Source organism: Peromyscus californicus, unplaced genomic scaffold (genome assembly GCF_007827085.1).
Source record: "Peromyscus californicus insignis strain IS unplaced genomic scaffold, ASM782708v3 Scaffold_3__1_contigs__length_106647218, whole genome shotgun sequence".
Taxonomy (NCBI): domain Eukaryota; kingdom Metazoa; phylum Chordata; class Mammalia; order Rodentia; family Cricetidae; genus Peromyscus; species Peromyscus californicus.
Genome location: NW_026294551.1, coordinates 33,758,868 through 33,830,337, shown reverse-complemented (window position 1 = coordinate 33,830,337; position 71,470 = coordinate 33,758,868). Strand labels below are relative to the sequence as shown.

Genomic DNA, 71,470 nt, shown 5'->3' with positions numbered 1-71,470 from the left:
AGCACATGCCTTTAATCCTAGTACTTGGGAAGCAGAGGCAGGTGAATCTCTGTGAGTTTGAGGCCAACCTGGTCTACAGAGTGAGTTCAAAGTCAACCAGAGATACATGAGACTCTGTCTTGAAAAATGCTAATTTATCATGGACAAGGCCCTGGGTTCCAGAGAGAGACAGACAGAGACAAACACAGACAGAAAGACTAGTTATAGATTTCATCATCCTAGGGGAGGGGTGTGGCTTACTGGTAGAGTGCATGCCTAGCCTGGACAAGGCTCTGGGTTCCATCCCCAGCAACTGGAGTTGGGGGTGGGACTGGAAAAAGATTTCATCCTCCTTAGAAATAATTCATGCCAGTTTTTCTAAAAAGCTTTTAAGTTGTGTGGAGCGCCTCCTCCTCAGCCATGAACCTGGGACAGCAAACATCAAAAAGCACATTTGCAAGGTAATCCAACTGAACGTGAACTTCTGGAAAGTACCACGAATGCCTGAGCAAATCCTACCCACCTACGACCATTTAGGCAATTTCAAACACATTTCCATTGCATAATTATGTGAGGACCTTGGTCGTAAAACATGCCGCTACGAACTTGGGTGAAATCACCACTATTAGTATTTGTAAGAAAAATGCCTCCTCGCAAGGCAGACCTGTCATCAGCTTCTCAAAGGGTTTCCAGCTTGCCTTTTCCCACCTACCCAGTTGGCTCCAATCAGTTCACCATCGGGTCACTGGAAAAGCAATACAGAGCAAGCATCCAGCCCCAAAGGGAACGCAATTAGCATCCAGCCGGGGCTGAGCAGAATGGCTCCTAATGCCCAGGATTTTGAACTTGAAAGCAGGAGTCATTATGTGGCTGAATATTAGGGATAGGGGTCCTTTGTTTTCCTTCAGGAAGCTGCCGCTGGCCTCACCCCCGCGTTGGCAAGGATAGGGGCAGTGGTTCTCACCCAGGCTGCACATTAGGACATTTGGGGGCTTTTAAGAAAAACACCTGTACCTGGACTATTGCAAACCAATCTAGGCAGACCTTCGGAGAGGGCCAGCTGACATGGTGTGTGTGTGTGTGTGTGTGTGTGTGCGTGCGCGCGCGCGCACATAGGTGCACATGGAAACCAGTGATTGAGGGAGACACTGGACATTGAGTGTCTCAATCACTTCTCTACATTATTATTATTATTATTATTATTTTATTATTATTATTATATATCCAGGGTCTCTCACTGAACCTGGAGCTTGCCAATTTAGCTGGTTGGCCAGCAACCCCAGGGATTCTCCTGTCTGTCTTCTCACTGCTGAGATGACAGGTGTGTGCCACCACGCCTGGCTTTTTAGGTGGGTGTTGGGGACTGAACTCAGGACGCCATGCTAGTGGTGCATGCATTTCGCCCAGTGAGCCTTCAGGGAGCCTTCTCCCCAACTTCTCATAAGGGATTTTTAAGTGCTCGACTGGTTCCACTGTGCATCCCAGGCTGAGAACCATCAACTAGCATGAACCGTGATTAGCATGGCTCCCAAAGCATGCTCATCCTAGCAACAACATCAGCATCACGGGAAAGCATGAGAGATGAATATAAATCCTTGACTTCATCCTCGCAGACAGAGTCAGAACTCGTGGGTGCGAGAATTGGTTTTTAACAATATTCCAGGTGGTCCTAATACGTACTGGAATGTGAAAACCACCAGGGTCACAGCTGCAGTCAGTCTTTGGTTCCCATCCCAGATCCACCACTCACAAGCTGTGTAACCGGAAGCAAGCCGAGATTCAGGTTTTGTTTTTTGTTTTTTGTTTTTAGTTTTTTTTTTTTTAATTTTCGGGAGCTGAGGACCGAACCCAGGGCCTTGTGTTTGCTAGGCAAGCGCTCTACCACTGAGCTAAATCCCCAACCCCGAGATTCTGTTTATACCTCTATGAAATGGGGTATTTTTTATTTTATTTTATTTATTTATTTTTTTTTTTTTTGGTTTTTCGAGACAGGGTTTCTCTGTGTAGCTTTGCGCCTCTCCTGGAACTCGCTTTGGAGACCAGGCTGGCCTCGAACTCACAGAGATCCACCTGCCTCTGCCTCCCGAGTGCTGGGATCAAAGGCGTGCGCCACCACCGCCTGGCTGAAATGGGGTATTTTAATGCAACAGTGCACCAGGAAGCTGCTTGTCCACCTGAGCTCCCCATCTTCCCCGTACACAATCCTTGACCCTGTCTGTCCATCCCGCACCCTTCACATTCTTTCCTGTCCCACCATTGTCATAGGGCCCTATTCCTCATCATGGCCCCTCTGAGTAACTGACAGACTCTGTCTGAGGCCTGAGAATAGGCCCAGGGTGATGAGGAACAACAGGTCTGAATGGAAAACGTCACTACCCATCACTCGCCTCACAGACGCTGAAACCAACAGGCAGTCGGGAAACACTGAGCCCTGTAGGTGCCGAGATGAGGAAATGCAGAGGGGAGTTGGGGGATAAGAAAAGAACAACGGCCCCTCACACACAAATCCTGAGGCCTGTGGGCTTGTGGACACCTCCTATGCCAACCTGACAGGAGCAAAGAGCCAGAGCTGGGGACCTTGCCCACTCCAGGGTCCCTGCCAACCAACAAAAGACACTGAGGTTCTTGGAAGCTTTCCTGGAGAGTGGCTGCCCAAGAACAGGAGAACTCTAGGCAGTGTGGCTACTGCAAACACCACCCAAGGAGGCACAAGGATCAGGAGGTTAGGGCTAGCCTCAGCTCCAGAGCAGGTCCAAGTCCGTCCTGAGCTACGTGGCACCCTGTCTCAAAAAACAAGAAGACAGTGGGAGAGGGAAATAAATGAGAACAGAGTACAATGATACATGGGTATGAGAACACCGTGAGACCAAGGATGCTGTGTGAGAACAGAGTACAGTGACACATGGGTATAAGAACACCTGAGAGCAAGGACGCTGTGTGAGAACAGAGTACAGTGATACATACATGGGTATGAGAACACCGTGAGACCAAGGATGCTGTGTGAGAACAGAGTACCATGATACATGTGTATAAGAACACCTGAGAGCAAGGACGCTGTATGAGAACAGAGTACAGTGACACGTGGGTATGAGAACACCGTGAGAGCAAGGACGCTGTGTGAGAACCTTCAAATCTTACTTCGGCCCGGTGAGCAGCTTGGTGGGTAAAGGTACTCGCCACCGTGCCTTACAATCTGAGTCAGAGCTCCAAGATCCACATAGTGGGAGGAGAGAACCAAGCCCTCAAGCTGTCCTCTCACCTCCACATATGGAGTCATGGCACATACATAAAATAAATACAATTAATTAAAAAAAAAAACAGCCAGGCATGGTGGCGACCAACTTTAATGCCAGCACTCAGGAGGCAGAGGCAGGTAGATCTCTGAGTTCAAGGCTGGCCTGCTCTAAATCATGAGGCCCTGTCTCAAAAAAAAAAAAGTGGACAAAAGATATGGTCACCTGTTCCGATGGCTTTACCCTATGTCTCACGTTAGGTATTTTGTTCGCTTGTTTGTTTGTGACAGGTCTCATGCAGCCCAGGCTTTTACTCACCAGGTAGCTGAGACTATCCTTGAACTCCAGATCCTCCTGCCTTCATCTCTCATGTCCTGGGATCAGAGGGGGTGGAAGGAGTGATGTGGGGTTAAGGTTGGAGGATGGCTGTGAGTTCTAGGCTAGCCTGGGATACATATCAAGATCTGACTCAAAAATAAAGTCAGGTCACTGATAAATAACATTGTGATTCAATTCACTATGTACCTACTGTGGTAGTTTGAAAGAAAATGGCCCCCAAAATGAGTGGCACTATTAGGAGGTGTGGCCTTGTTGGAGGAAGTGTGTCACTGTGGGGGAGGGCTTTGAGGTCTCTTCCTCAAGCTTCCCTCAGGGTGACAGTCAGTGACTTCCTGTTGCCTGCAAGATGTAGCACTCTCAGCTCCAGCACCATGTCTGCCTGTACACCGCCATGTCCCCCATCATGATGATAATGGACTGAACCAAGCTCTGAAACTGTAAGTTAACCACCTCAGTTAAATGATTTCTTTATAAGAGTTGCTGTGGTCATGGTGTCTCTTCACAGCAATAGTAAACTCTAAGACACCTATTATGTTTAGTTTTTAATGGAAGCAAGGCCTGTGTCCAGAAGCAGTGTTCACATGCACACACTTGTATATGCATACATACCCATACAACACCCATATACAAACAGCCAATGATAGAGACTTCCCTTATCAGAAAGCCACGTGGCTCCTGAGCATGCCCTCTGGAATCAGTTTGGAGTGTCATGCTGTAGGAGATGCACTTCCGAACTGTGTGGTCTGTGTGGGTGACCTCTTCTGCTCTGCATTTTTCTCTTACAAATGCAGGGTTGAGAAGATGAGAGAGAATGAGTATTAACTAGATGCCTGGTACAGAGGGATGGTTGACACCAGCAAATCCACAGAGGCTGTTGGGATAATAAACAAGGACAGGGAGCAGCCCTGAGTGCCCACTGAACAGAGCAAAGAGGCCCAGACCCCGTGACCTTCCTATCCCTTCATTTGTAAGTTATCCACTAAATAAATCTTCCTTTTAACTACGTGGAGTGGCCTTAATAATTCCACCAATAGGGGCTGGAGAGTTAAGAGCACATATTGCTCTTCCAGAGGACCCAAGGTTTGAAGCACTCACATCGGGTGGCCCACAAGTGCCTGTGACTCCAGTCCCTGGAGATCCAGTGCCTCTGAAGGAACCTGAACACACATGCACACACCCACACGCATACATACAATGAAAAATAAAACAAATCTTGAAAACAAGAAGGTAGCACCCATCCTACAAGTTTAAATGTATGCTCCATATCTCCAGAGCTTAGAAAGATGATTGTTCTATGCAAAAACCATGAATAGTTTCACAGATGCCACGTATCAGAAGTCAAGCCAGACACAAAAGAATGCACACTGTATTACCCCACTCATGTGAAACTTGATCAGGCAAAAACAAGCAGTAACAATAGCAGCCATAATGTTGTTATGGGTGTATGGGTAGTCAGAAGGGACACGAGAAGACAGTGTGAGCATCAGAAATAGCCTGAGCTAGATAGTGATTACAGGGGTACATATTTTTAAATGCATCACTCAAGGGCTGGAGAGAGAATGCAACAGTTAAGAGAGCATATTACTCTTTCGGAGGGCCCAAGTTCTGATCCCAGCATTCATGTGAGGCAGCTCAAACCATCTGTAGCTCCAGTTCCGGGGGATCTGACACCCTCTTCTGGCCTCCATGGGCACTGCACTCACTTGCACATATACACACAGAGAGAGATGCACACTTATACAAAAACAAAATAAATCTCTATGAAAATCTTAATCATTATTAAACAAAGACTGTGGAGAGATGGCTCAGTCGGTAAGTCCTTGCCATGCAAGGGTCAAGACCTGAGTTTAGATCTGCAGCATTCAGATAACAAGCTGGGTGGGGCAACCCTTCTCTAATCTCAGCACTAGGGAGGCAGAGACAGGAGGCTAAGTCCCTAAGGCTCACTGGCTAGTAGTCTGGCTGATTCAGGGAATACCAGGTTCTGTGAGAGATAAATGGGGATGGCCAAGTTCAGCAGGTAAGCTTTTCCCCTTAAAGGTGGGAGAAAAGAAACCACTCCACAAAATTGCCCTTTGACCTCGATATACGTGCTCTGGCAGGAGTACGCATGCACACACAGAGACATCCAACAATAAATAAACATTTTTTTATATGAGGTGGAGAGCAAATAAGGATGACACCTAGTGTTGACCTCTGGCCTCAGCACATGGACACTCACAAATGTGCAAGCAGACCCACGTGTGCACGTACATATACTCCAATTTTCAAAAGAAAAAAATGTAAACAACAGTTCTTGCATTTTGACTTCCTACAAACATGACAGCTAATCCTGGAGGCGAGAGAGGGATGTTAACAGCCACACATCCAGAGTCAGCCTGAGCCAGGTGCAGCCCAGTTTCCTGTGAGACAAGGCATGGAAACCAATCGCTTAATCTCCATGCCTCAGTTTCCAACCAGTCATATGGAGGTAATAGCAGGACCATCCAGAAGGTGTTTGGAGAATACAATCAACCTCAGCTCTGGCGCTGGCCCACAGCAGGTGCTTGGTGTGGTTCACAGCCTGACCACGTGATGGGGGTGAGTCATGGAGATAGCAAACGGTAACAGTCTCCACAGTCAGTCCCAGCAGGAGGCCCTGAGATGAATGCCCCACATCCCATTTGCTCTCTCTGCAGCCCCTGGTCTGACACCAGCTGCATCCCTACACCCCAGGAGAAATTGTTGTCACAAAAGCCTGGCCTCAGCCACCAGAGAGGGCCTGAAATGCTCCAAGGCAATACATCAGCTACAAGTTATCTAGTCCATCTTTGATTTGGGGTTCACTGAAGCATGGCCGATGCCTGGTTATCTTGGGTCCTATAAGGCTCTCCAGTAAATAGACTTTTGCAAGAAAAAAAAAAAAGCTGTCTTGGAAAACCTGAAATAAATCCCACAACAGCAGGAGTGCATTTTCTTTGTAACCATTCCCAAAAACATGGATGGGCTGGGAAACGCCCAGGAGCAGCCTGGTTGCTCCTGTGTGAGTTCTCGCTTGAGTTCACCTTTGGGACCCCCAGTGTGTGCCCTTACAAACCGGAAGTCCATGATGTTGGGTACAGACTTGGGGGCCAAACTCTGCCTGGCTCTTGGCCAGTACAGGAAACACTGCCTGCAGATCCAAGTGACGAGCATCATGCCCCAGTCACTCAGACCTCCAAAAGTAACAGTACTGGCTATTGTTATTGTTATTTAGTCCACCCCAGGGACTTGGCTCATAGTGGGTGCAGACTCCTTCTCTGGAAGCTTCCAGAAGGTAGGAGATCCATGAATAATACCAGCGATCAGTCGAGAACTACAGAAAACGTCAATTAACCGAGCTCTCCTAATCTCTCCCACCCAAGGAAGATGACCACAGGCCTCAGGGTCATTTAAACATGACAGCCCGAGAGGGGCTTTGTAGCCAGTGAGTCCAGGTTTTCACTTACACATAAAGAACTCAAAGAAGGCAAGCAACTTTCCCAAGGTCACACAGTAAAACAGCTGAACTGAGAAGATAGCTCAGGGTTCATGGCTTTGCACGGCCCTGCCCAGCCCATCCCTGCTACAGCCCCTTTGCCCTTCTCCATCGACGGGCTTTCTTCCAGGTTACAGGCTCATCGGATTCTTGGCTACGTACTACTGGAGACCCATTTTTCTTACTGAATCAGGCCGCCATTTGGTCCTGAAAGCCTCATAAGTCTTCAATGGATGAGTAGACTCCTTAATCTATTATCCCAGAGTCCTATTTATATATGTTTATCCATATGGCTATATAAATAGGGCTTTGAGACGTATACGTGGTGGGTTATTGCTGTAGCATGGTTGTTCTCCCCAAGAGGAAAACAAAAATGATGTACGGCAGAGGCTCTTTCCCAGGCGCGGGCTCCCGGCTGATTTATTAAGAGCTAGGTTGCAGTCACATGCTCTGAAGTAGGGAATCTATTGCAAAGTGATCCAAGAACAGAACACTCTGAGCTCCAGACTCCAAAAAAACGCAAGTTTAGGCATGGAAGGAACTCGGGGTCTGACAGCAGTCACTCCTTAAGAATTCATAGAGATCCGCCTGGCTCTGCCTCCTGAGTGCTGGGATCAAAGGCGTGCGCCATCACCATCCAGCAATAATTTTTTTAATTATAAAATTAAAGAGGGGCTAAGGATCTAGCTTAGAGGCAGGGTGATGGACACATGTAATCTCAGCACTCAGAAGACCGAACAGGAGAATGGAGTGAGTTTATGGCCAGCCTGGGCTATGTAAGACTGTCTCAAAACAAAAGCAAAAGCAAAAACACAAGTCATCTTTTAGAATTATTTTGAAACTGCCAACAACAACAGCAACAAAAAGCCACGCCCCCATGTCCTTAACCAACGGTGACCTACAGACTTGCACTGCGCTAACATAGTGTCTACACCCCTCCGCTCTTCTAGGAACTCAGGGGGCCTGAGACCACAATGCAAGGAGCCCTCCAAATCCGATGCCGTTTTCAACAGCTTGATGGTGAGAGGCAAGATTTCTCTCAATATTGTGGAGTCAAAGCAAAGGGTAGCAGTAATTGGTGGATAGAAGGAGCTCCCTGCCATCCGTCGCCAGGGCCTTGGATCTTTATTTGTCCGTTTGTGAAATCTATTCATGGATGCCATAAAGGCTTGGAGAGAAAGCTTTTCTCCGTAGTCATTTCTATTTGCAGGAAAATGGCAGCTTCTGAGTGAGTTTCCCAGCACTGTTTTCTCAGAACACTGCCAGTGAACGTAAGGAAGTAACACAGCTCAGCCCTCAGAACCGAGAGCCCCCAGGGCGGCTGCGGAGAGGGGACTCACTCCATCATTTCTTCAGTCTTCACGGCTTTTCCACTGAGGGCCTGTTGTCCTCAGGGTCAGTCCCGCATCACATCGAATTTAATCCAGTTTGTGTCCTCATCTGTCTCAATAACCTTCATTTAACAGGTAAATTCCTATACACATCCACATACAAATTTGCTTGTATATTTTTAACTTTTATTTGTTATGGGCTGAGGTCAAACTTCATGCATGTCAGGTAAGTGCTCTACCACTGAGCTACACCCTTAGCCCAAGTGTGGAAACTTATGCAAATAAAATATTTATTCTGTATATTTTTCATAATGGAGTTCTGGAAGATTTCTTTGAAGAAAGAAAGAAGAAATCTATTATAAAAATATTCACTGGGCATGTTGGCAAAAGCCTTTAATCCCAGCATTCTGGAGTCAGAGACAGGAGGATCTCTAGTCATTCGAGGCTAGCCTGTCAAGGCTGCATAGAGAAACCCTATCACAATTTTTTTAAAAAGTTTATTCACTGTGCTAAATAGTTTTATGTCAACTTGACACAAGCTAAAGTCACTTGAGTGGAGGAACCTCAATTAAGAAAATGCCTCCATCAGATCAGGCTGTAGGCAAGCCTGTAGGGCATTTTCTTAATTAATGGTTGATTTGGGAGGGCCTTGTCCATATGGATGGTGCCATTCCTGGACTAATGGTCCTGGGTTCTATAGGAAAGCAAGTTGAAGCTGGGCAGTGGTGGTGCAAACCCAGCACTTGAAGCAGAGGCAGGCAGATCTCTGTGAGTTCAAAGCCAACCTGGTCTACAGAGTGAGTTCCAGGACAACCAGGGCTACACAGAGGAACCCTTCTCAAACCACAAAGAAAGAGAGAAAGAAAGAAAGAAAGAAAAAAAGAAAGAAAGAAAGAAAGAACGAATGGAAGGAAGAAAAGAAAGAAAGAAAGAAAGAAAGAAAGAAAGAAAGAAAGAAAGAAAGAAAGAAAGAAAGAAAGAAAGAAAAGAAAAGAAAGCAGGCTGGAGAGATGGCTCAGAGGTTAAGAGCACTGGCTGCTCTTCCAGAGGTCCTGAGTTCAATTCCCAGCACCCACATGGTGGCTCACAACCATCTATAACGAGATCTGATGCCAGCACTGTATACATAATAAATAAATAAATCTTAAGAGAGAGAGAGAGAGAGAGAGAGAGAGAGAGAGAGAGAAAGGAAGAAAGCAGATTGAGCAAGTCACATAGAACAAGCCAGTAAGCAGCACTCCTCCATGACCTCTGCACCAGCTCCTGCCTCCAGGTTCCTGCCCTGATTGAGTTCCTGTCCTGATGTTCATCCTCCAGTGATGAACAATGATATGAAAGTGTAAGCCAAATAAACCCTTTCCTCCCCAAGTTGTTTTTGGTCATGGTCTTTCATCACAGCAATAGAAACCCTAACTAAGGCATCATCCATCACTTTTTTTGTGCTGGGCATGGAACCCAGGGCATTTGGTGGCACATACCTGTAGTCTCAGTGTTCCAGAGTCTGAGGCAGAAAGATTAAAAGTTCAAGGTCAGCCAAGGCTACAAACACATTCCACTGCACTTTCAAGAATGTAGTCAGGCATGATAGCACACTCTGGTAATTCAAGTATCCAGGAGGAGAAGTTCCTTGCCATTCTGGTCTACAGCGCAAGTTCTAGCCTAGCCATGCCTACATAGTAGGATTGTATCTATATCTATATCATTTATCTATATCATCTATTACCTATATTTACATCTATGTCATATCATCTATATCTATATCACCTATATCACCTATCTCTATATCATCTATTATCTATATCTATATCATCTATATATAGAGAGAGACAGAGAGACAGGGACTGCAGCCAGGCCAGTTGAAAGCACCTATAAAGCCATCTACTCAGGAGGCTGAGGCAGGAGAGTTTCTGTTTGAGAACAGTCTGGGGAATTAAACAATAATGTCTCTCAAAATAAAAAAAAAGCTACAAAGGGCTGGAGCTGAGTCTGCTCCTGGAAGCACAGTCTCGAGTTCGGGGCCACACTGCAGTGTCTCCCAGCCAGCCAACCAGCCGCTGCAAGGACCTCTGAGTGGTCCTCAGTCCAGAGACCTCTCCTCATCCAACACCCATCGCAGCCTTCTCTTTTCCTGCTCCCCTCCCTCACCCCTCCCTCCTCGGTGCCCCTCCCTATGGGATCCCTTCTTCTGTACCCCCAGAGCAGGACGTTTTGCTGGCCTATGACCAGCTCCTAAACTCTCCAACGCTTGGCAGAACAAGAGGCTAACAAGGAGGGCAAGCCAGGGCGGCTGATGCTGCTTTTGTTTGGTTTGTTTCGTTTTCTGCCTCCCACACACAGCAGGTCTCTAAGTAAGTGGGGGGTGTACCTGTCTCTCTCTATAATTACATGCACACTTGCCCCTAGACACAAGAAGTGGGGCCTGAGAGCTGAGGCCAGCTCTCCTGTCCCCTCCCCTGCTCTCCCCTCCCCCTCCATCCTCTCCCCTCCTCTCCTCTGCTCTCCATTCCCCTTCCCTCCCCTCCCTATGCTCATGGTCCCAGTCCTGGTCCCCAGGACCCCGAGGATTCCTGTCTAGCCCCGTCCTCCTCTGAAGTAATCTCACTTCCTGTCCTAAACTGTTGCTTTGAGCCCCCCACATCCCCGTGCTTTGCCTCTGAGGGCCCCGTTTCTTGAGTAAGTAGCAAGCCAGCCAGTACAAAGGCTGAATAAACAGTCAGTAGAAATTAACTGGAACGTTCAGGGAGACGAACAAAGACTTCCGACGTGGGCCAGGGAAGGAATGGTAATTGCCAGAGAGAGAGAGGGGCGGCCCGGAGCGCTGGTTGCTGGAGACGAGGGAGCAGGGATGTTGACAGTGGCGGAGACAGGCAGGCGCGATGCTGACTTGATAAGTGGAAGAGTGAGAATTCTAATTCAAGGAAGATGCTGATAGAAAGGGGAATGGGGACAGAGAGGAGGGGCAGCTGAGGGGTCCAAAGGCAAATGGTAAGGTCCCTGTTCCTGCCTGGGCATCCTTGCCTGGGCCCCCAGCCCAGCGCAGGTGTTCTAATGGGAACACTAACAACAGCCCAGCAGACATGCATGGAGACTCCAGGGTAGGGGGACAGGCAGAGGCCATTGGCATTGTGTCTCCAGGGGTGGAAGAAATGAAGAGCCCTATGGACCCAGAGAACGGAGGAGTGCCCCCACCCTAGGGCCCATGGGAGCAGATGACGAGGACCCACTTAAGGGACTTCTACCGAGAAGCAATTGGTGGGTCCTATTCTTGCCCTACCCCGAGCGGCGGCTTACAAGGCTTACAGTCGGGTGTGAGTGTTCCAAGTCAAGTTCGGAGCCAAGCCCGGAGAAGGAGCCTCAGGGCAGAATCTTAAAGAAGAGTGCATTGTGGAGAAGGGGCCTCAGGGACTGCCTGAGATGGAGAACAGGTTTCTGTAGCGTGCAGGGACTCAGAATTGAAGGAAAGAGGGAAGTGGAGTCCGGAAGCTGAGGAGGCTGGACAGCTGGTGTCAAGGGACTTCTGAGGGAGGGGAGACAGGTTGGTCACAGCGTCCATTCCAGAAATGGGACAGAAGGGAACTTCCTGGAGAGTCTCCCTTAGCAGAAAGGAGGTGACTCGCGGGGCCTGGGGTTGGGTCTATTAGGCTAGTCTGAAAGATCTGAGTGCCAGCATTTGCTGGAGGGAGGCCATGCCAGGCCACCCAACCTCCAGGGACCAACAGGAGGGACAACTGGGTCCCTGTTGCCATCGGTGTCATACCAGAGTTCACATTCTTTGCTTCTGGACACAACACACACATTCATGGCTGGAAAGTCAGGGTGACGGCCCACGAGCTCAAGAAGTATCCATGGAGGACAAGCAGGCTTTCATCCTTGAGCGGCTCATGCCTTTTAACGCCAGGTCAAGGCTCCCAGGAAGGGCTATACCTTCAAAAAGCCCGGCTTCTTTCATTTGTGTGGCAAAAGACATCTCCATGCTCTGTGGCCTCTTAATTTCGTGGATGGTAAAGTGCAGAGAATTAGAGAATCAATGGGCAATTAAGGAGGCACTGGCAGGTTCTGGCCAAGAGCATATTATTTATTTATTCAGCCAGCCACGCTCATTTTTAAGGAGCTAACTTCCATTTTGTTTCTGACATCAAAAATAAATCAAGCTAAAAAACTGTATACATCATAACTGAAAAAAAAATTATTTGCATGATATGTTACCCCTTTGAAGCCTCGGTAGCGACCTGCAAAAGGAATTTTTATCAGTGTCAAAAAAAAAAAAGATAGATATGAATTCATTCTGCACTGGCCTTCCCTGAGGGTACAGATGGGATCGAAAAGACAAAAATAAGGTTTTAATTCGCTAGTGATTTTCCCACCCCTATCTCAAGCTTCTTTTTGATTTCTGAGCATCCATTTTCCTGGGCCGTCTTGGGAGGGTTGCAAGATTTCAATCCATTAACACAGTAGTAGGCTGGTGCAATTTCAGAACAGGCTGCGATGAACAGCCACAGTGAGGACACAGACTGCCCTGGGGGTCCCGGCAGAACTCAGACAGCCTGTGTTCCAGTTCCTAGCTCACGACCTGTCTCCCTAAAGGAGGGGGGTCCCTTTGGAGAGTCCTCCTTTCTCTCCACTACTCCCCCGACCCCACTTGAATTTACCCCATTTGGAAGAAAAATAGCCTTGCTCCTCAGTCAGTCCCCATCAGCTTCCTGTTTTGGACAGCTCCTTGGCATTAATTGTACCTGCATCAATGACCTTCTTCCACCCTCCACCCAGCTTTCTTCCCCTCCTCCCCCCATTCACCCACCACCACGGAGCCTCACCCCTCCCCAGCAAGCATTCTTGGCTTCCTATGGCCGTACTTCCCAAGCTACCCCAAGGTCGATTCTAGGATAGCAGCTCTCAAATTTAAGTCTGCATCTCAACCATCTGGACAGAGTGCTTGCTACACAGTTCTCATTCAGTAGGTCTGGGGTACTAGCTGGAAATTTGCATCCCTAATAAGTTTAATAATGAGACCGTGCTTGGAGAACCTCTGTTCTCAGATAGTGATGAGGCCGAGGGAGGGGACACCTGCATTACCTTGTGCTGTGGCGCCATCTAGTGGCTAGAGATCACAATAGCAGCAATCTGCCTTGTGCAGATTCAAAAACTTCAAAAACATACTCTCTTTTATTGTCTCTACTTTTAAAGGCAGACTTTTTACTGTTTAAATGAGCTCTTTCCATCATCTGAAAATATACAGGAGAATCGGACCGTTACAAACTATACTGTGCCCGGTGTGGTAGAAATGAAACGGGAAGCTGGGTGTTGTGGGTCTAGAACCTTAACTGTGCAACAACCTTTGATAACTGTCCTCCAGGTACACTTGACCTAAGGCAGAACACCGAACACACGGCAGACAGCAGACCAGCACCCAGATTACACAACAATTAACTCTAACCCCAAGCCAAGTCACCCTAGTAACCAAGGATTCCATTTGTCTCAACCCAGGGGGGAAACATACCTGCTTCAGAAGAAACTGAGGCCCAGGGGATGTGGCTCTGTTGGTAGAGAACGTGCCTTGCCTGTGTGAAGTCCTAGGCTTGCTCTCCAGCACCACACAAATTGGGTATAGCGGTCACACCTGTAATCCCAGCCCTGGCAGTTGGGAGGCAGTTGTGGGAGGGTTAGAAGTTCAAGGTCATCCTTCTATATAGGGAGTTTGACACTCAAACTCAAAGGAAAAATAATAAATAATAAACAAAAGGAAAGGGCAGGGTCACAAGCTCAGGGCCTGCCTCCACTACCTGGACTACAGAGTGAGTTCAAGGTTGGCTTGGACAACTGTCTCAAAATGAAAATGTGGAAAGGGCTGGTGATGTAGCCTAGTGGTACAACACTAGTTCTTCACTAGGGGTGAAGGCCTGTGTTCATGCCCCACTACTGAAAAATAAAATGTAGGCTTCAAAGTCCTATTCTTTTTGTTTGGTTGGGTTTTGTTGTTGTTTGTTTTGGTTTGGTTTTCGAGACAGGGTTTCTCTGTGTAGTTTTTGGTGCCTGTCCTGGATCTCACTCTGTAGATCAGGCTGGCCTCGAACTCAGAGATCCGCCTGCCTCTGCCTCCTGAGTGCTGGGATTAAAGGTGTGGGCCACCACCACCCGGCGTTCAAAGTCCCAGAATTTCTGGTTCTGTGGGCCTGCGCCAGGACCTGGTCTCTTGCAAGCATTTATAAGCAAACTGAAGCAAATGGCCTGAGCCTCTAACGTGAACCACTGACTAAGGGGCTGTGGCCTCCTGTCATGATTGTCCTCTACCTAGCACTACCCAACAGAAACATGGGCTGCACATGTGACCATGCATGTCCAATTAGCCACCATTTAAACATCAAAGGGGTGGGGGCGGGGCTGGAGAGGGGATACAGTTGTTAAAAGCACCAGGTGTTCTTCCAAGGGATCTCGGTTTGAGTTCTCAGCACCGACAAGGCAGCTCACAATCATTTGTCACTCCAGTTCCAAGGGACCTGACACCCTCATCTGACTTCTTCAGGCACCAGGCGGGCCAGCGTGTGATACGCAGACATACTTGCAGGTAAAATACCCAGACACATAAAATAATTTTTTTTTAAGTCAAAGAAGGAACTGGGCATGTGGCGTCATTGGTAGAGTGCCTGCCTACCATGAATGAAGTCCTAAATTTGATCCCCGGCACCGCGGAGGGAGGCATGGTGGTGCACACCTGTGTTCTCAGCACTTCCGAACGTGTGCCATGGTGTGAAAGAAAATGGCCTCCCAAGGGAAGGGCGCTATCAGGAGGTGTGGCCTTGTTGGAGGAAGTGTGTCACTGTGGGGGCGGGCCTTGAGGTCTTTTGCTCAAGTTTCCCTCAGTGTGACTTTCAGTTGACTTCCTGTTGCCTGCAAGATGTAGCCCTCTCAGCTCCAGCACAACATCTGCCTGCACACCGCCATGCTCCCCGCCATGATGATAATGGACTGAACCTCTGAAACTGTAAACAAGCTGCCCCAATTAAATGTTTCCTTTATGAGAATTGCTGAAGTCATGGTGTCTCTTCGCAGCAATGAAAATCCCAACTAATACAATGTGGAAAGATCAGAAGTTCAAGATCATCCTTCGCTGACAGGAGATTCAAGGCCAGCTTAGGCTACGTGAGATCGTCTATTGAAAACCAAATCAATAAATAAAGCATGTCTATTTTACCCACTATGTCCAGGATACTATTTTGCAATCATGCTTTTTCTGATGCAATCTACTTTGCATTCATCACACTGCCAACAGCTACCACATTCACTAAGAGCACCAAGCATCATAGTAGCTTTTAGACATGATGGCCTAAAACCAGCTTGAATGAACATGAGCCGAAGGGAGGATCGATGAACCGCAGCCCGTTCCGAGTGAGATATATACATGCACCAACTCACACACTGTTGAGTGGATACAAACCAAAAGGAACTAAATGGGATTGACTGGACAGGGCACAAAGGAACTCCGGGACCCTAGAAACAACTTGTCCTCACCTTCTGGAGGCCACTGGGATATGTGCCTAAGTGAGAGAGGGGGGCACTCTATGCTCCAGACTTGCATGCATTTGTTATATTCCAAAGGTAATAATGGGGAGGGCGGGAGCGGGCTTGCATGTGAGACATCAGAGACCCTGGAACTGGAGTTACATGTGGTTATGAGCCTGGTGTGGGCACCGGGAACTGAACCCAGGCTAGCTTTCTTATGTGGACTGAGGATTAGATTCTCAGGCATGGTCAGGCAATCATTTTACTAAGCCATCTACCTGCCCTCCAAATAATCTTTTAAAATACGTCATTTTATTGTGAGTGTCTGTATGTGTATGTGCATGTGTGTATGAGTACCCACAGAGGCCACTAGAGGGCATTAGACCTCCTGTGGTTGGGGTTACCCTGTGTAGCTGCTAGGAACCTGACTCTAGAACCTCTGGAAGAGCAGCAAGCATTCTTCACTGCTGATCAGCCTCTCCGGCCCCCAAAAGGTAATGATGTTGAATTATCTCTCAGTGTGTTGCTTCATCTCAGACTAGTTCAATCTGCATATCTGAGAGTGGGCCGCAAGCATTTGGTAGATTTCATAGTATGTCAAATCTATAGCCAGCATGAACCTCCACAGCCCTGGGAGAGTACTCAAACTTTGATGATGAGCAAAGGAACAGACTCTGAAACATTAACATGAAGATAAAGAACCAGGTACAGTGGCCTGTGCTCATGTAGGCCCAGTTACTTGGGAATTTTGGTACCCAAGCACCCATAGAGAGCAGAGCTTGGATCCCAGAAGACACAGGTTCAAGGCCAGGCTCAGTTGATTCTGAGCCTAGTCCCTACCTCACCAGAGGTTACCAGGATCCCACACGGAAGTGAAGAAAGGCCCCCAGTTAGACTAGCACCATCTGTTAGAATCACTGGCCCACTTCCTCAGAGATGCTTCCTGAAGGCTCTGGGTTTGTCTCAGCTTTGCAGCCCCCAGCAGGCTTGGCGTACATTCATGGACACTTGGTGGAGAAACCCACAGCAGCAGTCAGATGCCTTTCCTGTCATCCTGCCAGGGAGACCAGAGAAGACAAGAACTCCATCCCAAGCTCAGGTAGGAAATACCAGCCTTCCTTGCCCAGGGCACCAGGGCTTCTCCAATGCCGTCTGTCTCCACCAGATGTCAGCTGGGCCTACTCTGTCAAGAAACAGCCAAGATCTCAGAGCACTCTCTTTGTAACGATACATTAAGAGGAATCTTCAGTTGGCCCTTGTCTGTGGAACAGACTAGCCCCAAATCAAACCTGGCAAGTTCATCAACAGTCACCTTCATTTAAAATATATAGGTAAAAGCTGGGCAGCGGTGGCACACACCTTTAATCCCAGCACTTGAGAGGTAGAGGCAGGTGGATTTCTGTGATTTCAAGGACAGAGCACTGGAACTGGTCTACAAAACAGCCCGATTTGTTACACAGAGAAACCGTCTCAAAAAACCACATATAGCCGGGTGGTAGTGGCGCACACCTTTAATCCCAGCACTCGGGAGGCAGAGGCAGGTGGATCTCTGTGAGTTCGAGGCCAGCCTGGGCTACAGAGTGAGTTCCAGGACAGGCTCCAAAGCTACACAGAGAAACCCTGTCTCAAAAAACCAAAAAAAATACAACCCATATGTGTGTGTGTGTGTGTGTGTGTGTGTGTGTGTGTGTGTGTGTATGGCTATTGTATGGTGTGTGCATCCAGGAGGCACTAATGTCACAGCACATGTATAGAGGTCAGAGGACAAGTGTTGGACCCCGAGACAGGTAGGTTTGCACACTGCTACACCAGGCTAGCTGCCCCAAGAGCCTCTGGGGATTGTGGTCTCCTCGTCCCATCGTGGGCACACTAGGATTACAGATGCACACTACAGCATCCAGCTCTATGTGGGGTCTGGGATCCAAACTTGGGTCTTCCCATTTGCCCTTGCACTGAACCATCTTCCCAGCCCATTACCTCCAGAATGAGAATTATGGGAACAGAGAGAGCAGGGAACTTGCCCAAGTCAAGCAGAATATGGTGCAGATGGCCCTGTGGTCAGAGTTCTGTCTCCAGGGAAAAGGTTGGGGGCTGTGGTGGTTTGCATAGAATGGCCCCATAGGCTAATAGATTTGAATGTTTGGTCACTAGGAAGTGGAGCTACTTGACAGGGATTAGGAGGTGTGGCCTTGTTGGAGTCACTGGGAGTGGGTTTGGGGATTTCAAATACCCAAGCTAATCCCAGTGGTTTACCGTCTCTTCCTGATGCCTGCCCATCTGGATGTAGAACTCTCAGCTACCTCTCCAACATCATGTCAGCCTGAGTGGTGCCATGCTTCCCACCATGACAATAATGGACTTAAACCTGTGAAACTGTACACCAGTCCCAATTAAATGCTTTCCTTTATAAGAGTTGCTGTGGTCATGCTGTCTCTTCACAGCAATAGAACGTACTGAGACAGGTAGGTGCCTAGACCACCGCCGCCAAGCAGGCTGAGCTAGAGCAGATCACATGACACACAAACCCCATCTTGGTGGCTTATGACAGTTCTGTTTCTCACCCCTACCTCCATCAAGGGTTAGCTGAGCGTGGCTGACACTGAGCAGGAGGAAAGTCTGAACTGCTCTTCTAACTATGGTCCTTGTGACACATGCCACCTCTTCCTCCATAGGCCAGAAGGGGCCCTAAGTCCAAAAGGGGCTGAAGGGCACATTTTTGTTGTGGAGCGGACAGAATTCTTGGCAAGGGACACCCAGCTAACAACGCTGCTGCCTGGCAGGTCAAGAAGACACACACGTTCTCCCACTGAAGGCTCTTCTGTCCTGACAACAAAAAATTCAGTCTAAAGGTGAGTCAGATGAAAACTCAAGAGCAGATGTGTCAGACACAGGTGTGCAGTGAAGATCACAGCTGGATCAAAATACATTTTATGTTGACTTTATTATTAAAGGCATGTGGTGGTGGCACACACCTTTAGTCCCAGCATTTGAGAGGCAAGTGGATCAGAGTTCGAGGCCAGCCTGGTCTACAGCGTGAGTTCCAGAGCAGCCAAGACTACAGAGAAACCCTGTCTTAAAAAACCAAAAAGAAAAAAAAAAATCTTTTTTTTTGGGGGGGGTGGCTCTTGGAAAAGCACTCACCCTTTGGCTCACTGTGGGAAGTTCTCTATACCCGCTGTGCCTAATCTTGTTTTACCTTAAGCCTGTGATGGCTACAAGTGACCAGTTCTCAGGAGCTGGATGCTGATCCTGAGTAACCAAAGCTGTACTTGCTTACAGCAATAACCCCAGAATCCAGGCTCTGCTGTAACCAGCCATACTGACTGTCTCTTTGGGTTCAGGGGACACTAACTCCTGCATCGAACTGGAAGGAACTGTAGCATTGCAGCCCAGCCCTTCCATCCCCAGCAGTCAAGATCTCTTCTCCCATATGCTTCTGGTTCATGCTAAGATGTTCCTTGACGTAATCCCACTAGTAAGTCAGAGGAGTCTCAGGTGAGCTTGTCTGGAAAACTCCAGAAACCTTCTCCTTTGCAGAGTGACTGAAGAGCACATGCCCTTCATGATTGGCCCTCCAACCTGCTTTCCCTCCCCAATTCCCAACCATGTCCTACAGAACCATCCTCCTCCAATGATGAGACCTTAAGATCTGAGAGCCCAAGAGTCTACCTCCCCCCTGACCCTGCGGCTTTGGCCCAAGGAGTCTGTCAACACTCTGTCCATCCCAAGGGAAGCACTCTGATTCAGTCACAAGGACTGTGGAGCCCTGTGCCTCTCCAACCCCCACCTTCTGTATCCTCCCCTACGCCAGACCCTGTACTCTCTGAATGCAGAAGCCAGAGGAAGCTTGGCCACCACCCAGAGGGGTAGGATGAAGGGAAGAGCTGGCCAAAATGCCTTCCAAGATCATGCGGTCTTCTTTTATCAGGGTCTTCGGAGAGCCACAGCTGGACCCTCTACAGACCACACCACTCACAACCACCCTCCTCAATCCCTACCCCCAAATCTTTGCCACAACGAAGAAAAATGGACTCAAAGATATAGTTTATACAATTCAAGATTTATGTAAGTCCAAGATACTTAAGTTATTCTTAAATTGCACAATGCTAAAGACAGTCTATAAAAGAGTCAAACACACCATTGCAAGATAATTCAACAAGTTTTTTTTTTTTTTAAATAAATGTGTACAGAAAAAAAAAAAAATCCCCAAATGGCAACCTCCTCATACAACTTCGTGTCTGTGCACAGGAAGCCGCAGGAGCCCTGGCTGGGCAGCGGGGCAGCAGTCCCAGTCTGTGGGATGGATTTTCTATTGCCGGGTGAAGAATGTGGAAGAGTTTTGAGTTCCCTTTGTTCTCCAGTGTATCTTGTACAAAATATTACATTTTTAAACATATATTTACAGAGTTTGCACAAATAGAAAATGATTATAAATGACAACCAGGCTTGGCAAGATACTAGCGCCCCCTCCCCGACTCAGAGGTCAGGTGTGATGACTGTTCCATATTTACATCTATGTTTAAAAATTAGTCTGAGCTCCTAGACCCCTGGAGGAAGTATATAAAAACTGGCTAAACACCAACAATTCATCCATATGAGCTCTACAGGGATCGATAATAGTCAGTCCAGTCTCACTCCCTGAATAAAGACGGAATAGACCCTCTCAGCCAGCCCCACGCCCGCTTTGGCCTGCCTGCTGCAGCGTGTGGGGTTTGGGTGGAATGGGAACAGGACAACCTGGTGAAGAGACCTTCCTTCCAACAGCCTCCAGCTGGGCTAAGGCTTTGAAAAGAACCCATGGCTCCTCGGGGAGGAAGCGTCTTTTTCGCAGGACTACAGAACGGAGGAAAGAAGACTCGAGAACAATGTTTGTTACTCTGATGTTAAATCTCTGTCCTGAGTGCCAAGCCCAATCTAATACAGTGCAAAAAAGCCTGGTGTAGCCCAGGGAGCCGAGGTCAGAGGTTGGTATAGTAGCTGTCCACCCACTGTGCAAGGCCTCGTTCCACCAGCGACCGGTTTATCAGCACCACCTGGAAACAGAGTGTTCGTGAGAGTTCTGCATGGCAGCTCGGGGCTAGGTCTAAGACAGCGTGGGTTCTCCTACCCAAGTTCCCAGTCATCAGCCAGGGAACAGGTACAGACAGGGCATAACTACAACAGGGTTCTTCCTTACATGCTGTTGCACTTCGGCACAGGCTTCTAACAACTTGAAGAAAGCTGAGCCTTGTCAGTAAGGACAGGGGCAATGGACAGTAGACCCTGGAAGGTCTAGAGCAGGGTCTCCCCAGCTTGGCACTAGGGTACTAAGTGTTGGAAGAGGCTGTCCCCGAAGTTCCACGTCAACAGCACATCCAGCCTCTACCCACTCCATGCCACTCTTCCCACCCGTGGAACCCAGTGTCCCCTGGTGGCCCTGGTCCACGATGCCAGAACAAGTTCCCAGTTAGCACACTGAGAGCAGCTCGGTGGCAAGGGGCAGACTCACTTCATCTCCAACCACACTCCACAGCTGAATGAGAGGAAGGCCGTTCGCACTGTAGCTTGTCACCTGGAGGGCACGGGCAGAGAAAACAGCTGAGGCTGCACTGTGCATGACAAGTTCTACAGAGGGCTGGGGTTACAGGAGTGTGCCGGGCCTGGCTTCTGAACTTCTTCAAGCTTGCCAGTCACTCCAGGCTCATGAGCACAGGAGTTTAAATGTGAGATCCCCAGGAGCCCGGACACTTGGTTGCACTAGGTAGGAGCCTCTACTGCCGGCCCCTGGCTGGTCTGCCAGCCTCCTGCCCAGCACGTACCTGGGCCAGCAAGGCTGTGTTGCCTGTCATCTCGCTCATGGCTGCGTCTGCCTCGGCTGAAAAGTGCTCGTCATCTTGAGGAGAAAAAAGGAAAGAGTGTTCAGATACCCGCTTGGGCCCAACAGTCTTGTCACCTGCAGGCTGCTCCAGATGCGGCAGACTTCAGGACTGGTCTAGGAGAGCCATCTTGCCAGCAGAGCCTATGCCTCTGTGACTTCCAGTGGGTGAACAGAGAAGCCCCGGCTGCACGCACACCCCAAGGCGCAGGGCAGACAGAAAAGCTGCCTTCGATACACGCGGGCCTCACTCCCACTTATCTGGGGGCCAGCTATGCTGAACAGGGGTGTGCACCTCCACCAAACCAGCAATGCCCCAGAAGACAGGAGGGCGTGTCCACTTTACAGGCAAAGGCTGATCCCCAGAGGCCAACGGGCTCCCACCATGGCACAGGCAGCATTCCAATCCAAATGGTAGGTCTGGTATAGGCAGCTGCCCTCTAACAGGCAGGACGCTGAGGTGCCTTCTACTGGGCTGGCTTATGAAAGTGATGTACAAGAACATGGCCAGGCAGGAAGTGACAGGGTGGGAGGCAGGAGCATGCAAGGTGTGGTGGAAGAATCTTGTGATAAAGGAGGGCCTATTGGTGGGTCTGGCCAGATTGCTTAGATGGACAGAATGGAGAAAGGCTGGCAAAAAAGGAGAGAGAGAAACAGAGAGTCTGCTAGTCTCCTGACAGGACGCTGGCTAGACTGTGATGTTTCTGTTTTACTCTTTTAGAAGAGAGTCTTGTTGTCTATGTAGCTCAGGCTGGCCTCAAACTCACGGCAATCCCCCTGCTTTGGCCTGAGTACTAGGATTACAAGTATGGGGCAGCATGGCTGCCTACACTGTAGTGTGTCTACACAGCACAGGATCTGAAGGGGCTGCATGGGAGGGAGGGAAGAAGGGAGGGTGACCATTAAACAGCCTTTTACCGACGGCGGCCAGAGCAGCTGTGAGCTGACCCCTTCCTGCATCAGCACACATGTGACTCTCACAGCGCCACCCCCTCATGCCAGAGGCCAGGCAGGCCGAGGAACGGCAGCACTCTCCCTCCAGCAATGCTTCCGGTCTCAGAAACACAGGTCAGCACAGTCCCCAGCGCGCTCTAAGGAGCGGTGACTGTACTGAGCAGCGTGCTGACCTCCGGCCTGGCTCTCTGGACCACATGCTGAAGTACCTCACTGGAGCCTCTCAAGCTGGCAGCTGGTAAGGTGCAAATCAGCAGATCCCAGATAAGGGCCACAGCAGTATTGGCTTCGTCTGGGGACTTGCTAGAAATCCAAGATCCTGGGCCTCAGTCTAGACCTACTCAACCAGAGGCTAACAGTGGCACCAACCATGCCGACCCAGGCTCCAGACAAGAAAGAGGAGGGATTCAAGAAAGCCCGGTGCCCAAGTGCCCAGCCCACAGTTAGAGGCTCTGCCTGGTACCTGACAGTGGGACCACACTGTCCAAAAGGACTTCTGCTCCTTGGAATGGCAGGGTCACAAAGTCAGACCTAGAAAGGCAAGAAAGGATGAGTTGAACAGAGACCACCAGTATGTGACTTGACCTTCTACTCAGCACAACCACCTACAAGGCAGGGCGACGTGCACACCTAACGCAGGGTACCAGCTCCAGGCCTGACTCACAGGGACTTCCTTCACCAAAATCACCACTGATGCCTGACACTTGGGGCTTCCCCCACAGACCGGCCTTCTAGTTCTGTGTAGCTGAGGCAGGCCATCGTGTTTCTTTACACCTGACTCTGCTAACACAAAGCTGGCAGCAGGGGGGAGATGCCAGCCCCACCTGAAGCTGGGTAGAACTGAGCCATGCTCCCCATGTCATGCAGCGGTGACTTGTGACTGGCCAAGAAATCCCACTCACCTAATTTGCCGGAGGACGTCGACTTTCACCCTCTTATATCCACCATAGTCCACGTAGCGAATCTCCACCTCATTGGTCTCCTCATAGGAGGCCACTACTTGGGCTCGCCACCAGGCCCCGTCCGCACCAGGGGCAGCGCAGATAACCGTTACTGCAGGGCGGGAGGACAAGTGTGTGGAACACGTCTGGCCTAGGGCAGGGCTGCGAGGGCCACCCTGGTCATTGCTCCCCACCTTCCCACATGGTCAGAGGCATGCATTTCCATGGGCAGCGGACAGGGACAATAGGAATCCTCCACAAAACCTCTCCCAGAGCTCAAGACGAACAAAGGAAAACCCAGAACGCGGGAAATCCAGCTTAACATAGTCCCAAAGCTGCCCAACCCAGAAGGGCCTTCAGTTTAGAGCCGTGACTCAGAAATCTGCTGCAGCCTGAAAGTAGCACATGGACCAAAAGAAGGCACATGAAACATAGAGCTCAGCAAACAGGGTGAGGGGCCTGCTGTCTGTGTGTCCGTGCACGCGTCGGGAGGGCAAGGGTGACCCTAGCTGCCATTCCTACGACACTGTGCCTTTTTGTTTATTGTTGTTTCTGAAATGATGGATGGCCAGTGAACCCTGGGATTCTGCCTCCCTAGTACTGGGATCACACGCATACACGCATATGCATGCACGCACGCACACACGCACGCACAGATATATCTTTTTAATAGGGGAAATCAAACTCATCCCGTGGAAAGCATTTCACTGAGTTACCTCCCCAGCCCCGGTGCCTAAGGAAAAGTCCCCAAGGAATCAAGAATTGCCAAACACAGCAGAGCTCAGTGGGCCAGTACCTAGAGTCTGGTCTACGCCAGTACCTAGAGTCTGGTCTACTCCAGTACCGAGAGTCTGGTCTAGGCCAGTACCTAGAGTCTGGTCTACTCCAGTACCTAGAGTCTGGTCTACTCCAGTACCTAGAGTCTGGTCTAGGCCAGTACCTAGAGTCTGTTCTACTCCAGTACCTAGAGTCTGGTCTAGGCCAGTACCTAGAGTCTGGTCTAGGCCAGTACCTAGAGTCTGGTCTACTCCAGTACCTAGAGTCTGGTCTACTCCAGTACCTAGAGTCTGGTCTACTCCAGTACCTAGAGTCTGGTCTAGGCCAGTACCTAGAGTCTGGTCTAGGCCAGTCCACAACCACTCTGATGGAAAGCCTGTCCAGAAGAACATCCTAAGTCTGTAGCTCACACCATCTAGCCTCTGCCTCAGGATGTAGTGTCCCCAGGCAGCCATCGAGCTGGGCAGCCACAGGAGGAGGGTCACAACAGCACCCCAGCACCTCCAGCAGCCGATTACACTGGTCCTGATCCAGACAGTGACGCCCTGGTGCAGCCACCCTTGGGCAGTGAAGAATCTGATGACAATTAAACCTCATTCTTCCAAAAGGGGGGCAAACAAAACTGCTACAGAGAACGTCAAAATTTTCTTCATGCCTCAAAGTCTGTGAGGAGACTGAGAAGAAGGTTCTGACATTTAGTCCTGTCCCCCCCACTGAGAAAGCAACAAAGGTAACGGGTTACCCAGTGTTGTCTGCTCCAGTCCCTCCGTTTCAGAGACGTTCCCTCACCTGTCATGTGGCGACATCAACCACCGCACAGGTGACAAGTACATACCCGAAGTGCTCTACATGACAGATTGCTATCACTCTACTGCCTGGTGGGTGAGCCTGGGTAGCACTGGGTATCACGCCACTTACAAGACACAAAGCCCAGGCTGGAGAGATGGCTCAGTGGTTAGGAGCACTGGCTGCTCTTGCAGAGGACCTGGGTTTGATTCCTAGTACCCACATGGTGGCTCACAACCATCCATAACTACAGTTCTAGGGGACCTGAAGCCCTCTTCTGATCTCCATGGGCACCATGCACACATGTGGTACACATACATACATGCAGGCAAAATACTTACATATAAAACAAAGAAATGTAATTTTTTTTTTTTTTTTTTTTTTTGGTTTTTGGAGACAGGGTTTCTCTGTGTAGCTTTGCGCCTTTCCTGGAACTCACTTGGCAGTCCAGGCTGGCCTCGAACTCACAGAGATCCACCTGCCTCTGCCTCCCGAGTGCTGGGATTAAAGGCGTGCGCCACCACCGCCCAGCAAAGAAATGTAATTTTAAAAAATTAAAAAGAAGATATAAAGTGTCAGGACTATGATCTGAGTCCCCCAGAAAAATGCCACTCCAATGCTACGGCTTTGGTCAGTGGAAACACTAGCTAGCCAGAAAGCTCAATCCAGCACGATTCTATGACAATGTAAGAACTCAGGGATGCTGTCATTCAAGGGAGTCCCAAACAGTTTTCTGGTCCAGACTGAGTGCGGGATGGGCAACCCAGCTGGCCTACATGTCTTGGCCTGACTGGAACCCAGAATGCTCCTTGATTCTCTAGGCAGCACTTACTTTCCACTGGGGTGGGCAAGGTGGGGATTCCAGGCTGAGAGTAACAGAGGTACATCTGCTGGTCCAGGCTGCGCAGCGCATGGAAGGTGGGGTGTGTGTGCTGCTGTACAAACAGGTGCCCTGCGTTGACCTGGTTGACCACAATGACTTCCACGGTGATACCATCGGGCAGCATGAGCTGGAGGAGGAAGAGGCAGCCAGTACTGTATCAGTTCTTCTCATGTTTGGGATTTGCCCAAGGCCCCAGGGCAAGTCTATGGACGGACACAACCATCAGTAACAATATGGCACCCAGATAGCAACGTTCTGGAGGCTGTTGGCTGTAATACCGAGACCTGCCATTAGGGGCAGCCTCACCTCAGGATCGGATAGGGAGACCCCCCTAGTCCAAACTAGGCAGCTGGAGGCCAACTGTATTTGTAGTGCTGGATCTGAAGATCCAGGGGTCCACAGCTGGGCAAGGGTCCATCCCCTGGAGCATGTCTGCCTTTCCTCCCCCTCACTTCTTTCGATGAGTCCGTAAGACTCAAGGAAGGTAAATATGGGGGGTGAGCAGCTTGCTCAGGACCTGCCTGAGCACACTGGGTGGGCAGCCTCAGACCCCTTCGGAGCTTACTGCCTGAAAGCACATCTCTGCCTCTGAAGAGCAAGCGGCAGCCTCAGTACAGGTCTGCTAAGGTCTACAGAGCTGATGTCCCATTTACTCTGTGCCTTCTACTTGACCCCTAGATCGTACTCCCTCCACCCTCACAGGTGTCCCCTCATCTCTTGGCTTTGGGTGGGGGGCCTGTATGTGTGCTCAGCTGCTAAGGCCTCAGGTGCAAGGTCCTAGAAGAGGTCACGGGGCTCTCTAAAAGGCTTGTGCTCCAGTACCATTTTCCCCTTAGCATTTTACCATGCTAAGTTATAGGTAGCAAAGCAGGGTTCTGCACCCTGGAGGATCTGGATTGCACCTTCAAGACTGGTGGCCCCAAGAACTTCCTTTGACTTCTATGGGTCCCCAGCCCTGCTGACTTCAAAGCACCTAGAGTCTCACTGAGCAAGCAGAACACAAGGGAAGGCAACCACCTATACTAGTTACTCCATTGTTTAAGAAGAGAGGCTACCACAAGGCCCCTGGGAAAATCGCTAATTCAGGCATAAGGCATGGAGTGGGGCCCAGCACACTCCCAAATGCCCACAGTGAAAGAAAGGAACACCCCGCCCACCCCCACTACCGCACAAGGATCTCTGGTGGGGGACCACAGCTGAAACACCTACTGTCCTAAGCCAAACCCAAAGAGGCAATGTCCCTGAAGCAGCTTGTCAGCCCAGCTGTGGAATGCAGTGAAGAGTCTGTGGCAACAGAACTCTATGCGTCTACTCCCAAGGACAAAAGGCCCAACTGAGGGTCCAAGGCATGCCTGCTCATTGCTCTGGAGACATGAGCTTCTCTTCTGCTAAATTCTAGGGCTTCCAGCCTGGGGACTCTGCATTTACCAACTACACTCCAGGCAGTTCTTGGGGAGATGGAAGAGGAGGGAATCCTTCACCAGGGCCACTATTCAGCTCAGCTGACTAGAAAGAATGTTAACGACCCATCTAAGTCTCACCAAAATCCTTCTCAGCAGATCCTACCCAAGGCCTCTGGTGCTGGGCAGTGACTCTAGGTACAGCCCCAGCTTTTTAGGAGCCCATACCCAGTCTCCTGGCTCAGTTCTCTTTAGGCAAATGCCTAGAAAAAAGAAAGCATGACCAAGTGGCAGGAATAGATAGTCCTCCCAGTGTGGGGTCAAGAGGCCCTGGCCCCTTGCCAGTGTCCATCCTGTCTTCAGAGAACATGCCGGTCGGCAACACCGTGGGCCAAAAGGCCCACGCACTAACAGCCTCTCTACTGGGATAAGTTTAGGGGAGGGGACAAGAAGTAGGATCCTGGCGAGCATGCTCACCCAAGACGTCATCGGCAGGGAAGGCAGTGCCAGCGAAGGCAGTGGTGGAGCATAGATATTGGTGAGGTTCAGTTCCTTAAACTTCTTCCCAATCAAGTTCAGAGCTTTGTCTACATGATGCTGAGAGCCTAAGGGCAAGGGACAGGACACACAGGCACTGTAAGAGAAAAGGAACAGCAAACACAGATCCACCCACGTGCCACTCCACAGGATTCTCACGGGCCAAACACTTGGCTTTGCTTTAGGAATCAAGTTTAAACCCACCCCCTTTGCCGACCTGACCCATGCTTTGAACACAAAGCAGCTGCCAGATGGGAAAGGTACGAATGGCTTTGGCCAGAAGGTACCTGTGCTGTGAGGAAAACGTGGGTGACAGACACTGTGCCCCAGTACCCTGGCCCTGTCTACTGAGCACCCATCCTTATCCTGGCCAGACAGAGGGGGTGCAGAAGGACAGGGTCCTGCAAACAAGCCCCTGAACTGGAGGAGCCTGAAGGGAAGACACCCAGGGTGCCCTCTACCGAGAAGTCTGCAGTGTCTGTTCAGAGGCTACCATTCCAAATGGACAACTGCAACCTGATGCTACTGCCTTACGCTTCAGGCGAGGGAGCTAAGCACAGGGCGGCACACCACTGACCTTCTATGTGGCAGATCTGGATGTTCTGGGTGTAAGGCAGGGTGGAGATGTAGATCTTGGCACCAGACGTCTGCTTCAGAAAACTCACGTACCGACCCTGCTTGCCAATCAGTCGACCCACTAAGTGCTTCCAGGGAGAGAGAGAGATGAGGGAAACGGGAAGCCAACTCCTTGCTCACTGCCCAAAGACCTAGGCTTGTCTGGTGTCAAGTCAAGCTCACGCTGTTGGTGCCAGCATTTATTTTTCAGGACTGTTCTAAGCACTTAGGTTCAGTCACAGAACCAACGGAATAGACAACTTGATACACATGAAGAGAAATGAGCCGGGACATGCTCTGGGACCCACCCAGACCACACAGCTGCTAAGCAGCTGAAGGGGTAGTCTGGCCCGGGACTCAGCGTCTCATCCCAACCATGTGGGCGAGACCCAGAACATTAAAGCAGTATCCCTCCTACACACACACGCGCGCGCACACACACACGTATCCCTCCTACACATGTGCACGCACACATACATGCATTCTCTCTCTCAAGTTTCACTGCTAGAAGGGTCAACTCCAATTTCTCATATCCCTGTCCCTTTAGTCCACTAGTAGCCACAGACAAAGAAACGGGTTGGACAATGAAAGCCTGAGGACACTCAGGTCCCCGTCCCGTCCCCGTATCCCCCCCCCCCCCCCGACAAGGGATAGCATGTACAAGGGCCTAGTGCACCAGAGTTCAAGGCAAACAGAAGACGCCAGACTTAAGCATGTAAGACAAGCTCCACAACAATTCTAAACGACCCCAGCCCTGGAGGGTGGCAAGGGACCTGGTCCCTACTCATCCAGAGCCTGACTCACCATGCCCTCTGTGACCACTGAGAGCAGAATTGCTAACAAGGTCACCGGAGAAGAAGAATACTACGGGAGCCAGCAGCCTGGGGTCAGCATAGGAGTCTTGACCCAAAGTTCAGACTGAGCCAGGTCTCCAGCTCAAGCATGGAGCCAAGTGCCCTGGGAGTAAGCAGTCTGCCAATTACTACTGAGCCCCAGTGATAAGCACTAATAAGTTAGGTTCTAACAGCAGGGGGCTAGAAACCACTCGGGCACTAGGGACCAGGGAAGCAGCAGACATTCAATGAATAATGCAGTTAAAACTGTAAAGACCGGCACGGGAAAATGAAATTGTTAAATATTTAGAAGTATTAATTAAAACACCACAATCTTGGCTTTAACAATCACACAGCGTGAGGTGAGAGGGATGAGCATGCTCACAGCTGCAGCGTGAGGTGAGAGGGATGAGCATGCTCACAGCTGCTCCCAGGCGGAGCTAGAGCTGCCCTGCCTTTGCTTCCGTTGTCTACGGCAGTTTAAGCTCTCCACAGTTGTCTAGGGCACTTTACAGCGCAGAGCTGGAATGGGGTCTGATGCCCAGTCCTCAGGCTGACGGTTGCTAGCTTTTCTAAGAAGATCTGAGCCGCAGCCCACACAGGGGAGCCTGGGGGACTAGCCAAGCATGTGGGTGAGGGAAGAATGAAGTCGGGTGGCCTGCCCCGCAGCTTCCCAGCCTGGCCCATCTAACTCACTGGCCTTCTTTAAACCTGGCATTAAGGGAACTTTGACTTCCCACAGAATCCGGCCTAAAGGAATGTCACCACCCTTACCTTTGGCACCTCAATCTCCCAGATGATGAGGTCAACCTTCTTAGGGTTGGAGCTTGCCTGGACATTCTCGAGGCTGTCGGGCTTCGTAAGCCCACAGCAGCTGTCCACTGAATCCATGCTGTTCCCGTCCGAACCTGCAGGGGAGGGAGCGGTGTATATAGACACAGACACAGACACAGACACAGACACAGACACAGACAGACACACACAGACAGACAGACAGACAGACACACACACACACACACACACACACAGCTCAGCTCTGACTATCACAGCTTCCCAAGTCCACAACACTGGAAGGCCCTGCACGCACACCCCTCTGCAAGCCTGGCAAACAGCACTCAGCTCACAGACGAGAAGGCTCAGGAAAACCCAATGAAGGGAGGCCTAGGGTACCCACACACCTAATTTTAGCCTGTCACTTAGCGGTCCTGCGTGCTTATTTGGCAGCCGTGACTAGCCACAGCTGCTGGGACAGACACACACGTAGTAAGCGAGGGAGAGACAGACTCTCCGCCCAGGGAGAGGCGGATGCAGGGTATGGTGGGGAGGGGAGCTAACAAGATGACCACAGTCCCAGGAGTGTCACAACCATCCTGCTCTCTTTCCAAATGTGCCAGCCTCCCAGACCAAGGGTCTCTAGTCTCCAAGGCCTCAGGCCCCAGGCTGGGGGCACGGGGAAGGGGTAAGTGGGCAGTCACAGTGATAGCCTACTGAGGGCCCCATTCTCAGTTCTAATCAGGGCCCGCTGGTCTTGGCCGGGTGTGGACAAAGGCTGGTGGGCTTCCTCCCTTCCCCACTGGGCTTGGCTTGTGAAGCTCTGATTATGGGGTGGCTCAAACAGCCCTCGGAAAGGGAGACAAACCAAGCTCATTATTCCAAGAGGACAGTGGGGGATGTGAGTCTGGCACCAACTTAGGCCGTTCAACTCTTCCCTAGGACACGACTAAAGAACCCCTGTAAAAAAGGAACAGGAGAAAAGGAAGACCAAACAAGCACCAGCGACCAGCCAGGGCAAGTGAAGAGACTCCGCTCTGGCTGAGATACCAACTTAATGGCCTGAACTGGATCACTCCTGAGAGCCAACTAATTAGGCTATTTTCCACCTGGTTTCCCCAAACTCAGGACATAACACTTTTCCAAGCAATCCATATCTGTCTGGATATAAAAGACTAAGGCCTAGTCGAACTCTCCACCCCTAGGTGAAGAGTCACCTCCAAAGTGGCGTCCCTCAACACTGGGCTTTAGGCAAAGACCCCACCCACCCACCTACGCACCCAAGAAAGTTGCTTGGCCAGCTTTCTGGAAGCAAATCAGGCTGGTTGGGGTTTGACTGCCACACCGCCCTGGCCTCCGTCCAAGAGAGCTGGACTGGCTAATACCTGCTAACATCTCAATGGATCCCAGGAGTAACTCAGAACCATACCAGGCCTTCAGCAGGCTGCATTCACTGACCAGTTTCCAGCTCCCTCAGCCAGGCAGTCCTGTTCCCGTCTCCCCTGAGCTTCAGCCTAGGGGAAGTGCCCAAAGTAGGGTCAAGGCTAACCTGAGAACACCAGTGCTGCTAGCCCACCTACTTAACCAGTTCCTATCCTCGGGCTATGACCAACGGGCCACCCTGAGCCTCCCACCCATTTATTATGGTCTCAGAAGCCGCAAGGCATCTGCACGGCTACTAACACTCTGTCCAGAGCTGGAACAGGCTGAGGGGTTCATTCGTTACAGTAACAGGCATCAGGCAAATGGAAACTCCTTTATTCTTGAGATGTTTTTTAAAAACCTTCCCTTTTGCCCATTTTAAGATGCAAATTTTTTTCTTAACATTTTAGCACTCCAGCATTAGGATGTAGCTTATAGTATCTGGCTTCCCACAGTTACAATGGGCAGAATTTGCTTTCTTTTAGACGTATGTAAAATCATCATGGTCTCGATCAACAGTATCTTAGGGTGACAAAATCCAAGGTGTGGTGCCCCCCAGATTCTAATGAAAGTAGTAAAACACCCGAGAAAAATGCCCAAACTTCCTTGGATGAAACTGAATGGTTGGGAATGCTCCAGGACAAACAAGCCATGAGCCCCTTGGAAGTCACTGGGAGATAATCAATACCCCTGGGGGCTGTAGAGCAGGGTCAGGAGCTGCTGACCTGTAAGTTAGCGGTCTCAACTGTCTACGCTGGGCTCAGCACTCGAAAAACCCAGTGCACCCTTCGTTACCAAAGTGCCCTCTTTCCCAGGGTGGAGCTGCAACTGCACAGAGAAAGGATGGCTGAGACTCTGCAGAGGAGGAGGGCACAGCAACAACCACAGCAGCGCGCCTCCCGCCAGTGCTCGGAGCTGCGGTGCTCGGAGCTGCGGTGCTCGGAGCTGCGGTGCTCAGAGCTGCGGTGCTCGGAGCTGCAGTGCTCGGAGCTAGTGCTCGGAGCTGCGGCTGTCCTGGGGAACTTACCCTGCCAGGGCTTCTGGAGGAGAGCAGGTGGAGACACGGAACAAGCATGTGAGTAAAGGAAGTCAATCATGAAGAGATGCTCACCCGTCCCCTGGCACTTGGGAGGTACCATCAAGGGGACCTCATCCCCAAAGGCCCACTGAAGAGTGGGTGTCCAAAAGAGAAGACGACACTAAGGCTGACTGGTGGACCCCACAGTCCTGGTCCCTTCTAAAGGGTGGGGGTTTCCCTGGCTAGCGAACCCATGGACAGCTCTCATAGCCTTGGGGTCTCGTGGTCACCTGGCTTCTTGGGTACCCACCAGCTACCTGAGGTGCCTAGTTGTACAGGAGGCTAGACAGCAGAGTTGGGGATGGACAGCATCGTTCTGTGGCACCAGTGGCAGAAGGAAGGGTGGCCAGTAGCTTTTGCCTAGCAAATAATGGGAGCCCTCCCAGATTCACCAAGAAAGCACCAAGACCCTCCTACCTCCTGACTGATCTGCTTCTGCATCCATGGTCCATCCATCCTCAGTCCCCAAGTCTGAGGACTCCTCCTTCAGCACCCCATTGCTGAAGGGCTCAGTACTGTCTGGCAGTGGTGGGGTGATACCTTTGCCTCCAGGGCTTGAGATGGTCTCTGTGCAAGAGTCTTCAAGCCCCGAAGTACTCAAAGAATCCGAGCACGGCCCCGAGGAGGTCACTGAAAGGACACTCTGCCTGTTGTTGGACATACAGGTGACGAAAGTGTCATCTCCTCCCGGGGAACTTGCCCCATCCAGAGACTGTCTCAGGCGGGTAACTGGTGATGGGCAGGGGGCCAGGGAGATGTGGTGTGCAGAGATCTTTGGCTTCTGGTCCGTGGTGGGGCTTGGCAGAGGGCTGCTAAGACAGCTCACGTAGGTCTTTGGTGGCAGGGCTTCTGCTAATGGGCTGGCAGTGGCACCTGCTGTAGTGGAAACAGGATCTGGGGGGTCTTGTCCCAGGCCAGTTTCCTGGATGGCTGGGACACAGGTCTCCTTCAGTTCCTGGGGCCGAGCGGCCGAGGTGGGATGCACTTGTGCCATAGTCTTGCCCATCGTGGTGGCCCGCATCTCTGCAGTCGCTTCCAAGATCACCTGGGAGATAATCTGGAAAGCAGCCTGTTCAATCTCATCATTTTTAGGCAAGGTCTCCTCTTTGACCTGTTCTCTAGGCAGGTCTCTGTCCCAAGTATCACTACCTCTGACCTGGGGTTCCAACGCGTGCTCATCCTTAACCAGCTCTGAGCGAACTGGCTCCACAAAGCTACTTGGCAACTTCCCGACAACACGTTCTTCTTTCTTCTTTGCAAGCTCAGCCACCTGTGGGGAGCCACTGCTCACCTCCTCTCCCCCACCTCCCCAGGGGGCCAGGCTTGGAATCTCACTTTTCTCTACTTCTGAGCCACACTCCCGGGACAACAGGCCTTCCTCGGGTACATTTTCCCCCAACACAGCATCTCCATTCCCCTCGACTCCGCCTGTCTCTCTTGCTCTCTCTCCAGAGGCTGCACACTGGCCGAGCCAGCCCCTTCCAGGTGTTTTGCCCAATGCAAACTCCTGCTTACACCCTTCCACTGCTTCAAAGGGGAAGGGCACATCTTTTGGGAGAAGGGGGCATCCAAGAGGAATAGATTTGGCTTCGTCCCCCATCAGGGAGAGTTCCACCTTTGAACTGTCATCTCTACACGACTGCGACCTTGTGTCTATGTTGCTGGGGAGGCTGCCTGAGGACTCCGATCTCCGGCGAACCTGACGTGGCCTTGGCAAGGCTGGGGGTTCTGTTGAAGACTTGCCCAGAGAGAGCTGTTCCATTTCTGGAGGCTGTGTAACAGTGAGGGGCACAGATAGGACTTTAGGACAGGCCTCTTCACTGGGGAGTCGGTCCTTGATGGCAGGGCCAACCTTCAGTGTCTCCACCTGCTTATCATTGCTGCTGAGTCGATCTTTTTTACGAGAGAAAAACCACCACCAGCCAAGGAGCGCTAGCATTCCAGGCAATGCCAAGGGGAAGAGTGAACGGAACTGGATTGCCATCTTGGAGGCGAGGTGAAGAAGCTATGCCTAGGGAGAGTGAGGAGAGGAAAAGAGGTGTTACAGACGCCAATTAAGCAGTACAGGAGGCTGGGCATGGTGGTGCACCCCTTTAATCCCAGCACTTGGAAAGCAGCAGCAGTCAGATCTCTGTGGATTCAAGGCCAGCCTGGTCTACATAGTGAGTTCCAGATGAGCCACAGCTACATAGTAAGATTCTGTTTCAAAAAACAAAAATGTTCCGGTGGAATCTCCGCCTCAGCTCCGGCACCCATCTACCCAGAGTCTGGAATGTTCTGGTGGACGCTCCACCTCAGTAACCTCCCCCATCCATATACCCAAAGATTCTGGAATGTTCTGGTGGAAGCTCCACCTCAGCACCCTCCCCCATCTCTCCCCAAACCCTGCCTCATCTCAGAAAGCCCACCAAACACAGCTCCCCGAGAGATGCTCAGAATCACTCCCACAGGGTAGTAAACTGCCGCCCCGGAAAACAGACACGTGGTTTTTGGTCTCTCTTCCCATCTCCTCTCTGAGGGGCCGGAAAATCATCTGGGAGCATTTTACTCATTAAACCTGAGCTTTTTCTAATTTGATTTGATTTGATTTGGTCTGATTTGGATTGCTGCATTGGCATAGAGGCTTATTGGGGTGCAGAAATTTTTCAAAAGCAAACAAACAAAACCCACTAGGGTGTGGGTACTGTACACTTGCAACCAACCGACGGCACGCTGACGCAGTACTTACCGCTGCACACAGGTTTGTGTTTGGTTGCAGAGACAATGTAAATGCCTCAGCCCCTGGCTGGCTCTAATGTTCAGCAGAGGCTGGGAACGCTAGTCTAGGACTATTGTTTCTTCAAGTGTGGTCTACAGACCAGTCGCTACCCACACCCCAGAACCTGCTAGAAGTGCAGTCCTACTGAACCACATCTGTACTTTAACAAGATCTAGGCACACTCCGGTTAGGAGGAATGCTTGAGACTAGGAGAGCTAGCTACCCCCAAACGAAGGGGATGATGGGAGTGCAGGGGAAGAGGTCATTGCAGAAATCCCTTCCAGCTGTAAAGATGGACCTCTAAAGGCAAAGCAAGGAGACTGCAAAATGCAGAGTAGGGCTGAGCAGTGGCCAGGGCTCAGGTGACTTGCAAACATCCCTCTGTGTGGAAAACTTCCATGACGGTACCTGTGGCTTCAGATTCAAACAGCTCAATCTTGTATCATTTCATCCTCAACCTACCCATCCATCCTCGTTTGGAACCTATCACTACCTGAGTGACTAAATAACTCAGTGTAATGCAGCTGAGGAATGGGAACCTACTTCCATCTTACTTGCCAGTTGATCCATGAGGGAAGATGTGCGGTGTGAGCCAAGAAAACGGGAAGTTCATACTACCTTTTCAGAGCGTTAGTAACAGCCGGGGAAACATAAGCATACCCACCCTATGATCCACCTACAAACAATATAAAGCAAACATGCCTGTGAACAGGCAGAGGCCCTTGAGAACCCCCACCAAAGTTACTGGTGGAGACAAAGTTGGAGCCAGCCCTTTTCAGAGCAATGACTGCTAAATACACAGTAGGGTCAGTCCTCAGTGGCTGTACCAGTGTTACAGAAATTGTGCACGGACAGAAAACACTGCAATGAAGAAAACTGACTCAGACTAAGGCTTCAGCTGGAGGAGAAGGGCAGTTTCTGCAAACTGATTTTGCACAATGCAACTGTGAGAGCCACCATGTGGTTGCTGGGAGTTGAACTCAGGACCTCTGGAAGAACAGTCAGTGCTCTTAACCACTGAGCCATCTCTCCAGCTCGAGCACAATGCAACTGTGAACTCATTACTAGTGTGGTCTTTTTAGAAGATTTGCTACAACTTCTATCTACAAACAGAAAGCACTCTATATTCATGGTTTTCCAACTTGGATCCACATATTGTTGAGTTTCAAACCTGGGACAAAGGCTGAGTGCCCATTAAACATATCAAAGCAGACCTGGCCGCCAGGTTCTCGCAGCATCCCTCAGTGCTTACCTGTTACAGTGTATGGATGGCACAGCACACCCAGTACCCTGAACTCTCCAGTCCAGGGGCTGGGCTGCCCTTCCCCCAGAGGCTCTTCCCTATATAATCCAGACATTTTGGTTACCCTCCCCTCCTGTATCTTTGGTCTCCTGGCTGCTGCATCTAGTTCCCCTCTCCTCCCACATAGCCCAGCCCAGTCATGTCCACCCTGGACTCTTTAGATGTCCCTGCCTCTACCGACACTTTCCCTTTTATCTACAACAAACTTTCTCCACCACCACACCTAGGAACAAGTCTTTGTATTCCTTTTCATTCACATATATCACTGAGGAAGCTTTTTAAAGATTTATGTGTTTTAAGTGTTTTGCCTGTATGTATGTATGTATGTATGTATGTATGTATGTATGTATGTATGTGTGCCTGATGCTCTCGGAGGTCAGAAGAGGGCATCAGATCCCTTGGAACTGGACTCATGGGTGGTTGTGAGCCACCTGTGGGTGCTAGGAACCAAGCTCAGGCCCCTACAAGAGCAGCAAGTGCTCTTGAGCATTGAGCCATCTTTCCAGTTCCCTCACAGAGGAAGTTTTTACTTTACTGGCAACCCAGGATGGCTTCGGACTTTCAATTCTTCAGCTTAAGACTCTCAACTACTATGATTATCACTGGGGTTACAAGTGTGAGCCACCACACCCAGATGCAAGGAAGCTTTCTAGAGCCTGAGGCCAAGGTGGCACCCAAACTAATCAAATCAGAATCTGAGGGGGAAGATTCAATACCAGGTTTGTCTGGTTTTAAACCCACGTGATCCTAGTATTTAGTCAGGTTTGAGAATCATTGTAACATCTTCCACACACTCAAAAACCAGCAGCAAAGTGAGGTTCCCTGGATCCACGCTCAGTGTCATTCATATAAAGGAATAAAAGTAACAAGAGTGTTAGGACTGAAATGGTGTACTTGGAACAGCCTAGAGCCAGGAAAGCACATGCTGACAGGAAGTGGCGCTGGAATCTGAACACAGCCATACCTTTCTATGTCTCACTCCTTGCTAACTAGGAAATCCCTTCCCAGCAGGACTCACATTTGTAATTCCTACAGAATTCTAGAAGTTCTCTGGCCTCAGGAGACTCGGTGGAATGGGAAAGACACTCAGAGAGCAGCTATCCCTCTAACACAGAGAAAGCCAAGACCAAAGTCATGATGTGTGTGTGATGGTACCTAAGACAGAAATGGCTTCCAGTCCAGTTGGGAGGAGCTCTGCCCCCTTTGAAACTAAACTGATGCCCACAGTCCCACCCTCTACCTCAGTTATAGGTCACCCCACTCTTATCTCCTCAAACCCCAGAAGCTAGCTACACCACAATAAGGAAAGGCCCAACAGCATGCCTTCCAATCTAGCTTTAGTCCGGCACCTGGCTGATCCACACACTGCCCAAGGCCCAGGCCAGTCATGGCAATGGCTTCCTTCATCACTTCACTAGCTGTCCCTAATCCTAGCTCAGACAGAATGCCCAGGACCAGCACCTTCCTGCTGCTCTGAGCTTATCACTACCACTGCCTACCTAAGGCTCCCTCCCTGCTGGACAGAGATTGAGGCTCCAAGCCTCAACCCTACCCAGTAGAGAAGTCTGCTGTGCGACTTCAGCTGGAAGTACAGCCCAGGAAACCAGTTGTGGTGACATTTCCCATCCAGGCTCCCTCTCTTGTGCCAGCCAGCCTCCTAGGTGGTACTGAACACTGCCAATAAAATAGAAGAGATTCACAACACCCACCGTTCCATAGCCCATCTGGGCTGGGGCCAGAGACACCCTGCTGGGCGAGGGGGGTTGAGTGCTCAGGACAAAGTCCCTCTCTCCAGAGCTGTTTCCAGGCAAAGACCAAAGATGTGTGAGGGAGTTCCCTCAAGAGCCCTGTAGAGAGCAGGGTTTATTTGTCTCCTGCTTCCAAGACAGTGGGTGGGACAGCAGCTATTCTCTACAAGAATAAAGGCCCTGGGATCAGGAGCTACACACCCAAAGGCTTTGAATGCAACCTACCAAACCTAGCTCTCTTTTCAAATGTCTGGTACCAGGAGGCACCCACAGGGGGCTCTCCAAGGCAACTGATGCCCCTCCACCAACTCCACTTCCTACCAATCAAGAAAATAGGCCCTCTTCCTCACTACAAGCCAGTCTCATGTCAGTCAAACAGCCTTCTTGGGAATTTTTAAGAAGCCACTCCCCACCCCCACCCCCAATTTACATGGTCTGACAAGTCTGTAAGGGGTGACACATTAAAAAAAAAAAAAAGAGGTGACAAGATGTGCCAACCTTCCCTGACAGTCCAAGCAGAACTGCTGTGCATGAACCTGCATGCATGTGTACATACACATACACACATACTTGTACACACACACACACATACACACCCTTCAGCCTCACAAGGCTTCCCACCACCTTCCTTCCCTAACAAAGCTTGTTAGTTGCTCTTTGTCCCAGGCATTTGGGTTTGGGTTTTGGTGTTTAGAGACAGGGTTTCTCTGTGTAGCCCTGGCTGTCCTGGAACTTACTTTGTAGGCCTCAAACTCACAAAAAAATCTGCTTGCCTCTGCCTCCTGAGTGCTGGGATGAAGGATGGGCAGCACTATTACCAGCTGACTTCTGGGGTTTATTTATTTATTTTTTTGGTTTCTCTGTGTTGTTTTGGAGCCTGTCCTGAATCTCGCTCTGTAGACCAGGCTGACCTCAAACAGAGATCCGACTGGCCCTGCCTCCCGAGTGCTGGGATTAAAGGCGTGTGCCACCACTGCCAGGCTGGCATTTGGTTTTTAAAGTTGAACTTCCCAAGATATAAGGGGACTGAACACAGCATGTCCCAAAGCCCTCACGCTCTGCACTCAGAAGCGAACAGGAGGCTGCCAAGGCCACCTTCTCCCCCCAGGAGGCAGGCTGCCTGCAGTCAGGAAAGCCTCCCACAAGGATGCTCCCAGCCCTGCCCTAGGCTGGTGAGTGAGGAGGACACTCAGCTATTTTGAATCTGCTGGAATTAAACTGCTGCCTGCTTATTTTTAGCAGGGTCCATTTGCCCAGGAATAGATGCATGCTGGCTTGTGGCCAAGCAGTCACACAGAGCTGAAGGCAGGCACGTGCTGCAGCCAGCGGGCCTTCGCATTCATCTGCTCACTCCAGGTTCTAAAAGGGATCCCTTCTCCTTCCAGAAGTACCTGTGGCTTCTCTGAAAAGCCTCACTCCCAAACCAGCTGACAAACCTGTAACCACAGTCTAGAACCTTCTAAACAAGAAAACACCCCTGGGAATGGCACAGAACAGTGCTGGCCCTGGTGACTAAGGCAGTTTTGGCTGCAGTTACTGGAAAAGGGGCTACCTGTAACCAACAGGAAAGCCAATCATAAAAACAACAGCTTAGGAGCCAGAGCCCAAGTCCAGTGTGGGCTTGGCTCTGGTGGGGAGACTCAAACCACTTTGTGTGCTGGGCAGCTGTCTACAAACCCTCTTGATTGGAACTCAAACATTTCTCCCAGTGTTCCACTGATGTCCACCAGGAGAGTGTGCGCCCTGGTGCTCCTCTCCAGAGCAAAGCACAGCAAACTCTTGCTAATGTGCCTTCCCTTCAAGAGCTCTCCCCCGGGCAGGCAAGTCAAAGTGAAAGTCTAGCCGGCCTGCAGGCTCTCCTGTATTTCCTGTATGGAGAACAGCAGCAGGCTGCTGGCTTCCACAAGGAAGTTCCCTGGGGTAGGAGTTGAGGGGAAGAAGACCAGGCACTCAGGGTTCCCTGCCTGGCTGCAAAAGAAAACCTCTAGTTTCCATCAGCAGCGTTTTCTGAACTCTCAGGTCAGCTGCTCCCTTGCTTACTCACATATTCGGACCTGTGCATGCGGCTTATAAGGAGCAGTTCTTCTGCCAGAAGCTCAGGGTCCAGGTAGAAGACTATCTCAGACCCAAGCACACCCTTACAGAAGTATTGGTAGAGTCCAGGAAAGCTTTTTTGAAGACCAGGATTAGGATGGAGAGACGATTCAGTGGTTAAGGGCACTTACTGTTCTCCCAGAGGACATAAGTTCGGTTTCCAGGACACGTAAGATGATGTATAGCCATCAGTTCCAAGGTTTCTGACATCCTCTTCTGGCCTCCCTCAGCACCGGGCACACATGCAGTGTTCATACATATATGCAGGCAAAACACTCACACACATAAAATAAGTACATTCTCTTTTTAAGACCAGGATTTCTACAGGTTGCAATAGATATGGGGGAGAAATGGCATTGTTATGGTTCTGATGCCTTTAAGAGTAGGAGAGGGAGCAAACTCCCTGAGCAGAGCCTGAAGGTGTCCTAGGAGCTGACCTAAAGAGCCAGGGAGGAAGCCTGGCAAAATAAGTTTGTGACCTTTATAGTCAAGGCAGTGGCAGCCTGGTCAAAGTGGGGCAGATCACCAGAGGGCACTCCCCATGTGGTGGTGACTGTCCCACGCTGGCAGTCAGCCACTTAGCCACAGGTTACTGAGCACTTGAAATATGACAAAATGTGACTCAAGAACTCACTTTCTAATCTTATGTAAAGTGAACTTAAATATCCACATGCTGGAGGCCACAGCCCAGAGGCAGCACAGTACTAGAGGGTCTTCCCAGAAAATCCTAGGACATGAGAGCTCCGGGCCAGAGTCAGGAAGCCAGTACCTACCTTGCTGGCAGAGTGCACTTTTGTCACTGAGGTGGGGGGTGATGGTGAGCGGGGGCCACTCTCCCACAGCAGCATGGCTGAGGCCCAGGATCACAGTGATGGAGCCATGCCTCAGGTGTGCCGGTCTTAGCCCAGCGCTGGTCTTCCCTTCATCCCTGGGGGGCTGAGCAAGCTGTGACTCATGAGAGCACCCTCAAGATTCCGAGTTAGCTCATAATGGGCTAGCTGGCCTGCCCAGGGTTAGCCCTACACACCCCCATTGTGACAGTCTTACAGGACAGCAAGCCAGCCAGTGCAGGCAGGCAGGCAGGCAGGCAGGCAGGCAGACAGACAGACAGACAGACAGATGCACCCTAGGGTAGCTCTAACTCCTTGTGTAGGTGGGTCAGCTATCAGGACATCATGGAATACTTTCTCAGCCTGCTTCGCTGTAGAAAGACAGAAGCTCGACCTAACATCTGAGGGGAAGACCTGCTTGGTGAAACTTCTCTGGCCAAAAAGGAAAACGAAAGTCTAGAAAAAGAGGCTCAGGTAAGAAGAGCTAGGCGCTCAAAGTCCTACTCTAGACACGGTGTCTTCCTTGCCAGCCCAATCAGGAGTTCACTAACTTCCAGTTTAGAGAATTTGGTAACACGGGCTGGAGAGATGGCTCACTGGCTGTTCTTGCAGAGGTCCTGGGTTCAATGCCCAGTACTCACACAGTGGCTCAAAACCCTCAGTGACACCAGCCCCGGGGGACCTGACCGCCTCTTCTGTTTCCTGAAATCACTGTATGGCATGGTGTGCATACACAGATGCACACCAGGAAACAAAAATAAAGGTCAAAGAAAGGAAACTTGGTACCACAGGGAGCCAAGCACACAAGAACAGAGCATCTGCCTCTCCTCTGCTGACAGGTCTAGCCGCAGTCCCCTCCAGTGACGTTGGAAAACAGCCAAGTCCTTCTGCAGTGGTCTCCCCAGCTGCTTCACCCTGGGCGGGGTGTGGTTTTGCAAATGTTAGAGACTGTGTCCAGTCCTTCCTGGCCTTCATCCTAGGTTCTTTCCTATGACTTGGCTTTACGAGTGAATTCTGTCAGACTCTGGGGGCGAAGACAAAGCAGATGCAGGACTGTGCTCCTGGGAACATGGAGTTCCACCTCAGCACCGAAGGCACCACACAGGCCTGCCCCAGAGCTAGGAGCAGTGATCTGACAAGCATACTTAGAGGTCATAATCCCAGCACTCCAGAGGTGAGACAGGAGGACCATCAGTTAGAGACCCTGTCTCAAGAGCAAGCAAATAAAAATTAAAAGATGGTATGTGCCTTCACAAGAGACAAGGCAAAGATGTTGATATGTGGCCAACAACCAATGCAATGCCAGCAATCAAGAAATCACAAAGGTTTAAGAGGAACATTTTTATTCCATAAATATTTATTGGCAACTCCAAGTACCAGGCAGCATAGGATACAAGTGAATGAGAAACTCTTGAACTTTCCACAGTTTTTTGGAGGTCAAAACCCACGACCTCTTCCTTAGTGAGCTGCCCACACTGCTACTGACTGGTCCAAAGGACAGGAAAAGTCCCTGGCGGTTGGAGGAACAAGCAGAAAACACGGTGCCATCTTCCTCAGGCGGGGATGTTCCAGTGTCCTTGTGTGGGGACGAGAGAACTTTAGACTGGGTGCCCAGGAGCCAGGGAGAGCTGGCTTGCACACCAGAGTCACTTTCTCCACCTGGGGGCTCAAACCCAGAGCGCTCTCCTTCACAACTTCCAAAAGGTAAAGCCTCTGTTAGCTTAGCTGTCCCTGCTGAACAGTAGTCAGTCCTGCGTTTAGTCCCATGCCCGCAATGCAGACCTTCAGAGGTACCTGCTCTCCTGTGCACATCAGCCTACTTCCTGCTAGCCACCCACCTACATCCACACACTTTCTCAGCAAGGTCCTAAAGGATGTGTTCTGCCAAGACATGGGAGTAAATCCAGACAGGAGCGGGTATCACATCCTTAAAGAACACAAGAGATGGAGAGGATTCCCAGGAGGAAGAGGAGGCAGAACCAACAGAAAAGGATATATCCCCCAGAGCAACACAGAACTCTTAGGAGGACCTGATGTGTTCAATCCCAAAGCCTTCCCACCGACAGCATAAAGCCTGCTCCAATGGCAAAGGCTCGGGAAAGCAGGGAGCTAGCAAAGACACAGAAGTATAGAAAGCAAGTAAGGCTGGGTGGGCATGGTGGTGTATATGTACAATCCCAGTACCTGGGGTGGGGCTGGGGACTGAGGCAGGAGGATGGTGAACACCAGACAAGCCTGGGCTACACAGTGAAGAAGGGCGGCGGGGGGCGGGGGGGGGGGGGGGGGGGGGGGACGACAGAACTTTGTAGCCACAGATAATGTTTATGAATAGCAATATCAAATTATGAGAAAAAGAGAAAGAAGGTGTAGGAATGAACAGAGTGCTCACTTTCTTTCACAGTAGAAAACCAGACAGTATTTTCTAAAGAAGAAGAAAAGAAGGAGGGGGGAATCGAGTGAGCAAGCAAGCAGACTAGAAACAGGTAAAAGTCGAGAGGACAGCTGGAAGCCAGCTCAAGCAGTTCGGAGCACGAGCATGCCCCGCTCTTAGAGAGGACCTGACTCAGGTCCCAGCACCCACACTAGGTGGCTCAGAACCGCCTGTGAGTCCGGCGCCAGGGAACACCATTCCTCAGGCCTCCTTGGATGCTCTCACACAGGCAGGCACACATACACAAAACTAAAAACACGACATAAAGAGAGAAAAAGGAAGGAGGGAAGGAAGGAAGGAGGGAAGGCTCAAGGTGGCTTCCAAGGTGCTCTCACAGGGCAAAGGACTGTCTGGGGACAATACCCGGGGACGATACCTTGTGCATTCTGGACAAGCCCTGTACCAATGAGTTACAGTCCCAGCAAAGGACTGTCCCTTCCAATCTTGTGAATAATCAAAAGGTCAGTGTGGCCTGCCAAGGTATTGGATCCAACCCCCAGAACAATAAATAAACAAATCATTCTCTCCATAAGCAATGCTGAGACAGACTTCACTGTTGATCTAGGGTCTTGGTTTGGTTTTTGAGACAGATTCTCACTACGTAGCTCAAGTGGACTTTAAATTTTTAAATCATAACCTTCCTGCCTCAGCCTCCAAGTATTGGGATTACACGCACATGCCATCATGACCAGTTAAACTATATACAAGTGGCAACGGATGCTCTCTTACCACACAGTATGTCTTTCTAGCTGACCAAGATAAATACACAGTCGTGTCAGCTCACGTACAAACTTGTAATGCTCTCTTTTCTCATAGCGGATGGCATTTTTGCTTCAGATACCCCTAAACTAACATAGCAGTAAAAATCAAGAAGAGAACATGCTCACCGAGAGAGCTTTTGGGAACCATGGCAACAGTCTCCCCACCCTTAAGGTAGCAGGACCCATCATTTAATAAAGGTATCAATACCCACCGTGAGCTAGCTCCATGGGGGCTGGGGAGAGTTGTCTCAGGCAGCAGAGGTGGAGGAAGGAATGGAGACTCAACTTTCAGATAATTAGACAATGCAATGAAGAACTTCATGTAATATGCCTGTCGTCTCTGAACTGGCTGAGAGCACAGAGGCCCAAGGCACCCCTGGCACATCCCCCCATGCATGGAAAAGTAATGGGAGGTCTAAGAAATGCTTCCTTGTCTTTTCTGGGCCCTGCGGTTGAGATGAGAAAGGCTAGGTAGAGTCTAGGGGATGAGAAGCTCTAGGTAGAAGGGTACAGAATTATGCCTCTTGGAAGAAGGGCCATCAGAGCTTCGGAACTGAAAGAGTGGGGAGCCATGCCAGGATGAAGGTGGTTCGGAGAGGGAGAGAAGTCACAGGCAGAGAAAACATGTGCCAAAGTCCTCAGGCAGGAACAAGCTTGGCTAGCTCCCGGGAGAGCAAGGAGAGGCCAAGATAGGGTCAGAAGAATGACTGGCTCCACATCCCCCACAGAAGCTAAGGAACCACGGGACTCAAACACATGCGGGAACATACTTCCAGAGGGCCAACTGTTTTCCAGAGTCGGGGTGCTTTGTTCTTAATTCATAAACTGCCTCCAGAATCACGATGCCCCTGGCTAGAAACATAACAGATATATTTTCTGGGTAAACCGGCTTGTTTTTTACCCCGAATCTCAGCACACATGCTTGCTAGGAAGCCCTGCAGCCACAATACACATTAGCTTAGAGAGCCACTGCTGGACCAGTGTCCTGAGCACTAGCCCTCACGTGGGTCCAGCCCCTGGAGGTAGGTGTGCCCATGTACAGTACACACACACACACACACACACACACACACACACACACACACACACCCTCACATAAGTTCTCGCTAGTCCTTGAGTCGGACCTTGCAACAACAACCTTGCTCTCCAGCCAACATAAACCATAGGCCACAGAGGGCCTTATATGGCTTGAAGCTTTCTTAATCAGAAACAGATAGATGGGCTGGAGTTGGCAGCTGAGTTAGAGGGAAGGAGGAAGGGGGAGAGCGGAAAGAAAAGTATGAGGAACAGGCAAACTTGTCAAACTTCTTTTTCATCCCTCTTCCGTCTCAGTGGCTTCCTCCCAGCAAAAAATTCCGAGTGGGGGTAGGGGTATATGACTGATGATGTGCCCCAGAGTAGAGCCTAGCACGTGAAAGTTCCTGGGTTACACACACACCCTCCTTCCCACCCGCTTCCACCTACCCCCCCAACACACATATACCCACTCCCCCACACACACACCCCCCCACACCCCTACCTACTGGGACCACTTTGACACCTCCTGTGCTTGTATTTCGAGTTAAGTTGAAGACAGCAGCAATGGGACTGCCAGTCAACACATAGTTTCAGACTTTTTATGCTATTTAGTGGCCAGCCCTTATATTTCAGCAACTTCACTAAAAAGGTGGGGATGGGTGGGAAATTCGCTGCCGGGGTATCAAGGGGCCTCATTTCCTAAGACAGTACCTGACCCATCTCCCTAGCTCACTGATGGCCTCAGTCACATGCCTGCCTGGTCCTGCCCCAAACCCAGAATAGAAAAGACAACCTCAGAGACCTCTTAGTGGGCCAGTGCTCAGAGGCTACAGCAATTTCTAAGGGTGGCTTTAGTCTCCTCCTTCCCCCGATTAAGTAGCAGTGGCCCCCTAGGACCTGTCCTGGGCACTTAGAGCCACATGCACTTGATTCTCCTGAAGGATGCCACCTGCTAAAAATAACCCCAAGCTTGGTGGAGTGGGTCACACCGAAGCCAAAGGACAAAGCCAGGAGGTTATTCTCCAGATCTGGTCTCTCTCCAGGGCAGCTAGACAAGTCAGAAGTCATTCCTGCTCCGCCTCTGCTGGAGTGACAAGAAGAGAGACCAGCGAACAGGAGCTGCCTCCGAATGGAGTGCCATCTCTCACCCTCACAGAGGCACAGCCACACCAAGGCTGGAGAGGGAGTCTGGGGGCTGCCTTGGACCGACCTTGCTGTCTCTTCCTCTCTCGGGTAACAGCCTACTGAGGGACAGGGGGATGGTCTCATGACCTCCATGTGAGGTCTGACAGGCACTGTTATTATTAGCCAAGGAATGAGTGACTTCAAGGTTGTCTTGCATCCTGCTCAGTTTCCCAGACCCTGAGGCTTTCCTATTCAGTAATTACTTGTGCATTTCAAAGGTGCATTTCCCTAATGATGACAGGGCTTTGTAAAGAGTTAAAAGAATAAGATCTGAAATGGGACCTGAATAGCTCCACAGGGTTGTAAAGAGGCTTAACTGACTCAAACAACTTAACAGGCTCAGTCTGTGGGGTAAACTTTTCATTCTTGAAAACTCCAGTTTCACGTTGTGGATGAAGAGGAGGTGATAATGGAGAAGTAAGGACAGTCTCAAGGCCACACCAGTATGGAGAAGTAAAAACCACATCAACTCAGACCCAAAACTGGGGGTGTCCTGGGGTCACCTTACCTACCCTCTTTGGGGGTCTCAGTTTCAAATTAGAGATACTTAACCTCAGGGATAAACGGATAAAAAGCAAAATAAAAAAATACCTAGATAGTTACAGCAATAAGCACAGGTAGTCTTGGCTACTTGGGAAACTGTGGAGGGAATCCCTTGAGCCCAGGAGCCTGGGACCAGCCACGGCAACACAGTAAGACTCCATTTCAATAAATAATTAATATTCTAACAAGTGCTCACCAAATGTGGGCCGCACATCTGTAACATTAAGTTCAAGGCCACTTCGGGAAGGTTCAAACAAAGCAGACCCAAGGCCAGATTGTTAAGTTTCTTTCTTTCTTTTTTTTTTAAAGATTTATTTATTTATTTACAGAAGAGGGAGCCAGATCTCATTACAGACGGTTGTGAGTCATCATGTGGGTGCTGGGAATTGAACTCAGGACCTCTGGAAGAGCAGTCGGTGCTCTTAACCTCTGAGCCATCTCTCCAGCCCAAGTTTCTTCCCAGATCAAAATATCCTATCCTACAGGGCAGCTACTTAAACAGGGATATAAACTACTAAAAGTTAGCTTCAAGAACTCCCTGAAATGGAACCGATTCACTAGGCTCCTCCCGGCCAGAGTAAATTATAAAAGCTGAGAGTCCCTCTCAGAGGGAAAAACGCTGAGCCGCAAAGAAGACTGAGAAGATCTGCGAAGACTCAGACCTGACCAGCGGCCTGGAAGCAGCAGCAAGCAGCCGTGCTGCACCCAAGAGGTCTAGACCAGAGGCACTTGGAAAGGACTCTCTCCAACCTGTTGAGTTGCCTGCAGGCTGTGCAGTGAGCACCAGGTTCCCAGCTTCTGCGAGCTCTCACCCATGCTGGGGTGGGCCTCGGTGATGCCGCTGTCTGTGAGTCGTTTCTGCTCCTGTAAATGACCCCTCACCCATACTCTTATAAGTAGCCCCAATAAAACTCATTGGTTCACTAAGCTGGGCTTCGATGGCATCCACGCTTTGGTCTGCCATGTGACCCCTAGGTGGGGTAAGTAGGCATCTGTCCACTCCCCACAGATTCATCCCACACTAACATTTCAGGATCAACACCAGAGCCCATCGACTCGGTAAAGGTACACCTCTTAACATCAAGATGGGCTGCTAGGAAGTCAGACACAGTAGCTCTATCTGTCATCCCAGCACTTGGAAGGTTCTGACAATCATCTGAGGCCAGCTGGGGCGATACAGTACACCCCTGAGATACACAGGCAGACCCTGTCTCAGAAAAAAATGTATTATAGGCACAGGATAAAAATTCAAACTGGCCGGGCGGTGGTGGCGCACGCCTTTAATCCCAGCACTTGGGAGGCAGAGCCAGGCGGATCTCTGTGAGTTCGAGGCCAGCCTGGGCTACCAAGTGAGTCCCAGGAAAGGCGCAAAGCTACACAGAGAAACCCTGTCTCGAAAAAAAAAAAAAAATTCAAACTGCTTTAGCAGAGAGGCTTCACACAGGTCTTTCTGGTGACATATGACATTTGGAGACCAAGGACAAGGAACACGGACGGGTCTTAGAGAACCAATAAGACCCTTTACAATAATGAGCAAAGCTCTAAACAAAAATAAGGGCTTCAGGTCTGGTTGCTCTGCTCCATGCTCACTCACGCCCCCAGGCCTCTCACTAGATTTCATTTCTCAACCTCTTTCCTAAGGGACCACCCCCATCCCCACTGCAGACCAGAACTTTGCTTCTTAACATTCCATGAAAAGAAAAACTGTCACCAAAGCAGTTGGGCTTGTGAACTATTAACACTAAAACCCAAACGTGGTGTTTTTTATAGAGATTTACAGGTGAGGCAGCTCAGATTTTGGAGTAGGACAAAGAATATTCTAGACCTGCACCAGCCAAAACTTTGTACGGTGATGGAATGTTTGTGACGCGCTGCCCATCGTGGTGGCCCAACCACATTCCTCTAGCAGCCCCCAGGTACCCACCCTGCCCTAACTCCCAGGGCATAATCAGTATACTTTTTAGGTATAAGCCTGCGACTACCAGTGCGCTCTCTCTCTCTCTCTCTCTCTCTCTCTCTCTCTCTCTCTCTCTTTCTCCTCTCTCTCTCAGCCCACACTCAGAATACCTTTAATGCCTTTCCTTCACCAAGTCTTTTTTTATCAATCAAAAAAAAAAAAAAATAGACCCTAGAGGACCAGCAGGCTGGTCGGAGCTTGAAGAGCTACGGCAAGCCCTGAACTCTTGCCAGCTAAGGCCAGCAGTGACAGGCCTTCCTCTACCCTGAAGCACCCCATGCTTCCCCTCCGGAAGTCACCTTGTTGCCTTGCTTTGCTCCTGATGCAAATGGGCCTCAATGACAAGGCTCAGTGAACACAAGTGTTCAGTATACAGGACAGGGAACAGAACGTTTACAAACATGAACTCCAAACGGCAGGGACTTGGACAGAATGGCATGCACCATCAGGAGGAGGGAAATAAGGGTGAACAGTGATGCTGTATGCTTCTAATCCCGCACTTGGAAGACTGAAGTTGGAGGACTGTGGGTTTAGGCTGGCCTTAGTTACATTAGCGGGTCTCAAAAAAAGAAAAAGAACACTTGGGGCTAAAGGTCAATGATACAGTACTTACCATGCATAAGGCCCCTATGTTCAATCCCAAGGACTTGAGAAAGACCGAGACTGACTGCACCAGGAAGGAGAATCAAAACCTGCCCTATGAAGCCAGATTTAGGACTTAAACACACCCCACTATAGAGATTAGCAACTTTCAAACATCATAAGATGATTTCAGCGGGGCATGGGACCCACGGAGCCCAAGCAGCTCCCCATAATGAAGTCCCTAGGATGACTATTCAAAGAAACAAATGCCAGACACAAACTTCCCCCAAACAGGAAAAGACTGGGCTGCAGAGAGGCCCAGGCATGGCAGACTCACATGGAAGATTGGGAAGGAGTGGCCACGGAAAACGGGACAGCTCTCCAGGCACATGAGCTCCGATGCCTTAAAATGCCAGTTTGATCGAGACATGTTGACCCAGGAGGCTAGGTGGCAAAGCATGGAGAAACCAATTTGTCTTCTCTTTCCTTCTAAGCAAGTTACTAGGTCAGAGGCTAGGGGAGGGAGTGTTTTTATATTTAAGTAATCAAATGATTGAGTCAAACACAGGGATTCCTTGTGAGTGAGGGATACTATACTTAAGTGCCTGCCGTATACCAGGCACAGTCCCCAGTCTCAAATATGATCTCCATCCATACTTAGGATGGGAAAGGAAAAACTGGAAGTTTAAAACCACCTTTCTCCATAAACTATGGCTATGACCAGTCTCTGAATCGGGTCCAAGTATAATCTGGCTTACTGGTTAGCAAGACAGAATTGCTGTAAAGTACTGATGTTCAGCAACCCGACACCATTTTTGGCATCTGAGCAGGACAACGTACATCAGATATCTGTATCTCGGCTGTCACCCTGCAGTGGCCAAGTGTGAATGCAATTTCTACAAACAGCTGGGAGATAGGAGAGACGACTCTGAGGAACTCCGTGTAGACACAAACCCACTAGATCCAGACCAGTCTCACCCACTGGGTTAGACAGCCACCTGCACACACTCCACAGAACAAGGCCTACTGAATTGGCAAAATGACTGAAGCTTTAGTGATTTGCATACCTGTAGGGTACAAGGACCTCCTCTAACCCAAGGCCATTTTCCATATTTCACAAGACTATACCCAGGAATTACCCAGAACCTACAAAACAGGTTAGAGGTGAAAGAAAGCTCAAGTCCAAAAAGCTCCCCAAACATAACCTCGCTTGTTCCTTAGGCTCTGGGGAAAAAAAAAAAATCCTAAATAATCTGCAGGTGAACCACTTAAATGCCAACAACAGAAGAATCCGATATGAGAACTCCTTCAGAGTCCCTAGATGCTCTGTACCTTTTAAGAGAGGAATAGGTAGGTAGCCCTATGACTCTATGCCTCACTTTCTTAAAAAAACGTTTAAAACAAAAACAAAACACCCCACGGTCACTAATTTGGGAAGGATTTTGCAGTTAAACGAGCATGTGAGGTTAATTTCCTGGAGCAATAGCTTTTCGTGAACTGTGTTCCTGGACGACAACTTCAATACTCGGGTACAGAGGGAGGTGGTAAGCCAACAGAGATGGTTACATCAGGTCCAGCGGCCCTAATTTCACTGCAGGAATTAAATTTAAACCCCAAGCAGCCTCCACCTCAGTAGGGGAAAGATCGGCAGTTTAACCTCACTAATTGCCCTACACATACACCCTATCCACTGGCACCTGGAGCGAAGTCCACCGGGTTTGTGTTAACCACAGCCCAATGGTAGAAAGGTACCGATCGCCGGAGCCATTTCCCGGGGGAGAAAGGTCCCGTTATATACAGGGCTTCCCAGAGGTATCTTCTGCACAGCACAATACCATCAGTGCCTTCCCTCCCGCGGAAAGGAAACAGGAAAAGCCATAACCTAGGGCACGGGAGTAGTTGACACCGGAATGTCGGCCTGTTACGCGTCCAGAGGTCTCTCCAAGTACATTTTTACCTATGACCCCGGCAAAGTCCCCCCATGACTCCTGCAAAATCCCTCCAGATCACCAACCTGGGACGGGAAGGAAGGTGGAGCGTGACAAGTGACATTGGACTCCCCCCACTCCCAGGCCAGAAGTCAGCGGGCACCTGGAGCTAGAGGTTCTCCACCTTTCAGGACAGGCTTTTGTGGCCACAAGCCCTAATCCCCTTTAAGATACCCAAGTCCTCAACCTCCCGATCCTAACTCGGTTCTTATGGTCCCTCCACCGCCAATAGGCTTGGGACCTGTCTCGCGTCCCATCCTCCCCACTGCGACGGCAGAGCTCGCTCCAATAGTTCACGGCACTGAACTCCAGGAACCTTGCGTACCTGCTCGGGTTTGCCACCACCGCCGGGCCAACCCAGAACGAATTAACCGGGCCCAGAAGTTAGATGAGGCTCTGAAAGTGACCAATTCCAACTCCGATCCCTCAGCCAAGAAAGGAATCGGTCCCCAAGGACCTATTCTCCCGCCTTGGGCACCAGGTCCTGGACAGAGACCGCCCCGCTGCCTCCTCTCCACGCTCAAACTGGGTACACACGACCTTTGAAAAGTAAACGCGAGCGAGGCTGGGCGACCTTGGGTGGGACGCGCTCGGGTTCGCTACCCAGAAGGGTGAGCCAGCCCTGGGAAAGTTGAGGCGCACCGGGACGCCCGGGGGATTACGCCCTCGTCCCCATCCCAGAGGCCAGTGACGTGCCGGGGATGGGAGGGGGAGCAGCGGCTCAGAGCTGCGCCCCAAGCTAAGCGCACGCGATCTGACAGCAGCGGCCCGCGGGGCAGACAGCTCGACGGGGGAAGGAGGACCAAGGGGCGCGCGGGTCACTGAGGCACAGACCCGCCAGCTTCACAGCGGGCCCCGTGCACACACCGCTCCGTCCCCGGGGCACCTGGCGCGCGCGTCGCACCCGGCACCTGCACCCCCAGGCTCCCCATCACCCCAACTCGCTCTCCCTCCGGGCCCGGCCGGCGGGTGCCCGCGCCAGCCGCTACTTACCTGCTCCCGGGCGACCGTCTAGGTACACAGTCCTCCCGCCACCGCCCCCTGGCCCCCACCTAGCCCCGCGGCCCTGCCCTGCAGCGCTGCACCCCGCTTCGGCCGCTCCCCCACGTGCTAGCCCAGGCCGGGCGAACACAGAGACATTAAATACTGAGGACGCGCAACGACGTGCCCGCGGCGCCACGCAAAGCCCCGCCCCTCGCCCTCGGGCCCCCGCGTCCCCCCCCCCCCCCCCGGCCCGCTCGACCTTCCTGCGCGTGCGCGACACCGGCCGCTCCCTCCCCCGGCTTGCGCGCGCCTCTCTCCCAGCTGCGCCAAGAGGGGCGCGGTCTGGAGCGCTCGGCTGACATCCCGGCGCCGCTCGGGCCCGCCCGGCTGGTGCTCTCGCGAGAGGAGCTGTAGTCGCGGCGGGCGGAGGAGATGGCCGTGCGTGCGTCCCGCGCGCGGCCCCGGGGTGGGTTCCCGGTGTCTCCGTGCCCGGCGCGGGGAACTTGGCATGCGTGGGGGAGGTCTCTGCTTCTTCCCAGGTGTCAGGCAGGTCCCTGCCTTCGGACGGTGTGTCCTCTGGAAAAAGCCAGAGAAACTGCTTGGTGAGGGACCAGGCTCCCCTTGTCTCGGGTTGTAGCTCTCCCGTAACCTTGCGAGTGTAACGTAGCGTTGCGAGGATAATAGGTGGCCATTAAGATGGCTCAGTAGTGTGGATACTGTGTAGCACTCGAATGCAAGGTGCTTTCCCATTTTCGCAGATTTTGTGATGTCGAAGTGACTTTTCCTCTAAATGGTTCGGGTTTTTGGAAAGTTTGCCTTCGAAGAAGTGGTCACCGTGAGTCACTGCCTCCCCCCAACAACTTTGGAAAATAAAATAATCTTCAGACAATCGGATAGGACGGGGGTTCTGCTGGCCAGTCCTGCTCTGGACCTTAAAACGTAGGCACTTTTTGTTTCCTTTTTTTTAATATTCTGAGACTGTCTAGTGTAACCTGCACTGGCTTAAACCTGCAAAGGTAGCTGAGGCTGACCTTGAACTCCTGATCCTGCCTCCACCTCCCCGAATGTTGGCATTACAAAGGCAACGTGGTACTTGAAATGCACATTTTAAAAACAAAATATAGAAAAAATACCATATTAAGAACTGACCAGTACTTGGGAATGATCAAGAAGCTGTGGCCATTGATTCGAGACTAGATGCTGGCCTGAGCTAATGACCTGGCACTCAGGGACTCTGAGGGTGTTAGAAGTAGAGGGACGAGACTCACTCATGTTGTTATGGTTAAGGAAGGGGCAACGGGGAATGATAATCCTTCTTGCTTGAGTTTCTGTGGGAATCAAGAATGGGGAAAGTGCTGGTAGACAGGCATTTGGTTTATTTGGGACCCGTTAACTTTGGGCTGTTTTTGCAAATAGCAACGAGTTGGATGTGCAAGTCTAGAGTTAAAAGGAGAATGGGTAGGAAATACAGATATGTGAGATTATGTAAAAAGGGAACGCACACACATTTATACACGTTTGGGGGTGTTTTGTTTTCCCTTTGCTTTAGATAGGTTCTTACTAGGTAACTCAGGCTGGCTCAAATTTGTGATTTTTCATATTAGTTAGTCTCCTTAGTGCCAGGATTACAGCTGTGCACCACCATACTTGGCTTAAAGTGGGGGATACTTTAAAGAAGAGAAGGAAACAAGCAAGAAAAGAGAGGGAAAAAAATTAAAAAATATGGGCCTGGAGAGATAGCTTAAAGGTAAAAGGGGTAAGAGCACTTGCTGTGCAGGCCTGAAGACCTGAGTTTGAAATTCCAGCACCCGTGTTCAAAGCTGGCTGTGTAGCTGGCGGTGGTGACGTATGCCTTTAATCCCAGTACTCAGGAAGCAGAGGCGGGAGGATCTCTGTGAATTTGAGGCCAGTCTGGTCTACAGGGTGAGTTCCAGGACAGTCAGGGCTACACAGAGAAACCCTGTCTTGAAAAACCAAACCAACCAAACAAAGCTGGCTGGGTGGGCCTGATGGGATGGCTCAGAGGGTAGGGGCACCTGCTGCCAAGCTTGAAGTCCTGAGTTCTATTTCCAGGACCCACTTGATGGAAGAACATAACCAAATCCTAAGAGTTGTCTTCTTCTCTTCCCTGTCCCCTCACATCTTTACCTCTGGAGTGCTAGTGTTACGGATGTACATGACAACCCTGGTTTATGTGCCCCGGGCTGGGGATTGAACCCAGGGCCTCTTGTATGGGAGACCAGCACTCTACCAACCTGGCTACATCCCCAGCCCCTTGTGAAGCTCTTTTGTAAAAAGTCAGTGTCGTAGCAGTGTCTCCAATCCCAAGGTCACATCTTTGAGAAATGCCATAGCATTTCTGTTGGAAGAGTCCACAAAGACATTTCAAGGGATGATAAATATGAGCTGTCTACTATGTGTATACATTAGAGGAGCCCCTCCCACTTTCCACTCTACTCCCAGTTCCCTTACAAAGAAAATGCATTTAGTTATGTCCCAGGCCTGTGTGTCTGCAAGGGATATCCCTAAGGATGTCAATGAGCAGAATTCGGGAGCAACTCTAACTGCACATGACTAACTAGTACTCCCCAACACTTAATCCCTGGCACGGAGCAAAGGTCTTTGTTCTAATCCTCCACCAACCTCAAAAACTCTTATTCTAATGTATTCCTGTTTCAAATCCCTTAGTCACACACATCAACAGAGTCAAGATTTCAACCCAAGCTTCCTGACTCAGAACCCATTGATTAACCAGCCGGCTTTGCTACAGATAGAGACGCAGGGCCTCAGGGAGCAGTTTTACAGGAGAAATGAATCTGTTGTGGGGAGGAATTGTGTCCTCTAAAAAAGATACATTGAAGTCCTAAACCCCTTTGCCTCCAAATGCATCCTGATTTTCAGGCTGTTGCTGCAGGTGCTGAGTGGAAATCACACCTCTCTTCCAACAGAGGTTGGCTACTAAGTGGCGATCACACTCTATTCCTGTAGGACTGGGGTTCTATAAGAAGAAACCCTAATTCAACCCACTTGGTGTGTGATTGATGACCTTATAAGTAGAGTCACAGAGTCATTGAGACAGAACACCCTGTGAGAATGGAGTTCCAAGGAGGGTTGGGAGTTAGCTTGGTGGCAGAGAACTTGCCTAGAACATACAAGGCCCTGAGTTTGATCTCCAGCATCAGAAAGAAATAAAAAGTGGGTCGGTGGGGATGCCAAAGGTTGCCAGCAAACCATCAAAATCTGGGGAAAGACCAGGGAATCATTCCTCTGCAGCTTTCAGGATGTACCCTGATTTTAGACTTGCCTCCAGAAGTGTGAGACAGTTGAGTTTCTGTTGGTTTGAGCAAGTCAGTTGTCATACTGAATTTAGCTACTGTAGCCTCCATAAACTAAAGCAGTGCCCTCCTCTCCTGAGCCCCTGGAGCCCAATTCATCAAAGGAAGTGTGATGCCAGTGGGTGGTGAGGCTGTTACCTGCCTCCCCTTTGGCCTCACAGGGCAGGGCCCTTGTGCAAGAGGCTTTGATGAAGGGCTCTCAGATAAGCATAGCCCAAGCCAGTCACCACCACTAACTACTTGGGAATTTCTCCCAGTCTCAGTTCCCCTTCTCGTGTTCAGTGTGTAGCTGGCCTAGGTATGATGGGCCATTTCCCAGAGTCCCACTCCTCCTCTCTTCCCAGCTCCTTCCACTGGGCATTTCAGCTTGGAACTGGAGCATTTAAAAAAAAAAAAATCTGCATGCCCTCAGCAGGATGGAGTCTGCCCAAAACTAATGTAAGCTTCCACGATGGCAAAGCTCGTGCAGGTAGGAAATCACATCGTGAGAGCCCACAAGCCGATTCACTGGATTCCTGAGAGATAACAGTTAGGACCCTCCCCGAGGCTTCCTAAGCTTGCTGGATGCCAGGGTACAGCTGCTTGGATGCTTGGATCAGGGGAGTCCAGTGTGCCGTGTTTATTTGGGTAGTTTGCACAGCCGTTCCGACTTCCGCTACAGCACGGCAATCTAGAAATCTCAAGTAACTCTGGGAAACCTGAGCTTCCTTGTGAGTGAGATGGCCAGGGTGCCTTGTTCCCAGGAGAGGTGGGGGAGCACCGTGTAGGAGCAGGCACTTTGCAGCCAAAGTTCCATCGTCCTCAGCCTCCACACCTTTTGCCCTGCCGTCTCTCTAGAACTGTTTTCTGGCTCTCCTCATCTAAAGCACGGCAGACCTCTGGGGCTGGGATGTGGCTCAGCTGATAGAATGCCTGCCTAGCGTTCAGGAAGCCCTAGATTGGATCCCCTGCATTGCACCAACTGGACGTAGTAACACAAGCCTGTGATCCTAGCACTGGTGGAGGCAGGAGGGTAAGAAGTTCAAGGTCGTCCTTGATTTTGGCTGCATGGGGAATTGGAAGTCAGCTTAGGTAACACTGTAAGACTCTGTCAAAGTCAAAGAAGGAGGGAAGGAAGGAGAGAGGGAGGGAGGGAGAGTGGGGAGTGGGAGGGAGGGAGGAAGGAAGGACGGCAGGCAGGCAAAATGTATGAGAGTAAAATATATATAAATCATCAGCCCAGAAAGTGCCTCCTCATGCAAACCATTGCAGATCTGCCTAGATGCGCACACAGGTGCACACACACACACACACACACACACACACACACACACACACACACACACGAATGTCATTGAAACAGTGTGACCACCCAGGGATCTAATAGTGGCTCGAACTCTACATTTGGAAATATTGTAACTGGGGAGTTCTTATTATTTGGAGAGATATGATCTGACTGTGTAGACCTGAGTGGCCTGAAGCTGGTCATGGATCTTCTTGCCTCTGCCTTCTGAGTGCTAGGATTATAGGTCTGTGCCACCATCCGGAGCTCATTTTATTGTTTTTGTTGTTTCTAGATAGGGCCTTGCTACATAGCCAAGGCTGGCTTGGAACTCGCTATTTTGGCCACTTTGGCCTAAACTCCCATTGTTCCTTCTGGTGTGGTCTCTAAAGTGCTGGGATAATAGGTATGAGCCCAATGCCTGGCTCAAATAAAAACTTTGCAGAGGGGCGGGGGTGTGTGTGTGTCAAGACAAGGTTCTCTGTATAGGCCTGGCTATTCTGAAACTAGCTCTGTAGACCAGACTGGCCTCAAACTCACAGAGATCTGCCTTCCTCTGCCTCCCGCCGCCGCCGTCGCCGCCACCCGGCAAAATTAAAACTTTTTGAAACACAGCAATTACTAATTATGTCCTGCTTCTCTAATTAGATACTGGTGTACCATTTAAAAACTACATAGATTAACATGAGTGACTCTCAAAAAGTCACTTCTGATACTAATTGGTCCAAACACATCTGTCTGTTCTGCCTCCCAGTGCTGGGATTTTAGGTTCACGACTCCCTCCTTGGTTTATGGATGCTGGGGATCAAACCCGAGGCCTCTTGCATGCTAGGCAAGTATTCTATCAACTGAGCTACAGTCCTAGCTCCCACATTATGTGTGTGTGTGTGTGTGTGTGTGTGTGTGTGGTACATGTGTACACACATGTATGTGGATGTGTAGGCACATGTGGATGCTGAAGGTTGACATTGAGATGCCCTCTTCTATCTCCACTAAAAAAAAAAGATTACTGTGTGTATAGAGATTATACATGACATGGCATCTATGTGGAGGTCCAAGGACAATTTTATCGAGTCTATTTCTACTTCCACCTTTATGTGGGTTCTAGGACTCAAACTTGGGTTGCCAGGCTTGTTCAGTGAGTACCTTTATCAACTAAGCTATATTGATGGCCCTATACTTGATTTTTATGTATTTATCTATCTATTTATTTATTTTAGATGGGGTCTCTCACTGAAACTGGAATTTACTTTTTCGGGTAGGCTGGCTGGTCCCAAGTCAGAACTGATCTTTCTCTGCCACAGAGCACTGGTTGTGTGCCTCCATACTTGGCTTTCATGTGGGTGCTGGGAATCTGAACTCAGTTCCATGCTTATGGAACAAGCATTTTACCCACTGAGCCATCTCTCTGACCACATTAATATAACTTTAAAAAAAACCGCAATATGTCATTTTTGAATGTATGTATATGAAGACAAAACAAGTATGAGTTTGTAAACACCAAATTCTGGCTGATGAATGCCTTGAGATCCAATATAAAGAAGAAAATCGGGTGACATATAGTTGACCCTTCATAGCCGCAGGGGTCCACACTCATGGATTCAATCAACTGCAGATAGACAATACTCAGAAGGGCACATCTGGAATCCCAACACTTGAGCAACTGAAGCAGAGAAAAGACCGTGAACTCAATTTAGTGAGTCTTTCTCTGTCCTGCCATCCAGCTCCCAAATAATGACACAGAGACTTCTTATTAATTATGAAAGCTTGGTCTATAGCTTAGGCTTGTTCCTAACTAGATCTTATAACTTAAATGAACACATTTATATTCATCTATGTTCTATCACATGGCATTTCCTCTCTTCCATCCTGGAGCTCCTGTTTCCTCTCTTTGTCTCCTAGCTTCTCAATTGTGCCTAGGTTCCTCCTCCTCTTCCTTTCTCTCCCCGGAAATCCTGCCCATACCTCATGCCTAGTTATTGGCCGTTCAGCTTTTTATTACACCAATCACAGGAATACATCTTCATACAGTGTACCAATATACCACAACATTTTCCCCTTTTTGTCTAAATAAAAAGGAAAGGTTTTAACTCTAACATGGTAAAACTATATGCAATAAGAACAATTATCAGGTAAGAATTACATTTACAAGGCTGGGCAGGGGTGGTGCACACCTTTAATCCCAAAACTTGGGAGGCAGAGGCAGGCAGATCTCTGAGTTCGAGGCCAACTTGGTCTACAAAGGAAGTTCCAGAATAGCCAAGGCTAAAGAGAAACCCTGTTTCTGGGAGAAAAAAAAAAGAAAGAAAGAAAGAAAAGAAAAAGAAAAAAATCACATTTACAATATCTAGTCCATTTGTATTTGGCAAATTCAGAGAAAATACTGTATTATCTATCCTATCTTTTTTTTTTTTTTTTTTTTTTTTTTTTTGGTTTTTCGAGACAGGGTTTCTCTGTGTAGCTTTGCGCCTCTCCTGGAACTCACTTGGTAGCCCAGGCTGGCCTCGAACTCACAGAGATCCGCCTGGCTCTGCCTCCCGAGTGCTGGGATTAAAGGCGTGTGCCACCACCGCCCGGCTTATCTATCCTATCTTAATGAGTCCAAAGTTTTATACCTAAACCATTTTTTATCATAACTTGTATTACCATCTTAAAAATATGTTTTTAGAGGCCGGGCGGTGGTGGCGCACGCCTTTAATCCCAGCACTCGGGAGGCAGAGCCAGGCGGATCTCTGTGAGTTCGAGGCCAGCCTGGGCTACCAAGTGAGTTCCAGGAAAGGCGCAAAGCTACACAGAGAAACCCTGTCTCGAAAAACCAAAAAAAAAAAAAAAAAAATCTTTTTAGACCTTAAAACATCTTCTTAGATTAACAATTTAAGCTTTTATGATTCTCAACCTTATAAACTTTATATCTCTAATGTAAGTTTCTTTCCTGATTTTGTTAACAAGGAAAACTGTAAGACTATAACTATCTCATCTTCAACCCCCTCAGAGACCCAAGAAGGAAATAATATTACCTGATTAAACAGGAAGTGCAGAGACAGCAGCTTCCAAAACTAAGAAATGACAAAGTCATATTGCTGCCTGGACAGTCACCCCATGGTTCTTCTGCAACATTGGGCCATCCAGCTTCAGCCTACAGGCCTAGAATATCTGATAGACTTTCCTGTGAAGCAAGAATTTTGAAAAACTATACTACCTTATCTTAGCAAAGTTCAGCAGTCCCTTTCTTTTCTGTTTTGCTTGTCCAATTTGGACAGAATACTGTCAGCAGTTGAGGCAAGGGCAGTTTCTTGCCCAAATGGCTAGCTTTACCACATTGAAAGCAAACTCCATATGGAGTTTCTCCAATGCCCATCATCCTTTTTTGAAGTAAATTGGAGCTGCCAGGAGCAGACGTGTCTCAGTGTCATGAAAAGTCTTATGTTATTAAAACAACTTTAATACCATATTCTGTAGATCTCTAAAGTATTTGAAGATCATCAATATATCTAAAATATATCTCTGTTTGACCTTTAAAAACATACCTAACGGGCTGGAGAGATGGCTCAGAGGTTAAGAACACTGGCTGTTCTTCCAGAGGTCCTGAGTTCAATTTCCAGCAACCACATGGTGGCTTACAACCATCTGTAATGAGATCTGGCTTCCTCTTCTGGCCTGCAGGGACACATGCAGGCAGAACACTGTATACATAATAAATAAATAAATCTTCAAAAAAAAAACCATACCTAACATGGCCACAATTTTGATAGTTAGATGACTAGCTACTAACCTATATTTCTTAATTATTCTAAATAGTTTGTAATAATAACTTTCAGGAACTAGAAATGTACATTACGTTGTTAAATGAGCTGCATAGGTACAACACCTTAAACAAAAGTAGAAACATATATACAGTATGTTAAAAACAAAAATAACCTTAAATTTGTATTAATATTAAAAATTTCATACCAGTGTAAAATATTTGAGACTAGTGGTTATTTAAAAGTAGACTCAATAATCTACTTAATAATCTCAATAATTTTTTATCTCATCATTTCTATACTATATCCCCCATCTTTTTCCTTCATAAAGAGATCCCTAAATCTAATCTTTGTTCAGCTTTTTCCCTGACCATGACCAATAACAACTTGTAACCAACCCCCCTAAACAATGACAAATATCCATAACCCATCAAATGACCAAAAACCACCTACCCTACCTCTTGAGAATGTGGGTGTCGTGTTCTCTAGACTGCTTCCTATTGACTGGGGGTAATGGCATCTTTAGGGGACACTGAGAAAATTGAGATAATGGTCAAGTCCTGGGAGAGCTGGCTGTGTTCTTTTTTGTTTAGTCTCTGTGTGATGGGAAAATGTAGAGCTTATCTGAAGTCCTGGCTGGATAGTCTGAGGTAGAACTATCTCAGCTAGCAGTTTTGAAGTTGTTATAGCTGCAGAATTTTGAGGAAACTGCAATAGAGGCATTCTGAGAGGCTGGATCACCTGGGCTACTTGTCTTTATTGGTGTCTGATCCTTTTTTTCTGAAAACACATAAACTTTTAAAAGTAACATATCTGTATGGAATGTACAATGTGCACAAGTCAGTTAAAGATACATTTTTTTTTGTTTTATGTTTGAGCAGGTAAAAGGCATCTATTAACTTTATAAGTCCATTTGAACTGTATAATCAGACCTCTATCCCTGCCATATGAAAGGCTGGCATGTAATAAATAAAAAGTCATGAGGACTCTGTAGCCAACAGGATTTATCATGTCTCATCCAGTCTCAGATTTGTTCCCATGTCAAGGGATCAGCATATACATCTCCTGTCTTATAGGCTTTCTTGGCTTTTTCCCTCATGTCTGCAGCCTCAGGATGTCTCCCCGATCAAATCTATTTAATTTTGAAGAAAACCATAACTTTTTGTTTCCCTTGGAAACAAAAGCATAACCTCTCCTCCAACACAGCATATTTTCTGACTTCTATTTTGAAGACATACTTAAAATATATAGGTTGGTTTAATTAAGCAGTTTCCATAATCCAATGTCTCTTAACAGCTATTTTTTTATTTTTTATTTATTTTTGGTTTTTTGAGACAGGGTTTCTCTATAGCTTTGGAACCTGTCCTGGAATTCACTTTGTAGACCAAGCTGGCCTCGAACTCTCACAGTCTCTGCCTCCTGAGTGCTGGGATTAAAGGTGTATGCCACAACTGCCCAGCTATTTTTTTTATACATTAGCATTTAAAATTCAAAGTCAACAAAACACTGTACAGGATCCAGACCCTTTGTGTATTTCCCATCTTTACATGGCTTATTCTTTTTAGATTACTTTATTCTTTCTTTAAAGACTTTATTATTTTTAAACTATTTTTTTCTATGACTGCCTTTTCTTTCTTTAGCATCCAAGCACATTTTTAAACATACTATATCTGTTCAGAGGTTTTCTCAGTCTGGACCTGACTTTACTAAGTGCCTGCAGTTACACACTTGCAGCATTCTCTGATGCATGAGCCAAACTTTAAACTGCTAAGCTGCCCCTGCACAGCTCTGGTGGCTTGCTCCACCCATCTTGGTTCCCTGAGGGCCTAACTTCATGTCCGTGGTACTGGGCAGTAACTACCATTTACTCCCTGCTCCCAGCTCTGGGAATTTGCTGAGTCCAAGCAGCAGGCGTTTTTGCCTAGCACACCAGCTGCTCAAGTGTTCTGCTGCACAGCGGGGCCTCTTAAGAGAGCTCTGCCTCTGTACACTGTGAGCAGTAGACGATGGGTACATGCCCCACATTGGGCGCCACTGGTAGCAAGTCTTTCTCTGTACTGCCAGCTCCCAAATATTGACACAAAGAGTTATTATTAATTATGAAAGCATGGCCTTAGCTTAGGCTTGTCCTACTAGCTCTTATAATGTAAATTAACCCATTTATGTTAATCTAAACTCTGTCATGTTACTTCTTCTCTCCATACTGCTCATGCTGCTTCCTCTGTGACTGATCCACCTTTCTCCTTCCCAGAATCCTCTCTGTCTCTGGAAGTACCACCTATACCTCCCGCCTAGCTATTGGCCATTCAGCCTTTTATTACTCCAATCACAGCACTACATCTTCACACAGTGTACAAATATCCCACAACAACTCCAAGCCAGGCTGGCTACATATCAAGACAATCTCAGGCCTGGCATAGTGATGCACACCTTTAATCCTAGTTCTCAGAAGGCAGAGGCAAGCAGATCTCTATGTGTTCAAGGATAAACTGGTCTACAGAATAAGTCCCAGGCCAGCCAGGGATACATAGTGAAACCCTGTCTCAAAAAAAAATCATCTATTCTGAACCTGTACAGACGTGTTTTTTTTCTTGTTGTTATTCACTACATCCCCTAACCAATGTACTAAAACAACTAACCATAAGGCATTTATGCTATGTTCGATATTATGAGATATCTGGAAATGGTTTAAAGTACATTTAAGGTATTGGGGAGATGACTTGGTGGGTTAAGAGTGCTTGCTATACAAGCATAAAGACCTGAATTCAAATTCCTAGTGCCCACTCACATAAAAAAGGTGGGGCGTGGCTATGTGTTCTTGTAACTTCAGCATTGGGGAGTGGAGGTAGGTGGATCCCCAAAGCTCATTGGCTGGCCAGCCTAGCTCTAATAAGAAGTCTCTGATTCAGTGAGAAACCTTGTCTCAAGGTAATACAGTGGAGATCAGTAGAAAAAACATCCAAATTCCTACTTGGGCCTCCATGTACACACACACACACACACACACACACACACACACACACACTCATTCACGTGCATGTACCACACAAAACATACCAGAATAAATAATACAAAGTGTGTGTGACACCCAAATGTGGTGACACACTCATCTGGTCTGCAACCCTACCCACTCAGGAGGCTAGGGTAGGAAGATTGACTTCAGTTTGAGGCCAGCCCATGCCCCATGGCAAGACCTGTCTCAAACAGCCAATTTTAGAAAGTACACGGGAGGCTATGAGTGGGTTATATCCAAAGGAGAGGCTGTTTTGTAAAAGTGAGTTGAACACCTTGGATTCTGGTACCTCCATGGGCTCCTGCAATCAATCGCTTGATGATACATAGCTCGTTCTCCCTCCCTCTCATCCCCTCCCCTGTGAGTGTGTGTATGTGTGTGTGCCCATGTGATATGGGATGTATGTTTACTGAGTATGCATGCAGAAGCCATTGGGTGTCCTGCTGTATCATGCTCCACTATATTCTATTGAAACAGTCTCTCACTGAACCTGGAACTAGGCTAGCAGCCAGCAGCCCCAGCAATCCTCCTGTCTTTGTCCCGTGTATATACGTAGCCATGGTGACTTTTTACATGGATGCCAGGAGCTGCATTCAGGTCCTCATACTCCTGCAGCAAGTGTTCTTAATCCCTGAGCCAAGGTAGACTCCACCTCTTGATGGGAGTGGCCCGAGAGCACCGTGGTTATCTTTGACCTATCAAATCTGTTACATTTCGTTTTCGGCCAATATAGCTATGACTTTGGAACTATCTGGCTCCATCAGAAGTCAGTGATGGGAAATTCAAGTCATCAGGTGACAGGGCTCAAACCACACTTCACTACTACCTCGAGGTGTGGCCCTTGGGGAAGTTACTGACTGGTCTTTCTCCCCATCCTTTTCTCACCTGTAAGATGAGAGTCAGTAAGATCTTCTGGGCCAGCAAGATGGCTCAGTGGACCAAAGCCCTGGTCATGCCAGCCTACCCGCCTGAGTTTAGCAACCCTAGACCCCAGAGTGCCTCCACATGTGGGCCATGGCTCATGTGCACGGACACTCTTATTCTTACTCTTCCTTTCTCTCCCTCCCCATTAATACTTTTCTCAAAAGATCTAATTTCCCAGGGTCCTTTGAGAAATGGAGAGGATGCAAGGACAGTGCTGGAGACAGTCCCTGAGTCGGCCAGGCAGCGCTACAATTCGCTCTACCGTGATTAGGTTTCTTGCCTTCCCAGTAAGGCCCTGTGAGTGATAAAATGGAGCTGCCTCCCATCTGTCATGGGAAAGCAGACTAGATCTGTAAGGACTGGCCTCCCATGCTTGAAACCTCAGGGTTATGCCAGAGAGCTGGTACTCTACAAATCTGTTCAATCTTTGGGGAAGCAATTTAGTAATCATTAACAAGAGTCATAAAAAAAAACGTTCATATCCTTTGACCCAATAACCAGATTCCCACAAAATTGCCCAAGGAAACTGACTGGAAAGAAAACCCAAATCCATGCACGTTGGGCTTCTTACCATTTTCTCTATAGCAACTAAAATAAAGACACAGCTTAAATGTCCACCAGCAGGGGATGCTTAGCTAAACTGTGGTATGATAAATACTCAATGGAATATTATGCAATTGCTGTCACTATATGGTTGTATGAAATTTTTTAAAAAGATATAAGTGCTAAATGTCAAATTTTAAAAGTTTCTGGGGCTAGAGAGATGGCTTAGCAGTTATAGCAGTTACCAGCACTGGCTGCTCTTCCAGAGGACTCAGGTTCAATCCCCAGCACCCACATGGTAGCTCACAACTGTCTGTAACTCTAGTTCCAGGGGACCCTCACTCGGACATACACACAGGCATAATACCAATGCACATAAAATAAAAATAAATCAATTATTTAAAAAAATAAAAATGTAGAAGTCTCTATATATGATCAAGAACCAAAAGTCACAAAAAATACGTTTGCATTTGGACAACTGATTTGGAATTATTAGTTTTCCTTTAAAAATGCTCCTTATTGTTACTTTTAAACCAAATTCAGAAAAGAAAATTAGGCATACTGGAAATGATTTATTGGGGCTGGAGATGTAGCTCAGCGACAGAGTGGTTATCTAGACTTTGATGTGATTCCCAGCGCAGGGGCTTGGGGGAGAAGAAAAGAAAATGACTTACCAAAAAAAAAAAAAAAAAAAAAAAATGTGGGCTATATCTCAATTGGTAGAGTGTTTACCTAGAATTTAGCAAGTCCTGAGTTTGGTCCCTAGCACCCCATACACTGGGCGTGGTGGTACCCACACCTGTGATCCCAGCACTTGGGAGATAGAGACAGGAGGGTAAGATTTCAAGGTCGTTCTTAGCTACACAGGAAATTTTAGTTCAACCGAAGTAACATGAGACCCTGGGGAAATGGGGGTGGGGGAAGGGGGAGGGATCAGGTCAAGCTGACCCAGCAGCTTGCAGAGCTGCGCACTGCAGACTCAGAGAGTCCCGGATGGGACAAACCTGTGTTAAATCCAAGTTCCACACGTAAGTCAGATGCACTGCACAGTGAGATCTTCTGAGGGAAACACCCAGCGTTAATCCCTGCAGATAAGCCGCAGAGTAAATACGCTCTGGTCAGAAACGCAAAGCCCGGGGGAAATGTTCGTGATCAGGACTCCACCCCCAACGGGCCCTGTGCCTGCTCATGGGACTTTCACATTTCTCCGTAGTCCTATTCTGACTGAATTGTAGGTTTGTCTACTAGAGAACGCAGAACAGGAAGGACAGCCTTCCAGACGCACGTGTGGTTCTGTACCATGTTAGGAAGCAACCACCCGGCATAAGAGTGGAGGCCTGGGCTCCGTGGGAGAAGCAGAAGCTGAAGAAAATCCCATTTCCACCTTAGTCAGAAGAGACAGATGGGATTATGAACCTGTCTCCCACTGTGACCTGCTGTGGCCCTCTCCTGAGGGACAGGAGCTTGGGGCAGTGACAGGAGAGTTAAGATGCATATTTCCCTCTTCCTTTTGGAATTCAGGAATTAGCAATTTTGTCTGTATTGGACTGGGGGTGTAGCTCAGTAAAGTATTTGCCTGGTATGTGCAAGACTCTGAGTTAGATCTTCAGCACTGGGGAGCGGGGGTGGGGGGTGGGGGGGGTGGGGCGAGGAGTAGGTATTTATGGATGTCTTATGATGTTGGCAGCCATTAAGGACTAAAGGACAGATTTTGGCTGGGGATATAGCTCAGTGGTAGAGTGCTTGCCCAGCGTCCACACAGTCCTAGGTTCGGTCTCCGGCGCTCAAAAATGAATAGAATGAAGACGTGGAAAAGGGAGGGAGAGAAGGGGAAGGGAGGAAGGGAAGAAAGAGAAAGGCAGGGAAAGCTACTCAGTCTTGGTGGGACATGCCTGGAGTCCTAGCACGTGGGAGAGAGAGGCTGAAGGATCAGAAGTTCAAGGCTAGCCTCTGCTTACATTGGACCCTGTCTCAAAAACCCAAACAAGCAAGAAACGGTAAAAACTAAGTTGATCCTGGCCCCATCCCGATTATCTTCAGAGAATATATTTGAAGTTGTTAATAGATACTTGGAGAAAATTCTAGAGTTAACTAATCAGTTTTGAAGTTTGAGGCCAAAGCGGCCTCAAATTTACAATATAGCAACTAATCCGTTTTCATGATGTCTCAGAAGGCTGATAGCTGTGCTCAGCATAAAGAAATCAGTTTAGAATGCAACGCTTACCCAAGTTTGAGGAATTTCTTTGAGGGACTTCTCGGGGTCTTTTTGAATCTTCAGGAAAAGAATGAAACATGTAATATGAAAACTCTTTCTTGGCCAATAAGACATTTTGAAAAAAAAAAAAAACTTCCATAGATAATTATGGTTCCCAGTGCTGTGGGATGTTCTGTATGGCAAATGTGTTGCTCTGATTGGTCAATAAATCACTGATTGGCCATTGGCTAGGCAGGAAGTATAGGCGGGACAAGGAGGAGAATAAAGCTGGGAAGTGGAAGGCTGAGTCAGGGAGACACTGCCAGCCGCCATGATGAGAAACAGCATGTGAAGATGCCGGTAAGTCATGAGCAACATGGCAAGGTATAGATTTATAGAAATGGATTAATTTAAGCTATAAGAACACTTAGCAAGAAGCCTGCCATGGCCATACAGTTTGTAAGCAATATAAGTGTCTGTGTTTACTTGGTTGGGTCTGAATGGCTGTGGGACTGGCGGGTGACAAAAATTTGTCCTGACTGTGGGCCAGGCAGGAAAACTCTAGCTACATCCCAGTAAGAGATAAATAGTTATTACTATGGAAGCACAGAGAATTAATATAGGATATTACAGTCCTGGGTTTATATTCCTTATTTTGGATTTGTTGCCTATGGAAAATTAGCTTTCATGTGAAAATTAGGAGACAATACGCCATATTAAAAATTCAAATGGCTCAAGTAGTCAATTTAAGAGTCTTTCTAGCTAGGTGGTGCTGGTGCCTGCCTTCCTATAATCCCAGTACTCAGGAGGAAGAAGCAGGCAGGTCTCTGAGTTCAAGGCCAGTCTGGTCTGTGTAATGTGTTCCAGGAGAGCCAGGAATACACAGTGAGAACCTGTCTCAAAGAGAGAGAGAGAGAGAGAGAGAGAATCTTGACAAATTCTTAGGACTAATGAGAAAGTTTCACATAATATACATTTACAAAATGAGATAAGATTCTGAGAGGTGAAGACCCCCTACCTTCTACAACTCATGGGAGAAATTGCCCTCACCTTTCAACAAACAGCCAGCCCTGAGGACATCATGTGACAATTTTCCAGTCAAAGACATCAGACACTGGGCTTGTCCTGCCCAGGGGCCCTACAGCATTTGGACCCACAAAGCCAGTTGCCTTCTCCTTAGAGAAGTGTTTCCCACCTTCCTGAACGCTAGTCTTTGCAGCACCCAGCCCTCCCTTTCTTTTCTTTTGTTGTTTGTTTTTTCAAGACATGGTTTCTCTGTGTAGTTTTGGTGCCTGTCCTGAATCTTGCTCTGTAGACCTGGCTGGTCTCGAACTCACAGACATCTACCTAGCTCTGCCTCCCAAGTGCTGGGATTAAAGGCGTGGGCCACTGCTGCCTGGACCTCCCCCCCCCATTTCTTTTCCCTATGCATGAAACCTCTGGATCTTCTCCCAGATCCCTAGCCTTAGCCCTGCCATGTTGTTTAGGACAGGTCCTGTTTTCAGAAAGGTTCATTAAGGATGTTTAGGCCAAGCCAGACTCGGTTGTAATTCATGCCTGTCATCCCAGCACTTGGACAGCTGAAGAAGGAAGGTAATAGGCCAGCCTTGGATACATAGTTACACCCTGTCTCCAGAATCAGCCTGGTTTTCCCTCCCTCACTCCAGGACCTCCACATGACTCTGGCATTTTCCCATTGCGGCCTTCCTATAGCACCCTCTCTAACTGCTGCCCAGCCCCGGCCCCAAACCACCACTGGCAGCTGTCATTCAGGTGGCTCGCTCCCTCTCCCCATGGGTTGCAGGCTTCCCCTGGACCTCCTCTTCCAGCCGCTGCTACACCAGGTGGGCCACCTCGACACCACTTGGGCTCTTATTGCTGCTGCCACTGCCACACACTCTCAGCCTCCAGTGTCACGGGCAAGCCACTGTAGCTGCCCCTGGCCAGGCCATGCACTGCCCTCGTTCTCTGCAGAGCTTGTGGTGCAGGGACAGCCAGCCTCACACTTTGCTGTTGTCAACAACAGGTCTGATGAGACACCTGGGAACTCTTAAGGGGGAATTAGATTAAAAAAAAAAACCTTATCATGTTAAAAATGGGGAACAATATTACGATGCACAGAGTTAAGTTGCTATCTGGTTCTACAGTGAATGGTTTGAAAATGGAAAAACTAAGTGAAGGGATAATCAACTAAGCTAGAATTGACATAATGTTGAATATAATCATTATCTGTTTGGTAACTCGTACTTTGTCCTTAAAAGTGGTTTGTTTTTTTTTTTGTTTTTTTTGTTTTTTTTTTTTTGGTTTTTCGAGACAGGGTTTCTCTGTGTAGCTTTGCGCCTTTTCTCTGTAGCCCAGGCTGGCCTCGAACTCCCAGAGATCCGCCTGGCTCTGCCTCCCGAGTGCTGGGATTAAAGGCATGCACCACCACTGCCCGGCAAAAAGTGGTTTTTATATTGGTGCCAAATGTAAAAAAAAATTGTTAAGATCCAGTCCTTAGAAAGACCTACTAATAAAACTAAGAAAATTGTTCACACACAGGAATTTAGAGCAGAACCCACCACACCATTGCATTATAAAACTGAAGAGGAGTGGCCCAAGGTTATTAGAAAACTAACCTTAATTTATCCAGTTACCATTCAAGAACCACCACCAGATGATATACCCCCAAGGCTATACAGATCCTGTAGAAATGTTAGATTTGAAGAGATTTAAGGAAGCAGTAGTTTCATATGGTATGCATTCATCTTTTATGTTAAATTCATGGGCAACTTGGAACAGAATTATTCCATAAGACTGGAAAGATTTAGCTATAGCAGTATTGGAAGCTGGTCCTCAGTTACAATGGAAAACATGGTGGAGAGAGGAAACTAGGGTGACAGAACAATGAAGTAGGGCTAAAGGTATTGAAATTTCCCAAGACCAGCTTCTCAGTGAGGGCCAGTATGCTGATTTGCAAAGACAGTTTGGATTTGATGATCATACCTTGGCTCTATGCTATATAGAAGCTTTGAATTCTTGGACAGGGTTGAAGAATCAGGAAAGAGGACTGAGTCATTCACTAAAATTATACAAGGCCCAAAAGAAACCTTCACTGGGCCAGGCAGTGGTGGTGCACGCCTTTAATCCCAGCACTCAGGAGGCAGAGTCAGGCAGATCTCTGTGAGTTCGAGGCCAGCCTGGGCTACAGAGTGTGGGCCCTGGCCCCCCACTGTGAGTGGCAGCCGCCTTGCTTGCTGACCTTGACCAGATGTCCTCCCTATTCAGATTCCCTGCCAGTTTCCTTCTCACCTGACGTTCCTCGGGAGGTTCTTTGTTCCTGTATCCTGCATTTGGTGTAAACAGCTTAGATGCAAAAATGTAGTGAACTTCTGTCCTCCGGGGATCTGCCATTGTGCTGTAAGCCTGTATTTAAGATTTCCTCCCTCTTTCAATAAACGGCATTCAGCCGTGGCGAATGACTCGCTGTCTCTTGTCCCTTATTTTTTAATCCGCAGCCCCTCGCTCGAACATGGTGAAAGGGTGACAGTAACGCGGGCGTTACTGTTAC

General features: G+C 49.0%; 1 protein-coding gene across 1 annotated transcript; it reads right to left on the bottom strand.

Moving 5' to 3' along the window:
* Window positions 1–19,916: 19,916 nt before the first annotated feature.
* Akap1 (A-kinase anchoring protein 1) lies at window positions 19,917–53,046 on the bottom strand. The gene is made up of 11 exons (XM_052755976.1): window positions 52,917–53,046; window positions 33,144–34,737; window positions 30,230–30,363; window positions 28,585–28,711; window positions 27,948–28,075; window positions 26,020–26,197; window positions 23,586–23,736; window positions 23,147–23,214; window positions 21,674–21,747; window positions 21,364–21,426; window positions 19,917–20,908 (listed from the first exon to the last, which is right to left on the bottom strand). The coding sequence occupies exons 2-11, from the start codon at window positions 34,708–34,710 to the stop codon at window positions 20,834–20,836; spliced, it is 2,565 nt and encodes an 854-aa protein (XP_052611936.1). The 5' UTR covers window positions 34,711–34,737; window positions 52,917–53,046; the 3' UTR covers window positions 19,917–20,833.
* Window positions 53,047–71,470: the final 18,424 nt, after the last annotated feature.

Bases quoted from the DNA above. Each gene is read 5' to 3' on its own strand.
- Akap1 (XM_052755976.1), bottom strand. From the start codon at position 34,710: ATGGCAATCCAGTTCCGTTCACTCTTCCCCTTGGCATTGCCTGGAATG. The intron at 23,737-26,019 runs GTAAGTGCTGCC...CCCGCCCTGCAG, and splicing joins CTTGCCCACCCCAGTGGAAA to TAACGGTTATCTGCGCTGCC. The intron at 21,427-21,673 runs GTACGTGCTGGG...CGTGCCCTCCAG, and splicing joins ACACAGCCTTGCTGGCCCAG to GTGACAAGCTACAGTGCGAA.